At 36.0% G+C, this 72089-nt stretch overlaps 1 protein-coding gene across 1 annotated transcript; it reads right to left on the minus strand.

The window, feature by feature from the left end:
* Positions 1-4235: 4235 nt before the first annotated feature.
* On the minus strand, positions 4236-55194 carry CCDC172 (coiled-coil domain containing 172; the record flags this gene model as incomplete). Its single annotated transcript, XM_080823201.1, has 8 exons — positions 4236-4271; positions 5330-5417; positions 21191-21293; positions 21644-21745; positions 30552-30717; positions 31883-31999; positions 54853-54938; positions 55116-55194. The coding sequence occupies 8 exons, from the start codon at positions 55192-55194 to the stop codon at positions 4236-4238; spliced, it is 777 nt and encodes a 258-aa protein (XP_080679327.1).
* Positions 55195-72089: the final 16895 nt, after the last annotated feature.

Below are 72089 nucleotides of genomic sequence, written 5' to 3' on the forward strand. Positions count from 1 at the left end.
TTAACTTAGAATTAATAGAGTAGTATAGCTTTTCTGATTGTAAGAAAGAAAGAAAGTCATTTCTCTCCCCTCTACGGGCCTTGTTTCGCACAGCTACTTATATCAGTCATTGTTATTAATTTCACATTTTTACTTACTCTTTATTTTCCCAGACATTTGAATTCTGGTGCTGTCAATTTCATAAAGGTCTTTTAAAGATAAATGTGCTATGTATCAAAAGCAGTTGTTTAAATAAGCTTTCAGTTCTGACAGCTTTGCTCTTGATACTTTTCATAGCAACAGCTAGGAGAGCACTTTACCATCAGTCATGGCTTTCTTTGTAATGCTTCCCTTTTTTCCCTCCAATCAAAGTAAATATGCTCTTACAACTAGCATCACCCTGCAAAATGTTTCCTCATGTTTAGTGAATGCGACCATCAGTATAATGAACAACAAATAAACAAATGAAATCCCCATACTCTCTTACAGAACAGGGAGAATGATTACATTATTTCCTTCATATTTTAGTCAGTGCTATCTCAATATTGTCTTTTGGCCAAACGTCAGTAAAATAAATAAAAAAATTAAAGCTTCTTCAGGCATGATGATTAGACCATTAGCAGGCCAAGCAAAAACGTACCTAACTTGAAAATATAATGTTAAGAAAGTATAAATGCAATTAACTGTATATTCCTACCTCTAACATTTTCAAAGATAATTTCATCTTCCCCGTTCTTCCATTAAAAAAAAAAAAAATTCTGTTGTCTTAAGATAAAAGGGCCACAAAACTCCAAGACTTAATCCCTGCTTCAGGCTAATGACAAAAAATATTTTTCATTTTTTTTTAGTTCACATCCTGAAAAAAAATTTCGCTTGACAGAAAATGTTCTGAACTTGACTCTGAAAGGCAAATGTATTTGCTTCACTTCAGTTTTTCTGGATGACAAAGGAGAGAAGAGTCAAGAAGAAACATTAGAGTTGACCTAAAAAAGATTTGTTCCAAATATTAAAATAATTTTTAGAACACTGAACAACTTCAAATTTCAAATGTTATGCTATAAATAAATATTTGAATGACAGAACACCTTACCCTTGTACACCCAGGATTAAAAAATCATATCATATTTATTTCTAATCATGTCACTGAACTGCTACTGTTTTCTGGACTGCAAATAAACGACTTATTCATAATAATGTGACACAGTTGTGTGTGATTGATTGGTATGAAATAGAAAGGGACTTTGTCCAGAGTGTATGCTGAGAACAGGGCCTGTCCCGTGCACGCTATCAGCCAGTCCATCTGCAGCCAGCCCCTGAATTACCCTTCTGGTGAGAGACTCAGTAGATTTGTCACAGCATAATTTCCACTCCACGATAAATTACCAATCTCAACTGCCTCTCTTTTAAGACATTTCTAGATTCCAATTCATTATAATTCTATGACTTCGACCTTATCTTAGACCTTTAACAATCTCATCATGGTTTCTCAGGGTTCAAGGAGAAAAAAGGCAGGCAAAGTACTCCTCAATTTTTGTTTCTTTTACAAGAGAAAACACTACTACTGACAAAAAATGAGTAGTATATACAAATCTTATTGATTGTATTTACCTTAAAGCTTTCCCTTTTCTTTGATTTTTTTCCTTCCATTTCAATAATCAAGCCAGGGAAGGAAGAAAGGAATTTCTAGTCCAGTGGTCGCACTCCACATCCTGTAATTTTGTTGCTGTTTTTCCCCTAGCCAAATAGTGCCCTTAATCAGCAGGAAAAAATATGCAGCAAACTATCTATACATCCTCCTATTATCCCCAACGGAGAGCTGAGAATTAGAAAGTTGCTTCTGGAAGAACTTCTGTCACAGTGAAGAACTGTAATGCTGGACCCAGAAGCTTGGAGCACTCTTACTCCCGGTTAGTTTGAGCGTTGGCTATAACTAAGCATGAGGAAATTTAGTGAATTATTTGCTTAATGAAATTTAGTGAATTATTTGCTTAATGAATGAGCATTCATTTAAAAACTGCCTTTCTGAATAGCCAAAGTCCTGGTTCCCAAATAATTATAGTCAGTCTGAGACATTTTTTTACCCAGAAATTTTAGTTCTTTTTCCTACTTAAGAGGTTTATGAATACTGTCTTAAGAAAACTAAAAATGGACCAAATCTTCCGCTGGTATATTACATTGACAGTGCAGTTTAGTTCAGTACACTGTGATTTCTATTGATTGTTGTGCTTCCTTTGTTCAGTGAACCTGTTCCTTTGATTATATTGATTCTGGTGGTCCCAGTTATTCCGACTTGTATCACATGCGCAGTGCTTTATATGACTCCACCACATAGCGCCAAAATAATCATACATTTGATTGTTTAAAAATCAGTTTCTCTTAAAATAGGAATTTTAAAATAATGAAACTTCCATTTTTTTCTCAAACTCAGTTCATATGAATCCTGATTCCATTACTGAATATTTTTTTTTCATAAGATTTTATTTATTTATTCGACAGAGAGAGATCACAAGTAGGCAGAGAGGCAGGCAGAGAGAGAGAGAGGGAAGCAGGCTCCCCGCCGAGCAGAGAGCCCGACGCGGGACTCGATCCCAGGACCCCGAGATCATGACCCGAGCCGAAGGCAGTGGCCCAACCCACTGAGCCACCCAGGCGCCCCCATTACTGAATATTTAATCCTGATAGCCTACATGATACACATATGAAAAGATAGTTGTATCCGTAAAGAGTTTATTCTGCATATATGTCATTGTGTGTTAGTTATGCAAATATGTGGCAGATCTATAGTTCACATTAATATTTAGTTACAAAACCAATAATGAACAAAAATTACTGGTAAGTGGAAAAAGCTTTATCTGTAAACTCAGTCAGCATATGAATAACATAATACACATATAATGAGTAGATATTCATGAGACTAAGAATTTAGATAAATGGAATAAAATAAGACAGAACTAAAGTCATGACTAATCCCAATAACCATTTCCTACTCTATATTTGCATATAAAATAGAATATAATTCCCTGGTATCATTAACTGTTTTCTTCTTAGGCAAAAGTAATTTACTATCAAATATTTAAGGAATCAAAATAAGAAATCACTTCTGAAAATGCAAATTATTTAAACAGGGCAATTGCAACACATCTCAAAGGAGAGTTTTAACTTTACCGATTTTTAAAAAATAAGAGTATAAAACAACATACACAGAAAGTTATCCCAAAATAAGCCTTGTTCTGAAACTAGACCACCTTATCATTGGTAGAGAGAAGACGTTTGCAAACATTTCATAGTTGATGTTAAACTCATTCAGCTATAACCCCAAAAGAAAAAATAATTCTAACATTTTGCACTCAGTACTTTGAAATATATCTCCAAACAGATTTTGTCTCCCTCCCCCCACCAACCACCATTTAGGGCTTTGTTGGACAGTTTCCATACACTTTTTTAGAAACTAGGGAAAATACACCTTTCTTCCTACACAGGATGGCAAATCACAGAAAGCTATGCGATGTTGCAAATTTGGTGGAAATACCAAGTCTGATACAAACATGAGTTTTAGTTGCCATGTTTCAGTGAAAAGGAATCCTGAGACCCCTCAGGAGATTATGTACATCCCCAGGTGGATGACTTATTTCATTCCAGCAACACCGGCGTCAGGAAGAAAACTGCCAGGCACGAAGCCGGCAAAGGCAGCAGGAGCCCCAAACTTAACTCCACAGACACGTCTAGAGAAAAGAGTAGAAAACTGGCTTTTGCACATGAAAGGCCACCGGAGGACCTTTGTCAACAAACATTTTAAGATGAGAGAAGGATTAAAATGAAAGTGAACATCTTTGTTGGTGGGAATGGCAGGGACAAAATTGAGTCAATAATCTGATCATTTCTCTCTCCCAGGGTTTGATTGGACCCAAGGTAAACTGTAACAAAAAATGAACAACATCAGAAAGTACAGATCAGCTTAAGGGTCAGGGGAGATAAGAAGCCGGAGAACACAGTATCCACCTGTCCTTTTTTCTTCCTTTAGGTACAAAATCAAACCCTATAAAGAGCTTTAAAGTTCCAGCAAGTAACAAGACAAAAAATTACATTTTTAAAGTGCTAAGATACCAATTCTAGGTAGCAACAACTTTGAACATTCTGAACCTCAAGTTTTCCACAAAAATCTGTTGTAATGGGTATTGTTCGTGTATCTATCACAAAGATTTGATTATAAGATGCTTTCATCAAACCTTGGATAGCTTTGGTCAGCTCTCCACAAGTTACTTATTTTCCTGAAGATCTTTCTGTGCCAATGTCTGAAAAGAAAAATACAGAAATTATTGATGAGGAAAATTAAATTCCTAATGATGGATTCCATAAAGTTCATGTAAATTTAACACAACAATAACTGGGCATTTTTAAATCTTATTTTTGAAAGTATTTATAAAAAATATAAATCCTGGGGACCTGGGTGGCTCAGTGGGTTAAAGCCTCTGCCTTTGGCTCAGGTCATGATCTCAGGGTCCTGGGATCAAGTCCCGCATCGGGCTCTCTGCTCAGCAGGGAGCCTGCTTCCTCCTCTCTCTCTGCCTGCCTCTCTGCCTACTTGTGATCTCTGTCTGTCAAATAAATAAAATCTTTAAAAAAAAAAATATATATATATATATATAAATCCTGACATAAGCTATTGGAACATTTTTAAACACGAAATGTTTACAGAAAATAAAGAAACAATATGTAATGTACTAAATTAAAATTACATTTTAACATATTTTAAAGCTAGCTATATATGTCTTCCATTAAAATGGAGTGTGGCAAATACTGCATTCATTTTATAAACAACCAAAGTAAGAGGTTAAAAGCAATTTAAAGTGCTCCCACACAATCCGAAAATAAGTTTCCAATAATTGAATCCAAAGTTCTTGAGATCATAAAAAATCGTAATAAGAAAGTTTTAGGATCAAATATAATAAAAGTATAATTTATGCCTATCAAAAACAAAAAGCTTTTAAGCATTATGATAGTTAAAACTCCTTCAGTGCATTAATCCTCTAATAACGGTTTCAGTTAAGAGAATGTTGAGAGGTCAGGTTTGGATTTTTTTTTAACTTAGTTTGAAGTTGTACATATTCTCTTTGAATATAATTTGCTTTATGTAGCACCTAACTCTCCAGGAACTCAAAACACTTCAGAGATTTATATCCTGACCTTAGTTTTGCTTCTTGTTGCTGTGTGTTTTTTGTTTTTTTTTTATCCAGTGAAAATCCATGTGAAGGGCAAAGCACTAGTTCAGTGATATGTATCCCAGCAAACATACTCTTGCCAGTAGGGAAAAGCATGCTGAAGAGAAGTTAAACAATCAGTGGCGGCTTACCAACTCCAAAACTTCTATTTCTGTTTGGAGGGCTTCACAAGCACTTTGCATGTCATCTTCCTTATAAAGTTCTAATTCTTTTTTAAGTCTGTTTTAAAGGAAAAATTCACCCTATGAGTTCAGCAATAAACTTTTATAATATTTTTTTTTATCCTATGGATAGAGGCAGATTTACAGCTGTAGTCAGAATTTTATCATCATCATTCTATCATCAGAATTTTAACACTAAAGAATTTAGAAAGAAATTTCAATTCTCTATACTTCTAGAAAGACTGTATAATATTGTGAAGAACTAAAAAAACTTCCATAAAGAAAATAAGGCAGACTAAATAAATAATAGACAATTTTAGGTTAATTAAAAGAGCAACATATTTTGGTGGGGAAAAATATAGTACTGTCTGAAGAGCTCTGTTTGAGTCCTGGCCACTAACAAGCTGAAAAACCTTGGCTAAATCATCTTGCCTCTCTGAACTTCACCTGCAAAATTTTAATTACAGGAAAAAATGACCTCTGAGATTTCTTCTTGAACTAAAATTAAACATTAACTTTATAGTACACATATGTAATTAAAAATATATTTTAATTTTAGAGCGAGAAAGCAATATCAATATGTCTTTCTTCCAATTAAGTCTCTAATCCTTTGAATATTTGGAAATTTAAACAAATATTTTATGTCTATATTTAATGTAAAAAAAATAGTGAAAGAACTGTCTTCTATTTCTAGCATTAGGACTAATATTCCTTCCAAAAAGAAAAACTTAAGGAAAAGCAATGAACTGCGACTGGAGAGGCGGAAAGATATGGCAGAGGGCGGATAAGGCTGCCTTGAGGGAGCAACACTAATCTCACAAACCTATGCTGGCTGGGCCAGCCACAAGGTGAAGTGAATAGTTAGACTTGAACCTCTGCTGAGCTCCAATCCTTAAGGAAAGTCTGAAAGGGTTTTAGGTCAGTAGCATTCCCTCTGTATTCGCAGAAGCAAAAGAAAATCCTCTCTGAAGGGAAGTTTAACATATTTTAGACCCACAGGATTCCCAGTGATTAAGAGGAAACCATGAGCTCACAATCAAAGATCACCAAGCTCTCAAGAAGGCGAGCCACCATAGGTAAAAGTCAGCAGAGACAATAGATTGTGTCCGTAATACATGAAGAACTATAAGTCAATAAGAAAAAGACAACACAATGGAAAAGGGGCATTCCCCCTCTCCCCGCACAAATCTCTACCAGATTATCACTCACAAAAGATATACAATGGCTAACAAAAACATGAAAAGGTGCTCAACTTTGTTAGTTATCAAGGAAATACAAAAGAAAAACACAATGAAATGCTATTACACACCCACCAGAAGAGCTAAAATGAAAAACAAGGAATTCCAAGTATTGACAAGGATATGACTATATGCCATAGAGGCTGCTCCTTCACACTTGTTTGCAGAATAAAGAGAAGTGAGGCTAATGCCCAATGAACATGGATGCAGTGTGGGCAGGAAATAAACACTCATTGTAAATCACTAACATTTAAGAGCTGTTTGCTTCTGAAGCATAATTTAGTCTAGGTCATAGAAAAAAATATAAAAAATATAGTCACCAGGAACCGAGCACTGATGGCCACTAACACCTCTGAATCAAGAGGCACTAGGCCTCCTGATGGAAAAACACCACCACCTATACAGCTTTGTCAAAAAAGAAAAAAAGAAAAAAAAAATCAGCCTAAATTTAATCAAGCTTTTAAATCCAATTACCAATTTACAAAAAAATATATAAGTCAAACAGGTTTAATCCTACAATGGGAATATAATCAACTACATCCAAATCAAGGGAAACTCTACAGGATAAAAAATTTAATTTCCTCAACAAATAAATTGCAAGTTAAAAAAGAAAAAGGAAGGGGGACCTTCAAGATAAAATAGATTTAAAAGACTTATCAACTGATTATCATATGTAGACCTAATTTGAACTAAATTCAGACAAACAAAAAAAATGACACCTATGAATTGTATGATATATATGATTTGCTTCAAGTAATACAGCAGAAAAACAAGTAGAGAGAGATGAAACAAGATTGGCCATAAAGGGAGAACTGTTAAAGTTGAGTGATGAGTACATACAATTCATTATATTTTTCTCCTTTACCTTTGTATGTGCTTTAAATCTTCTGTAATAATTATTTTAAGAAACAGACTTTAGCAGAGATAGTGGCCATAAAGTCAACATACAAAAACCTGTATATATTTTCATGCACCAGCAACAGACAATTAGAACATACCATTTAAAATAAATACACCATTTACAACAGCATCTAAAACTACAGGGTACCTAAAATTAAAACTTATCAAAGATGTGAAAGATCAATAAACAGAAAATTATAATGTTTTATTAAAAGATATTTTAAAAAGACAAATTGAGATATCCTACGTTCATAGACAGGAAGTCTCAGTTTCATAAAGATATACAGTCTCTTAAAAGTAACTATAATAATAAGTGCAATTGTAACCAAAATCACAACAGATTCTCATGAATATGATAAATTGATTCAGAGATGTATATAAAAAGCAAAGAGCCAAATATAAACAATAAACTCTTGCGAAGACAAAAAAAAAAAAGACAAAGGGAGGCATCCTACCTTGTATCATGACTCATTATAAAGTAAGAGTAATTAAATATTTAAAATGGAATAGTATGCATTTAGTAGTAATTAAGGCAGTTCTGAGCAGTAAGGAATGAACTGACCAATGAAACAGAATAGAAAATAGAATAAGAATTATATCCGTGATCTATTATTATTTTTATTTTTTAATGACCAGTATCTTTTTTTTTATAATTTTTTATAATTTTTATTTTTAATACAAGATGTCACATTATAGATCACTAGAGGAAGAAGAAACCATTCAATAAATGTTGCTGGGACAACTGATTATCCATGTGCAAAAAAATGAAAATGGATCTTATACGTATAAACAAAGTCAATGCCATGTATTTTAAAATGTTTTTTTATTGTGTTAGTTTAGTCACCATACAGTACATTATTATATTTTTATACTTTACAACTCTCACATAGTTAGGGAAGAAAAACATAATAATTGTAGGGATGGAAGAGGGAATAATACCCTATATATGTGAACTTCATTGGGTTCTGAACTTTTATGAATTTAATAGTAAATAGGAATTCCGAAGGAATGCTCAAGTAGGAAAGATAGAACAAGTTATTAATTTTGGGCATTAGATGTTTACACAAGCATAAAAAGCCTTGTAATGAATATTTTTAAAGAGTAAGTGGAAAGTTAAATGGAGAATTACAATGTACTGTGGAGAGCTATACAATGTACTTCAGGCTTCATTTGAATATATTTCTCTCTTCAAATAAAATGGTAGCCATCTTTCTTCCACCATACCATCCATACTCGCTCCTCCCCCTTTACAGTTTAAATGAACTGCAGGTTCCGTGAGATGTTTCATGCCGTCAGAGCTGGGCGGTGGACCACTTTCCCTTTCAGTTAGCTAACCGTGAGAATGAGAGACTACTGACATTAAGGAGGGCATTTAGAGCGAATTATAGGAAGTATTTCACTATTCAGCATATAATCAAGCTGTAGAATTTAGATCTGCACTTAAAGAAAAAATTGCTGTTGCTAGCTTTAAAAGAGGCTGGATAATAATGGGATGAATATTAATACATTTGCAGCTAGCCAAAGCTATATAATGGTAAGCAGATCTCACGCTTCGGTGCATAGGCTGATTGCCTACAGGAGTCAAGAAGGACTTCCTTCACCTGCTGCACAATAACTCAGGGCAGTTTGCATTGGTTATTGTCACCTTTCTCTGAATCATCAAATAATGACGAGGATGGGCCAATACTGCTATAGTTAGTTGTGCAAGACTTATGTTCCGTGTATTTTTATGATTTTCTCCAAATTCCAATTTTTTTTCAGTTACTACGAAGTATTCTAGAAAAGGCTTTACTAAAAGAACACTCTTTTTAGCTATAGAACTGTACACAAGTACTATTTAAGTAGAAAGAAGGGAAAATTTCAGCCAAAGTCCTAGTACACAGACTCAAATGATAATAAAATTTAGGCATATTTTACTAAAAGAACTTACTAAAAGAATACTCATTTTAGCTATAGAACTGTACACAAGTACTCAGTGGAAAGAAGGAAAAATTTCACCCAAAGTCCTAAAACACAAACTCAAATGATATTGAAATTTAGGTATATACCATCGTGGTCTTCTGTTTCCATATAATGGCGATTATGTAATTTTATTTCTAGTTTTTTTTCTTTTGCCTAATGTTATCACTTGTATTTTTCTCAGTTAATTACACATGCTAATTAATACCATATAAGAGAAATATGTAGTAGTCCAAGTAGCAACACCAGAATTAACTTAATTGTTCATTTATGGTATAGCAATTAAGTAGCTCCTGTTTTTTCTCTACCATAGATAACATTTCTATGAACACCTTTGTGCATAAAGTTTCCTCTGTACTTAGAATTATGTTCCTTTGGATAGAACTTGTAAGTGTAATTTTTAGGTTAAATTACATAAACATTTTTAAGATGCTTTCAGTGATTTATGTACACCAAATTGCATTTGGAATATATGCAATGTATACTGTGTCAGCAATGTAAAAATTATCTTTGTACCACACCCTTGCCAACTTCGGTATGGTCACTTAAGAATGTCTTTCAAAATTTGATAAAAAAATGATGTTCAGTGGTTTTATTTTGCAAGTAATTGATAAACAGTATACCTGATTTAGCATCTGACTTATTCGTCTTGGTATCCCTACTAACTTGTACAGCGTTAGACACAAAGTATGCATTCAATGCATGTTTGTTGGATAAATACATGAATGAAAACTGTTGATTTTACTGTTTTCTGACTGGTTTTTTTCGCAGTTGATTACATGATTTCGTAGTTGATTCCCACCGTGGGGAGCCCGTACGCCCAGAGCCCTGAGATCCCATGCGTGGGGCTCCTGTTTGCACCAGCCTGGCCCCTCGTGCCCCTGACCGTTGCTTCCATTCGAGACAGACACCAAAGGTAGGGCGCCCTGATTTCATTTAAGAAAAAAGGGAGGGGAGGCACCTGGGTGGCTCAGTGGGTTAAGCCTCTGCCTTCGGCTCAGGTCATGATCCCAGGGTCCTGGGATCGAGCCCCGCATCGGGCTCTCTGCTCAGCAGGGAGCCTGCTTCCCTCTCTTTCTCTGCCTGCCTCTCTGCCTACTTGTGATCTCTCTCTCTGTGTCAAATAAATAAAAAAAATAAATAAAAATCTTTAAAAAAGATTATTTTTTATTATTATTCTGTTATTCTTTGTTTTAACTACTATAAATTTCTCCCAGTTCACCATTCCATGATGCTGAACTTCTTTGACACATGGAATTTTAAATCTTATATATTAAGTGTATTAATTTTATCCTTTCTGGTTTCCTTAATCACACCAGATGTTTACTAAGTAGTTCTTTTTAATTTTTGCTAGTGTTTCCATGGCTTGATTTTCCCAATAGTCTTTCTCTGTATTAATTCGTATGAAAATATTATAGTGAAATTTAAACACAAACACACTATTTTTGAAGACATACAGGTCATCCTCTTTCATATACAATTTATTTCTGAAAGTAGGTTTAAAAGTTGAATGTGTGAAACCGGAATTTCAGTGTTCTAATTATGCCTTCCCCCAGTCCAGGCCACCAGCAGACAGGTCAAAACCTTCACAGGTGTGTCAGGCCAAACCAGAGAGATCTGCTTAGAAGGAGGTAAACGGGGGATGGGTCCCAACAGCATCTCCATTATTTCAAATCCTGGGTGAGCTGAATTAGGCATCTTCTTTAACCACATATTTCCTCTTATCTTCCTACCCCCATACCAAAAGGGGTAGTTCGTAAAGGTAAACATATGAAACTGGAAAAAATTCGTTTTCTATTAAAGACACGAGTGATTTTTTTTTTAAAGACACGAGTGATTTTTGAAAATGTTTACTTTAACATTTATACATGGCTTCTGCAATAAACAAAATTATTTCAAAGTTTAGGAACATTTACAAATAGTCACATTCACATCAGAATATAATGTTTAAAATAATCAATTGATTCTGTCATCAAAATTTCCCTTGTATTTACTTAGAAGCTTTAATAACTATAGTATGTGCCAAGAATTCACAAAACAGGAGATCTCTATTAGCTTAAAGGCTACATAATCAATGCTGTAGAGACACTTCTGTTAGTGAATAAATGATGAAGTTTTACTAGAAAAGATGCAGAGTCAACAGAAATAGTCAACAAAATACATAGCTAAGAATAATCCTGGAATTAAATGGGGATTTTCATATTTTATAAATGTTAAAAAAAGAGAGAGATGGATTGGCTACAGGTATATAATTATTACACTGGTATTTTCCAGAAACTTTAATGCTGAGATCTTACTACACTTACCAACTTGGAGTTCATTCTTGTTGATATTACAAAGCACTGCAAGGTACGTGTGCATTACTTCCTCCGTGCAGCCAGGATTACAATTCTTACTACTCTACTAAATAATGCTTATTCTAATAATGTTACAGAAACACTCCCATAAGCATTTAAAGATACATGTGTAAAAAGTCTTCAATTACGAAAATTTAGAAACTCTTACATATCTGTCAGTGGTAGAAAGGCTACATCGATACGGCATTTCCATATACTGGCATTAAAGAAGAAGGAAGCTGATCAGCACAAACTAATATGGGAAATATCAATAATATTTTGCTAAGTAATAGAGCAAATTACAGACCAGTAATTCTGATCCCATTTTATGCTAAATGGACACACATGGCACGTATGTGCACACACACATACACAGAGATATAAACTGAAAAGATACATGTCAAATTTTTAACAATGGTTACACAGGGAATTTCTGGAATAAGGTGATAAGAGAGAAGACTTTGATGTTTTACATTTTCACAGTGTTTGAATTTTGGATTCAGTCTACATAGCCTAGTCTCATAATTTAAAAACACCTATATACATTTGGTAAAATTTAAAAAAAATGTGTGTAAATATACATATTTATCTGGGTATCTTTTAGGAAGGTTGGGAGTGTTTGAATACCATCATGTATTTATGGCTTCTTATAAATTGAAGGACCAATGAATGTGACCTCTACGACCAACTTAACTGGATGACTTTTTACTGAAAAGGCAACAGCACTGATTTACTACTTCATATAAATGCATTTAAAGTCTCTCAGTAGGAGGTAAGTATTAACTTTCATGCAGTTTCCATTGCAAATATCTCTTCACAAAACCACACTATCTTCAAAAGTTCAGAAGGAAAATCCCATGCTGTTGACTTTGCAGCTTCATTTCTGAAACAAACTTCCCGTTGTATTAAACAGGCACAAATGCTGGTTACAGAAAATGTAAAAGCATTCTAGAAAGAGGTTTCATGGGTAAGGAAAATGCCTGAAATGTTTCAAGTTGTCTGGTATGTCAGTATTTGGAGCAAATGAAAAGTCATGATCAAGAGCTATATTTTGGTGGCTCTGGTGTTGGGCAATAATACAAAAATAATAGGTGTTGGGAGTTTGAAAGGGCCCAATACATAACACTCCTCTTTCCCGCCCAATTGAGAAATAAGGAAAGCAGAAGATAATCACATTTACTACAAACAGAGCAGAGACTGGAGAATGTGGCTTATATCTACAAGCGAAGGGCTTACTAAATAGTGAACCCCAGAATTAGACTACCTTAATGCACATCTTTACAGGCACAACTGGATACAACAAGCTCTCTTATGGACTCCCAGCACTGTAAAACTTAAGGGACAGAGGAGCAGAGAGGAACACACACTGTCTGAGGCAGGCCAGCTTCCAAAGAAATAGGGAAAGAAAAGGGGAAAGGCTCCAGTTCACCCTTCCAAATTCACCAGTCAGATTGAGTCACTCCTCCCCACCTTCCAAAAAGAAAGGAAGGTGTTGGGGAAAGGCTGGGGGGATTACACCTATATAGCTTTTTCCACATGGAGGAAAAAATCAGGAGTGGAAAAAAACTCCATCAGGCTATCCCAGTGGCGAGAATATACCACATCTTTGCAAATAACATTGAAAATACGTGAAGGACTTGTATCTTCTTTGTATTGAAAATAAAATCATATGTAGACTCAATCACTGGAGCAAATATTTATTGAACACCATGTGCCCTTGACTGTGCTAGATGTAAGACTGATAGAAAAAAAGGAAGTAAAGGGAATTCCCCATTGAGTGAGATAGATTGATACAAATACCTATTATAGAATATGATTAATGATATAACAGAATTATAAGCATGCTCTCTATGAACAAAGAGAAATGAACAGTAGAGGAAAGCTTTCATAACTTATTACACTCATTTATTCATTTATTTATTTAATGCCTACTATATGCCAAGCTCCATACCCATATCTGTACCCATGAATACACAATGGTAAACCAAGTAGACAAGATCTCTTTTCTTGTGGAGCACATGGCAGAGACAAATACTAACAAAGTAAAGCATGTAAGTACGTAATTGCAAAACAGAATCTGCGCTATAAAGGAAAAAATATAGGGTGTTATTAAAAACAGTAAAAACAAATTTAGATCATAGGGTAAGGGGAGGGCTTCTCTGAGGAAAATTTCAATTGAGATCTAAAGGATAGGGTATATTCCACATAGGTAGGAGATAGGCAGGCAGAGAGGCTAAGAGATAATTTGAAGAGAAGGAAAGGCAGAAAAAGAGGTCCTTAAGTGGAAAAAAGCTTGGAGTGCTTGAAGGAGCAGAGTGAAGAGGGGACCACAGCTGAAAATAGCATCAAGAGAGGTGGTCAGAGGCCACATTGTGATAGGACCATACTAAGGATGTTAGGTTTTGTTTTATTATGTTTGTTATGAAGGCTTTGACTGATTTCAATGACATGATTCAATTTCAATGGATTGGCAGGTGCAAAAGTGGAGGAATGGGGAGAAGAAGATGATTATTACTGTGATCCAGGTGAGAGGAGGTGGTGGCTAGAACCAGGACGTTAGCAATGGGGAGAGAGAACTGGAAGGATTCAGGAAACATTTTGTAGGCAAAAGCAACAAAACTTGATAATGAATTAGGGTGGGGTGAGAATGATGAGAATAATAAATACATCAAAAATGCCTGCTACATTTTAGATTTGAGCAAAACTCATAAAAAATGACATGTGAGCTGGACCTTAAGGACTAAGTTAGATTTTAGCTCATGGAGAAGAAAGAAAGATAGAGGTATGAGCTCCTGTGTCATATTCAGAATTCCATAAACAGTATTCTGATGTACTAGTAGTTTAGGGTATGTGATAAGAATGCAGGAAGATAGTGGAAGGACCCAGATTATGAAGACCTTTGAATTCTTCCTTTAAGTACTAACCAGGTCCAAACCTGCTTAGCTTTTGAGATTAGGCAGATTGGGCACGTTCAGGGTGGTTTGCCCAAGATAAGACCTTTGAACCTCTGATAAGACTTTTGTTTTGCCTTTTTTTTTTTTTTTTGCTTATTTAATCAGCGCAACATCACTTCAGATCTATGTTTATATTAAACTGTTGGGAATTCAGGACTAGAGTTTAAGAAAAAGGGATTTAGGAAAAATATTTGGAAATTATCTATCTGTGATAATTAAAATCACTAGAGCATATGAGGTAGCCCATAAAGAGTATAAAGAAAGAAGATTCAGTGATTAACCTTTTGGGATCTCATGCATTTAAAAGACAGGTGGAAGGAGTCCAAGATAGTGAAGGAGTAGGAGCCCTTAGTTTTGTCTGGGCCCAGGAATTCAGCTAGATAGCTATCAAAATCATTCTGAATACCTACAGAATCAACTAGAGATCTAAGAAAGGAATTGCTGCAATTCTACAAACAGATAAGCAACCACTTTCTGCAAGTCTTTTTTTAGTTTTCATTTTTACAGATACATCCTATCATTTTATTTTATCTTTGTACATATGTAAGTTTTTCTTTCTTCACAATTTTGGGATCTAGTTTACTAAAAAAAAAAACAGACCTAACTACACACAGGATCCAGTGTATTGCTCTAGTCTGTTCATCTGTCTGATTATACTCTTTTTTTTTTAAATTTGTTTTTAAGTTTTGAGTCTCTTCTGATTTGTTTAGTGTATATTTCTCTGGGATCATTAGTATTTTTTTCCCCTCATTCATATATTCTTCTCTAGACAGAATAACAAGAGAGAAAAACTCACCTCATAAAAGAGAACAAGATGCAGTACTATTTGCCAGGGATCTAATCAGTATGGATATAAGTAAGATGTCAGAACTAGAGTTCAGAATAATGAATATAAAGATACTAGCTGGGCTTGAAAAAAGCACGGAAGACACCAGAGAATCCTTTCTGGAGAAATAAAAGAACTAAAATCATAATCAAGTTGAAATAAAAAAGGGTATTGATGGGATACAATAAAAAAAAAGGAGGCTCTAAATGCTAGGATAAATGAGGCAGAAGAGAAAATTAGTGATATAGAAGATAAAATGATGGAGAATAAAGAAGCTGAGAAAGAGAGAGATAAACAACGACTGGATCACAAGGGGAGAATTTGAGAGAGAAGTGGTACCATAAACCAAAACAATATTAAAATAATTGGGATCCAAGAAAAAGAGTGAGGAGGGGGCAGAAGGTATACTGGAGTAAATTATACCAAAGAACTTCCCTAATCTGGGGAAGGAAACAGGCATTCAATTCCAGGAGGCAAAGAGAACCTCACTCAAAATCAATAAAAATAGGTCAACACCTTGACATATAATAGTGAAACTTGCAAGTCTCAAAGACAAAGAGAAAATCCTAAAAGCAGCTTGGGACAAGAGGTCCATAACCTACAAGGGTAGAAACAATAGACTGGCAGAAGACCTGCCTACAGAAGCCTGGCAGGCCGGAAAGGACTCACATGATATATTCAGGGTGTTAAATGAGAAAAATATGCAGCCAAGAATACTTTATCCAGCAAAATAGAAGGAGAGATATAAAGCTTCCAGGACAAACAGAAACAAAGAATTTGTGATCACTAAATCACCCCTGCAATATTAAAGAGAATCCTTTAAGCAAAGAGAGAGCCCAAAAGTAACATAGACCAGAAAGGAACAGAGACAATATACAGAACCAGTGAATTTATAGGTAATACAATGTCACTAAATTTCTATCTTTCAACAGTTACTCTGAATGTAAATGGGCTAAATGCCCCAGTCAAAAGACACAGGGTATGAGGCTGGATAAAAAAGCAAGACCCATTGATATGCTGTCTGCAAGAGACTCATTTTAGACCCAAAGACACTTCCAGACTGAAGTGATGGGGGTAGAAAACAATTTATCATGCTCATGGACATTAAAAGAAAGCTGGAATTAGATTTCAAACCAAAGACTGAAATAAGAGATGAGAAAGGATACTGTATCATAACTAAAGGGATTATATCATAATCCAACAAGAAGATCTAACCACTGTAAATATTTATGTCCCTAACATGGGAGCAGCCAATTATATAAATCAACTAATAACAAAATTAAACAAATACATTGATAATAATACAATAATATTAGGGGACTTTAACACCCCACTCACTGCAATGAACAGATCATCTAAGCAGAAGATCAAAAAGGAAACAAGGTCTTTGAATGACACACCGGACTATAAGGACTTCACAGATATGTTCAGAACATTCCATCCTAAGGCAACAGAATACACACTCTTCTCAAGGGTACCTGGAACATTCTCTAGATTAGATCACATACTGATCACAAATCAGGTCTCAACTGGTATCAAAAATTTGGGATTAAAAAAAAAAAGTTTGGAATCATTCCCTGCACATTTTCAGACCGCAATGCTTTGAAACTTGAACTCAATCACAAGAGGAAATTTAGAAAGAAGTCAAATACATAGAGGTTAAAGAGAATCCTACTAAGAATAAATGATCAACCAGGAAATTAAAGAAGAATTAAAATAATTCATGGAAACAAAGGAAAATAAAAACACAACTGTTCAAAACCTTTGGGATGTAGCAAAGGCGCTCCTAAGAGGGAAGTATATAGTAATAAAAGACTTTTTCAAGAAACAAGAAAGTTCTCAAATATACAACCTAACTTTATACCTAAAGGAGCTGGAAAAAGAATACCAAATAAAGCCTAAATCCAGCATGAGAAGAGAATTAATAAAAAGAGCAGAAGTCAATGAAATAGAAACCAAAAGAACAGTAGAAGAGATCAGTGAAACTAGGAGCTCATTCTTTGAAAGAATTAATAAGATCATTAAACCCCTGAACAGACTTATCAAAAAGAAAAGAGAAAGGAACCAGATAAACAAAATTATGAATGAAAGAGGAGAGATCACAACAAATATTGAAGAAATACAAACAATTTTAAAAACATATTATGCATAACTATAGGCCAACAAATGGGTCAATCTGGAAGAAATGGATGCATTCCTAGAGACATAGAAGTTATCAAAACTGAAACAGGAAGAAATAGTAAACCTGAACAGACCCATAATCAGCAAGGAAATTGAAGCAGTAATAAAAAATCTCCCAATAACCAAGAGTCCATGGCCAGATGGCTTCCCAGGGGAATTCTATCAAACATTTAAAGAACAATTAATACATATTCTTCTGAAGTTGACTCAAAAAAAAGAAGGAAAACTTCCAAACTCTTTCTACGAGGCTAGCATTACCTTGAACCCAAAACCAGACAAAGACCCCACCAAAAAGGAGAATTTCAGATCAATATCCCTGATGAACACAGATGCAAAAATTCTCACCAGGATACTAGCCAATATAAACCAACAGTACATTAAAAGAATTATTCACCATGTCCAAGTAGGATTTATTCCGGGGCTGCAAGGGTGGTTCAACATCAGCAAAATCACTCAATGTGATACGCTACATTAATAAAAGAAAGGACAAGAACCATGTGATCCTCCTAATAAATGCAAAAAAAGCATTTGACAAAGTACACATCCCAATTCTTGATTAAAACTCTTCACAGTGCAGGGATAAAGGGAACACACCTCAATATCATAAAAGCTATTGACAAAAAGCCCACAGTGAGTATCATTCTCAATGGGGAGAAACTGAGAGAAAAAAATGAGAAAAAAGCTTGAAAGTCACGAAATCCTCATGGATAATATGAAATAAAAATGTAATTATAAGTAATTACATAATTATAATTGTATCTAATTTTAAAGCATTTACTATTTCTAAGCACTGTTCTAAGGGCTTTTAAGTCATTTAATTTTTACTATAATCTTGTGAGGTAGGTGCTATAATGAACCTCATTTTATAGATGTGGAGACTGAGGACAGACAAGTTAAATTGCTTGTCCAAGGTTACTAACCTAGTAAATAGCAGAGCTGGGATTTTAAGGGGGTTGTAATCTTAACCTCTATGCTTACTGCCTCTCAAGAACCCAAGGTTTATCTTTTCTATCCTCTCTGAACTATATGAAAGAACTAGATCAATCATAGTTACAGTCTTCCAGGAGCTTCTTATGAATTTAACCCAACCTTCGACTTAAGTGTTAACCATAGCAATATTCTACAAGTTAGCTGCCTTAACATATTTAATTAATGATCCCACACTCTTCAAAATAGAATCTTTTAAATAAATAGGCATCTTGGTATTTATAAACAGGAAATGATTACCTAAAGGAGAGACCATGAAACCACTGTGAATAAGAGTACTAATTCTTTACACTAAAGGATGGCATCAAGACAGAGTCCAACAAATAATCTGAACATGGCAGATTAATTAAAAAAAATAACCATTATGAAAGAATCCCAATGATATAGACGGTATAAAATATGTGTAAAATTTTCTAGTTACTAAAAGTAGAAACAATAAATGCATATAAATAAGCTAATATTAATTTTGTAATTGCTTTCTTAACTGGTTAAAGTTTAATAAAAGTAGAAGTACAATTATAATAACCTTAAAATAAAACTGGTTCTCAACTGGGGACAATTTTTCCTACCCCTCTCTGTCCAGGGGATGTTTGGCAATGTCTGGAGACATTTTTGGTTGTCAAAGCTGAGGGTGGGAGATGCTTCTGGCATCTAGTGGGTCGAGGCCAGAGATGCTGCCAAACGTCTTAAATTGCACAGGGCTGTCCTCTCGCAACCAAGAATAACCTGGCCCCACTGCCAAGTTTGAGAAACCCTGCTATAAAAATGGCATCTATACCAATAGTAATTAAACCTGAGAATTTAAGAAAAAGGCAACAGAATTCATTCAGTATACATTTGAACACACAGATGGAAAAGAATATTCCAAAATTTAGGGATAAAACCAACTTAATTTTGGCCTTCATGATACTGAATAAATGTCCTGCCATTATTAGCTTCTTGTTTTTGCACTAATTATAAGGTTTATGGCCCTACTTCCTAAAATCTTTATATTCAATACTTTGACTTGGTTCTTTATACTTGAAATTACTTTAATGGAACATACCAGTAAGCAAACTAAACTACACATATTAAATAATTTAAAGTGGGAACTGGTAAATATTGCCATTTCATTTGATAAGTGCTAAAATGCAAAAAATGGACAACGCATAAAGACTAATGTTTCTTTTTATTCAAATTTCTTCTGTCACCATCTGTGAAGGAAAGAACACTCTCTAACAGACTCTGTGTGTTTAATTTTAACCCAGGGCAAATTTTTATGATTGATAAACCCACAAAACTGGAGTTCATGTCAGAAGCCCTTATAATACTAACCATCATGATACCAGTGGGCATTATCATTTTTGAAAATGTAAAAAAATCAATGAGCAGATTGTCATTACAGAAACTCATTCTGCATCACACATATCACCCAAGAGATTGATATTTCATGCTTATAAAACTTAACATAAAATTAAATTGCAAATATTTTCTCACAATCTACTAAAATTATGGCCTAAGGCAATACACAGCTAATATGAAGCATTTGTTCAGCTCTAGTGGACATATTTCTATATGATTTATGTAAAAGAAGGCTTCATTTGCCTCTCATAGATTCAGTAATGAGGTTTCTTTCCTTATATTTAGCCCAGAAAGTAGATGAACTTCTTTGAAATTAGGCTGGCAAATATAACACTGAATTATTAATAAACAATAGTAAAATTAACAAACTGAAGGTTTTCTCCTTGTGAGTATGACTATGCTGTTTCAAACACCAGCCATTCTTTCATTATCCAAATACATAAAAAGTAGCTCAATATTCCATACAGAAAATACATTTCATTCTTTCACCATAAAACAAATAGTAATAAATTTCAAGTAAAATAGCAGGTTGTGATTTTTTTTCCCCCTGAAATTTAAAACGATAAAAAATAATTTCAATCATTAAAAAAAAAGTTAAGGGGTGCCTGGGTGGCTCAGTCAGTAAAGTGTCTGCCTTTGGCTCAGGTCATGATCCCAGGGTCCTGAGATCCAGCCTCACATCAGGCTCACTGGTCTGCAGGCAGTCTGCTTCTCCCTCTCCCTTTCGCTCTGTGTGCTCTCTCTCGTGCTCTTTAATCAATCAATCAATCAATCTTCAAAAAAAAAAAGTCAGGAATAACAGAAAGGAGAGTTTTGGAACTAATACTTTGTTTTAATCTACTGGGATGTGAATAACACTAAGTCCATGATGTAAAAGAAAAAATTGATTTCAGTATTATCAACCTGATACACTGTGAAACTTACATGTACCACTTTTTAGCCAGTGAAGCCTTTTCTCATTAACATATTTCACAATACACATAAAAGGAATTAATATCTTTATCTGGAACTTAAAAAAAAACCCTACACTTTTAGCTTTATGCTGAAATCTCTTTGACAACTTGAAAAATTACCAGATTTTATATCAAAATATAATAGGGAATTCTTACCTTAAGCACTCAGCATCATTTTGAGGCTTTTCATTGATCTTTACTTTTTCTGCCTCTAGGTATTTGGTAGTACAAATGGCTTCAATCTTTTTATCTTCAAAAACTAAACAATTAAGAAAACGCTTACAATCTTTAAAAAAATAAACAGAAGAGTTCATTCATAAGAACAATACTCTAATTTTTGGTGCTTTATATAAAATGTATGCACTCATGATTCTTAGTTTTCTACTTTAATATAGCAAATACAGGCATAAAAAAAGATCTTGACAAAATTTATGACATTAAAAATATCAGATCTAACACTTTTTTTTTAGTGTTTTACCTGTTTCATCTTTATACCAATAATAACACCGTATCTCAATAGGTGAGTATACTTTGAAAGAATAATATGACCCTGTTATGCATATGTAACTATATTCATCAGCAAAATAAACTAGCTCATAAAGATAATACCTTTAAGTTTTCTCTGCACAGTAAGTAATTCTTGTATTAATTCACTCTTTTGTTTTTGAAGTTCACATAACTGGCTACTATCATGGTCCATCGACTTCATTTCTAGAAATGAATAGACAAATAAAAGCATATTTTAACCACTTAGGCTTTGCCTTGAATATGTCAACAAGTATTAACTTTTGCGTGTGTGTGTGTGTACTAAAAATTTAAGTAGTATATGGTCAATTTTTAAACTGATAAGAACAGATACTGTATTTGATCTTAGTCAAAGGCTGAGAAATGATTCATATGGTCAATTTTAAGCCCCAACAAGCTTTCTTTGGCCATCTAGAAACTGTTTCTAATAAACTGACCAGAATTAATTAAGCAACAACGAGGTACAAAAGAATTAGTTAACTGAGGGTTAGACTACCTAGAGAAAATTCAAAACAATGTAACATCACTAAGTAAAACAAGCTTCCTGATGAGATAATAAGAAAACTCTATCCTTCATAAGTAAAGCATATTTAAAATGACATTGCATAGCACTCACTATATGGCTACAAACTTCCACAATACTGCTAATATTGCTTCTTCTACCTAGAATATCTTTCCTCTTTTTCTCCCCACAATAAACTCCAATTCATCCTTTAAGATTCGTCTCCTAATTTTTCAAAAGGTAAACAATAAATTAGGACACAAAATTTAAACACACAACACCACACAACTAACTTCCTTAATTTACAAAGAGCTCAAATAAATCAGTAAGAACAAAAATATAGAAAGATGAACAAAGAGTATGAACAGATTGTTCACAGGAAAATAAAAAGAAATTTAAGTGACCAATAAATTCAGAGAAGTAAATTCAACATTATGCAAAATCAAAGAAATGTGAATTAAAGCAACAATAAAAATAATATTTTTGCTTGTCAGATTGGCAAAGATTAAAGTCAGTGATAATGCCCACATTGGTAATGGTACAGGATAATAATACAAGAAAACAGGCACTCTCCTAAACAGTTGGTGGGAAAATTAATTAATTGGTGATTTAAGGAGTCCAATTTGGCATTAAGTCTTTTAATATTTTCCTCTGACCTAGCGGTTTCATTAGTAGATTCTACCACACAAATTTAGTTACAAAAGTATAAGAAGATATATACTCAGATAATTAGAGGCCCCTATTGATGGTCAAGTAGGTTGTTTACTGATTTTGTTTTTATTTTGTTTTCTTCTGAAATCGCCACCAATCCCTCCACCTGTGCACCATTTCCTATCTTCTCTGGGAACTTTACTTCTCTCTCTTGAATTTTCAACTCTACTTCTCCATGGGCTCTGATCCATCATCATTTAATATGTTCAAACACCTCCTGTCTTAAAAAACAGAAATGAAAAATGGACAACACATAACCCACTAGAAGCCCTTCCCTGACCTCATAACCCCCCACTCTCTCATCCAGAGAAACTTCGCTTCAAGGGCTTGTGGGCGCTTACGATCACCATCTCCTCTCACTGCTCAATCCATTACAACCTGGCCTCTGCCCTTCCTCTCTTCCTACCCCCATCTGTTGCTTTCCCTAAAGATCACAAGGGACCTCCCATGGCTGCTTCTTAGTCTTCATGGTTGACAATTTGGCAACATTTAACATGGGCTGATTGCTCCCTCACACACTCTCTCCCTGAGGTGATCTCCCATTTCACACAGTAATGTGTCCTGCCTACCTTACACACTCATCACTGGCCTTTTTCTTCTTCTTGCTTTGAAAATCCTGGTGTTCCTCAGTGTTCTATTACTTTCTTTCAATACATTTTTCCTGGATGACTCCCGAATAAATTAATTGATTAGCTAATTAATTTTTATGTTATATTATGTTATGTTAGTCACCATATAGTACATCATTAGGTTTTTGCTCTAGCATCCCATGATTCATTGTTTGCATGTAACAGTTCCAGCTCAAATCTCCCTCGGAGCTCTTGACTTACATATCCAACTTTCTGATACTGACACTCAGATCTGCCATTTGGCTAATTCCTATCACCCTTCAGACCTCAGTCTGAAGGTCACTTGCTCTGGGAGATCTTCCTTCACTCCTGGTCCAGTGTAACTTCCCTTACTATACATTCTCACCTCATCTTATACTTCTGTTGAAACAGTCATCAATTCATAATTATCACTTTCATACTATTGGAGACAGAGCATTAAACAAAACAAAGTCCTGCCATTATAGAGTTTAAAGTTTCATATAAAAATCTTACAATATACATAGAGACAGATGCGTTTTGTGCAAGTACAAAGACCAACAGTACTGGGTACTATGGAAGCAAATCTATTAAAATAAATCCATATTTCTAGAAGAAAGGACATAAAAGAGAGGACTCCTACAGTATTTGTGGTATCCAGGACTTTTTTCTTCATTAATTTTTGGAGGAATAATATACATAAAGTATATCCACCTAATAGCATACAATTCTGTGAGTTTTGGCTCTCACATACACTCATGAAAACACCACCACAATCAAGAAACTGTGTTTCTATCAATCCCAAAAACTTTTTCTGCCCTTTTGCAATTTATTCATTCTGACACTGGCAACCACTGATCAGCTTGTTGTCCCACACAGTTTGCTTTGTATTTAGTATGTGTTCTTCTGTGCCCAGCTTCCTTCCATCACCATATCCTTTTGAGATGCATCCGTGTTGTCTGTGAGCAGATCTGTTACTTCTTATTTCTTGAGTATTCCACGGCATGGGTACAGCAATTTTGTTTATCCATCTACCTCTTAATGGACATTTAAGTTATATTCAGTTTTTGGCTATAGTGAATAAATTTACTAAAAACTTAGTGTGGACCTAAGTTTCACTTCTATGGTGTATCTAGTTGTAGAATGGCTGGGTCATATGGCAAACATTTGTTTAATGGTTTAAGAAACTGAAAAACAATTTCCAAAGTGGTTGTACCATTTATTTTACGTTCTCATCAATTTCATATGAATTTTAGATGCTCCCCACACTTGCCAACACTTGATAAGACCAGCCTTTTGAATTTTAACTAAATGTAGGTAGAGTGATATTACACTGTGGTTTTAATTTGTATTTTCCTAATAGCTAAAGATATTGAGTATCTTTTCATGTGTTCATTGATCATCAGTATATGCCCTTTCGTGAAGTTCAATCCTAGATTTAAGAATCATTGCTTTGCAATGGATGTCCAATTGTTTCAGCACCATTTACTGAAAAGACTTTCCTTTCCCCACTGAACTGCCTTGTTACTTTTGTTGACAATCAATTGACCCTTTCTACATAAGGCTATTTCTCTTTCCTTCCAGTGGTACCGATATGCCTATTTTTAAGGCAGTGACACATTATTTTGATTACTATAGCTTTTTAGCAAAATTTGAAATCAGGGAGTATAAATCCCCAAATTTTGTTCTTTTAAAATATTTTGGCTGTTCTAAGTGATTTACATTTCTACATAAATATTAGAATCAGCTTGTCAAGGCTTACTAAAACTTAATGGGATTTTTACTGAGATTCTGTTGAACCTACGATCAATTGGAAGAGAATGGACCTATTAATAAAATTGAATTTTCTAATCCATGAACATGATAAATGTATCTACTTAGGTCTTCCTTACCTTCTCTCAGCAATACTCTGTAGTTTACAGTGTAGAAGTCCCTTGTGTCTCTTGTTAAATTTGTTTCTATTTTGTTTTTTGATGCCGCTTAAATGGTATTTTTTATTCCATTTTTCTATTGTATGCTGTTAGTATATAAGAATTCAACTGATTTCTTTTTTCTTTAGAGAAAGAGAGAGTGGCGGAGGGAGGGGCATAGGGAGAGGGAAAGAGAGAATCTCAAGCAAGCTCCATGCTGGGCAGAACCAAGATCATGACCTGATCCCAAATCAAGAGTCAGACACTTAACCAACTAGGCCACCCAGATGCCCCTCAACTGATTTTTAAATATATACATTATATCCCATAACCCTGCCATATTGACTTATTAATTTTAGTAATTGTTTTGTAAATTCCTTATAATTTTCTATGTAAACAATCATGTAATCTACAAATAGAGACAACTTTGTCTTATTGAAATGGTTAAAACGGCTAGGACATTCACTGCCATATTGAATGGAAGTGATAAGAATGGACATTCTTGCCTTATTCTCAATTTTTGTGGGGAAAGTATTTAATATGTCACCATTTCAAATGATACCGGTATTCAGTATTTCACCATTAAGCGTAACGTTAGCTGTAGGATTTTTAAAGAGGTTCTTTATCTGGTTGAGGAAATTCCCTTCTATTCCTGGTTTTCTGAGAGTTATATAGGACTTTATAGATCCCTTTACCAGTCCTCTTTTCCAGTCCTTTATGAGATAGCTGTCATACATGCATATGGTATGCATGTATAAAACTGCCTCTGCATACATTATAAATTCCATAAGACAATATATTATTTGCTTTAAACAATCATACGTATCTTTCCAAGTTAAGAGAAAAAACTGGTATTTATGATTATCCATATATTTGCCATTTCTGTTTATTTTAATTCATTAAACATGATCCAAGTTTCTCTCTGGTATTATTTTTGCTTCTACTTGGAAGACTTCCTTTAGCATTTCTTGTCTTTCGGGCATGATGGCAACGGATTCCCTTAATTTTTAATTTATCTGAAAATATATTTTCTTAACTTCATTTTTGAAGGATATTTTCACTGGATATGGAGGGAAGATTTCCTTTCAACACTTCCAAGATGTTATTCCACTGTCTTCTTGACTTTATCATTTCTAGTTACAGGAACATAGTCATTAGAGTTATTGTTCCCTGTTTTCAAGATTTTTTCTTTCTCTTTGACTTTTTAACAGTTTGACTATTATTAAATGGTTAGGCATGGATTTCTTTGAATTTATCCTATTTGGGTTTGTTGAACTTCTTGAATCTGCAAATTAATGTCTTATGGAAAATTTGGGAAATTTTCTGCCATGATTTCTTCAAATATATTTTCTGCCAATTCTCTTTCTTTTCCTTCAGAGACTTCAATTACTTGAATGTTAGACCTTTTAAAATTGTCCTACATGTCCCTAAATTTCTAATTTTTTTGTTTCATTTTATTTTGTTTTAATTTTTCCTCTTTTTCAGACTGGACAATTTCTATCGATCTGTCTTCATGTTCACTGGCTCTTCTATCAGTTCCATTCTGTTATTAAACTTATTCAGTGACATTCTTATTTCAGATAATGTATTTTTCAGTTCTAACATTTTTTTTTACATTTTCTATTTCTCCACTGAGATTACCTATCATGTATTACAAGTGCATCTTCCTTAACTCACTGAGCATAGCTCAATAATAGATGCTATAAAGTATTTGATAATTCCAGTATCTAGATCACTGTGGGTTTGGCATCTCAGGGTTTTCTTTTGATACTAGGTCACATTTCACTGATTCTTCAGAGGTCAAGTAATTTGGGATTGCCTCCTGAACATTATAAATATCATGCTGTGGAAACTTTGGATTTTCTTCATAATAGCCACTCTAATGGTGTGAAGTGGTGTCTCTTTGTTTTGATTTCCATTTCTCTAAAGACTAGTGATGTAGAGCAGCTTTTTGTGTGCTTATTGGCCATATCTTCGGAGAAATGTTTATTCAAATCCTTTGCCCATTTTTTAAATTGAGTTGCTTATTTTTTTGATGTTGAATTATACTTTTTCTATATTCTGGCCATTAGAAGCACTTGGCTGGCTGAGTCACAAGAGCATATGACTCTTGATCTTGGGGTTGTGAATTCAAGCCCAAACTGGGTGCAGAAACTACTTTATATTCTGGATATTAATCCCTTATCTAAGATATGATTTGCAAATATTTTCTTCCATAAAAAAACACAACTCATTCTTTCTGAGAGTTGTGTTTTTATTCTCTTGATAGTGTCCTCTGATATACAAAAGATCTTAATTTTAATGAAATACAATTTATCTATTTTTTCTTTTGTTGCCTGTGTATTTGATATCCAAGAAATCATCTCGAAATCCAATATGATGAAGGGTGAAGTGTTTTCTATATGATTTCCTCTGAGAGCTTTCTTGTTTTAGTTCTTAAGTTTAAGACTTTCATCCATTTTTAGCTAATTTTTGTATATTGTGTAAGGTAAGGGTGGTATCCAGTTTTCTCAGATCCATTTGTTCAAAAGACTATCCTTTCCCATTGAATAGTCTTGGCACTGTTATAAAAAATCATTTGACTACACACATAAGAGTTTATATTTGAGCTCTCTATTCTATCCTGATTTTCTATATGTCTATCCTTATTCTAGTACCACACAGTTTTGATTACTGTGGCATTTTAGTAAGTTTTGAAATCAGGAAGTGTGAGTCTTCCAACTTTGTTCTTTTTTTCCAGGATAGTTTTGGCTCTTTGGGATCCTTTGGGATTCTATATGAATTTTAGGATGGTTTTTCAATTCATGAAAAAAATACTGTTGGGATTTTGATAGAGATTATTTTGAATCTATACATCATTTTGGGTAATAATGTCATCTTAACAACACTAAGTTTTCCAATCCATGAACATGGGATGTCTTTCCACTTATTTGGGTCTTCTTTAATTTCTTTTAGCAATGTTTTATATAGTTTTCAATGTACAAGTCTTTTACCACCTTGGTTAAATTTATTCTTAAGTATTTTATTCTTTTTGACACTATTATAAATGGAATTTACATTTTTGTTCCTTTTTAGATCACTTATTGCTCATACATAGAAACGCAACTTATTTTTGTGTGTTGATTTTGTATACTGCAACTTTCCTGTATTTATTTATTAGTTCCAGCAGTTTTTGTTGTTGTTGTTGTTGTTTGTTTGTTTGTTTGTTTGTTTTTTGTGGTATCCTTAGGTGCTTTATATGTAAGAGCATTATCATTTGGGCACAGAGACTACTTTTTCTTTTCCAATGTAGATGCCTTTTATTTATTTTTCTTGCCTAATTGATTTGGCTAAAATTTCTAATATATGTTCGAAAGAAGTGGTGATACCCATGACTTTTTGCAGAAAGTTAGTTTTAAAGTATGCATCTATTTACTTTTGTATTCTAACTTGTTATTGAAAATACACATCAATATCACCTAAGGGAGTTAAAAAAAAGTTACGTTCCCTATCCTCTCCCACAGATTCTGATTCAATAGGTCTTGAATGAGACTCCAGCATTTAATATTTTTTAAAGCTTTCCGGATGTGTGCCTCTGTCCTACATTCTCTACCCAAAGTAATTTATCTTTCAGAACTTTATTTCCCTCATCTATAAAATCAGACTAAAAAGTATAATCCTCACATTTTTTGAGGGTTTGATTATGTGGCAGGCAGCATCCTATGTGTTTTAGTATTATTTCATTGAATTCTCACAACAACCTTTGTTAAGGTCATGACTACTAACCCCCATCTTTACAAATGGGGAAGCTTAGCCAAAGAAAAGTTTGGCATCTTGCCCCAAATCACACAACTATCAAATGGTAAAATTAAGATTTAAATGAAATCAACATGATATTAGCATTTATAGTCTTTAGGATGGCAGTTGCTTTATAGTTAAGCTTGATGAATATTACTTAAAATAGTAGTTATCATATGTAAAGAAAATCAATAAATTATTCATATTGATAGCTCCAAGTCAGTAAAAAAGTTAAATGTGTTTATTATTCTCCATTTACTAAAGGCATCAAAGTAACAGTATATTTTAGAAAGGCTTCCATTAAAAACTAATTTTGCACTTAATGTCATTTATATTTTCATTCTCTACTTCCTCAACTCCCATTGACTCCAATCTATTACCACCAGTCTTTTTCTACTGCTCTACTCTATGCTACTGCACTTGACATCTTCTGATTGTCAAATTAATATCCTATTTTGTTTTCCACTAATTTGAGGAATACATATCTTGCTTTTGGTTCCTAAAATATTACTCTCTGCTGGGTCTCCTCTTGCCTTCTCTGACTATTCTGTCCCATTCTTTTTCTTTCTTTCCATAAATGTAATGCTTTCCCAGTTTCTGGCTTTGGTCTTCACTCCTCATCTATGTTCCCTCTATATGTTTTCTCTGAATGATGTCACCAACTCCTCTGGATTCAGTCCCAAACCTAATAGTCTAGCTCTCATCTTTCTTATCAGCTTCACAACCAAAACTTCCCCTGCCACCTGGGCATCTTCCCCGGTATATTCCATAGACATCTCCAACTAAAAATACCTGAAACAAAACTCAGTCATTTTGTCCAGAATAGGCTATAGTTCCAACATGCTTGTCTACCTCTGCTCTTCCTCCTGGTACCCTATTCTACCCAATCTCTGACATATGAAAACTATAATTCATCCCTATTTTTGTTTACCTTAATCAGTGATAAAGTCCTATCATTATGCCTAAATATCTCTTTAATTTACCCTCTCTTCTCTTTGGCAATGTCTTTAGTTCAGGATCTTATCACAGCTTGCAATAACCTACATGCTACGGTTTCTGAAGTGAAATTCTCCCCATGCCACTGTGTAACCTTGTTTCTTAATTTAAATTGTATTGATGGTAAAATGAGGATCATCACACCAGTCCTACCCCTATTATAGTTTCTATCACATTGTACTATAAATATGTGCTTCATATTTGATTCCTCCACATTTTAGTTTTATATTGCCATAACCCACAACAATGCCCATCACATAACAGAGAGTAATAGATAATTGCTTATTGAATAAATGACTAAAAGCTCATGTCACATCTACTTCTAAAGAACTTGAGACCGCTCACAGTGTAAGATACATTTCCATTAGGATAATTAAGATAAAGATAAGAGAATAGCTATGCAATAACCAATTTACTTATGAAAAAGTTAATTTCTGGAAAATTCACTGGTTCAAAATAAGTTATTTTCATTAATGACAGATAAAAGAGGTGGCACTATATACTCATACCCCTCTTCAAAATGTTTGCCTGGTTTTCTAAGGCAGATATTTCAATCTTGACATTTTCTTTCATCAAAAGCTTTCTTTTCTTTGTTACTTCATACTCATCATTGAAGTCTGCAATTTCCTTAATAAATTTTTCTTCCTCCTCAGTCACTTTTTTCTTTGTAGCCTCCTGAAAAACAGAAACAAAAGATCAACTACAGATGTTAATTGTAATACCCCTATTTTTCTACAGTGATTTAAAATGCAATCATTTGGAATTACTAACAACAAAAATATAAGATTATACTTTCTGGTGTTATCACAAAAATGCTTTTCCTCCAGCAATATTAATAAAAAAGTGAAGCTACTCCATATGAATAACCAACAATTTCCACATGAAAGTTTTATCCTTAATCTTTTGGGAGTATAACTGAGATAAAAGTCCTACAACTTGTCATTATATCTGTGTTTATGTATTAAACTTAGCGGCATAGGCGCCATTTTGTCACTGCAATATAAAATTAGGTAAAATAATTAAATGTCTAAACATGAAAATGAAAATCTACATTCAAAGGAATTACTGCTATAGAAAAAAACAAATAAGGAAATCCAAGGAAATCTTTTAAAATATAGACAAGAGAAGTAAAAGTATATATTTATTTCCAATTCAGTTCTACAAAATAGTTTACGTTTCATGAAACATCAACATGAAGAGAAAGTAAGAATTTCCAAAAACTCTGTGCCATGATAGAATCTAAATATTACTGTATTTTTCTATTTTTTCTAAGAAATGTCAACCAATTGTGAACTACATTGAGGAAATAGCCATGTCATGCATAAGCACAAACTCTGTTGGTTCTGACTTCAGATAAATATTCTTAGTATTTTTAAATGTATTTTCTTTGAACTGTCAATTAATTGTAAGTCACATTCTTAAACTGACCCTGTCATTTAAAACTGAGTCTGTTGGTTCTGAGTTAAGATAAAAAAAAATAAAGAAAATCTATCTCTTCACCAAGATCCATAAATATGCCCAAAGTGTGAACCTCTCTGCCTTTCAAAAGCATTAAAACCAAGGTCTGGAAGCCTGAGCAATTCAAGTCAGTTTCACTGGGTTTTTCTATGCTTATTACAATTGCAAATAATTTCTATATTGCATATCTGCTAATAGAATTCTTTCAAACTGTATTACTCTACCAACTGGTTTTAAATAGCATTTAATACTTTTCCGTATCTGAACAGGAATATCTGCCAATATGCATACGGATAATTTTCTAAAAGTACACCTAAGTATATTTAAATACTTTTCAATACAGTTAGTGGAAATAGATATTTCTAAGGAGCTGGCGACTTACAAAGGTTTGGAGAAGCATATTCCTCTGGTTTGTAATTTCACTACACTGTCTTTCTAAGGCATTTTCATGAATTTTCCAAAGCTGTAAGAGGAAGGCTTTTTCAGAAAACTGCTGAACCTTTAAAGTGAAAAAACAGAAATCAGAATGAAATAATTAGTTAAACATTTTAGGGTGCCTTTGCTAACAGAACAGATCTGCATAGTATAAGATATTTTCTGTATTAATCTTAAATGCAAAATAAAATTCACATAAAACATCTTATTTTAGATACACCATCCTATATTATTTTATAAGTGTTCTTTCATTGCAAGTTTTATAATATTTCCCCCAGTAAGAATACAGGCCCCTCGATGGCAGAAAATGCGTTTTCTTTTTTCTTTATAATATCTCACACAATTCTTAGCCTAGATATCAAAAGCTTTTTGACTACACATATTAAACTCTGCTTCAAGACAGCCCATGTTAAAGAACAAGTTTCTATTCTCATCACTTACGAGGAAGATATTAATGAATTAAACATGTATACAGTAAGACTAATAAAATGAGGTAAAATCTATAAACCATAGGCAAAAACCCAGTCCCACGACTATAGTTATACCAAGAAAAACACAAATCTGCTAAAGTCCTCCAATGCTTTTGAGAACTCATTTTTTATTTTAGTACCTCATTAGGGTTCTAGTTAGCAAAAGACATAATAAACATTAATATTGGATATGTAACTGTTATTTCATTTGGGCTATAAAGAATAGCATCTCCTGAGACCATGAATATTGAAATGAAAGTCAGGAAGCTTTAATATATGAAAGCTAAAATTGATGCCAGACTGGGAATAATCTTTCCTCTATATTCAGCACTGGCCCTCATAAGAAAGCATCACTTTTAGTTTGGGGCTGTTCCCATCTCCACAGTGAAAAGAAAAAGGAAATAAATTCAATTTAAATTGCAGAAAGCAAGATTTATGTTAGCCACCAGAACTTCCTGAAGGTGAGAGACAGGGTGTGAAATCTCTGTCCCAGAAGATACTGAATAGTAAAGAGCTTAAGAATAGTCTAGTCCAGAGGCAAAGGGTTGGCCTGAAAGATATTTTGAAACGATATGGCTAAAAAGTCCAGGAAATACTGGCATTAAAAAAGTAACAGAAAAAAAAGTAATGGAAATAAAACAGAAAATATGGTCTTGCATATATATAATATCCTGGCACATCTGCTCACACCTTCAACACTTGCTGCTGTTCTCATCAACTCTATCTTAAGAAAGACATCAATAGAGAACGATGAAAAGAGATGCAATTTTCATGACCAAAGAAACTCAGAAAATACTTTTAAAGTTGGCGGAAGGAAGAATGCGGCAGTTAGTTATTTTACTATCTAAGAAGACAGAAATTAGAAAACATATGGCCAGATCTATGAAATCATATAGAAGATGGTAGCAGCAAACAAGAAGATGATCATGAATTCTATCACATTCTTTTAGAATAAGAAAATACTTCAGAGCTATTTACTATTTACTTATTATATGAGAATAAAATGAGTTCCAAAAATGTGAAATTTCTTAACATAGGTAATATGATTAATTATGGGCAAACCCGGGACTAAATCCAGCTCTTCTGATTTCCTTTCTCCTAAATTAGGACTAGAACTATTTCAAAGTAATAGAGACACTTCTGGAACTAAGAGGGACTTTAGTCTCTGATAAAAGCAGAAGATGAAGGTATGTAAGTCTGAGAAATAGTAAAACTACCAGAACTTAATGAGAGAAGGTTGCTTGCGGTATATTCCTAACTCTCAGAGCTGCTATTTTGGACAGTAACCATGAATGCCTGCAGAATTGCTTTGAGACCAGATATTGGGCTGGAAAAATTTTGGTTTAATCCAATAAGGTATGTCCTGTGTGAATCAAAATTCCTGAATTCTAATTGTTTCCGCCACTGATCCATTGCGAAAGACCTTTGTCAAAACCCAAAAAAGAAGAAAACAGTACTTATCAAGCTACGAAATTTTTAAGTAAGTCATAACCAAATTTATTATTCAGGTTCATAAAAGCCTTATGGTAAGAAATAAAAAATTAAGGTGTCCCATTCCAGCTATCACCAACTAAGACCTAAAATTACCACTGTCCTCTTTCCTAAAAAAGAAAATAAATATTAAAGAGAACTATTAGACAAGTTGTCATTTAATTGGGATATTTTACCATAACCTGAAAAATGAAACCTTTATACCCCAAATGAAAAGTAGAGAACTATTCAAAAGCTTTATAAGAAAAGCATATCTATAAATTTCCTCTTCCCCCAAACTTCTATGGGAATTATCATTTTGAGATCTTTTTAGCTTCTTTGTTGTTGTTGTTTTTATTATTACTGCTCTGCTTCTCCTCATCATTCCCACTTTCTCTATTATATTGTCTTTACCTTTTAATTTCACATTTTTCTCTTTAAATCAACCTAAAAAAGTTCCAGAGTCAATAAGTACAGAAAAATTATAGTAACACTAAATTTTAAATTCACTTAGGGTCTGTGATGAAAACATTTAATACAAAACGGAATTGGCAAGTAAAGGAAAAAGCATAATAGAAAAAGAGGCAGGAGTTTGGGAAAATTCAAGTCAGTAACAGCAAATGCCCACAATATGATGATTCACACGGTGAAGACAGCAGTAAGTTAAGGTTGCAGAAGCTACATGGGTCTATTATTAATAGAGTTCTTTCATATTTTAATGAAACTGAAAGGACAAAGACTTGTGGATCTTCCCAGTTCCTCTCTGTCAAGTGTAAGCTCTTACTCTTAAAAACGGAAATAGCTTTTCATGGCCACCTATTTGCAGAATGTGTTTCTCATTATCCCTTTTGTTCTTTCTGCTATCATGACCAACTCCTTAAACTATTTTCCACACTCTTGAGTTTGAAAACCAGACCTACTGATATGTAAAACCTTAGGTAAACAATTCCAGATATAACCCGGAACATATTACAATGATCACAAGTCAAGGTCATTTCACAGAATAAATTATCATCAGAAACATCTCTTTTATTGTAAAAATGATGGGTGGGGATGAGAATTGGAAAGATACTAGAAGAAATGTAAAACTGAGACTTAAAAATAATTTTAACTAAGGTATAATTGATTTACAGCATTATAGTAGTTTTGAGTGTACAACAAAATGATTTGATATTTATATACATTGCCAAATGATCACTAGAGCAAGTATAGTTACCATTTGTGTCCAAAGGTATAAAATCTTTTTTTTTTCTTTTGAGGACAACTTTTTAAGATTTATTCTCTTAGCAACTTTCAGTATCACTGACTATGGTCACCACTCTATGTATAATGACCTGAGCACTTACTTAATTTATAACTGGAAAATTGTACCCTTTGACCCTCTTCACCTATTTTGCCCACTCCCCCCCAACCAAATTCCTCCCCACTGGTAACTACCAATCTATTCTCTGTATCTATTAGTTTGGTTTTCCCTTGTTTGTTAGTATGTTTTGTTTTCAGATTCCACATATAAGTGAAATTATATGGTATTTGTCTTTCTCTATCTGATTTATTTCACTTAGCATAATACCCTCAATTTCATTAATGTTGTTGCAAATGGCAAGATTTCATTCTTTTTTTATGGCTGAGTGGTATTCCATTATATATTTAGCTACATCTTCTTTATCCATTCATCCATTGATGGATACTTAGGTTGTTTCCGTATCTTGGCTATCATAAACAGTGCTGCAGTGAACATAGGGTACACGTATCATTTCGAATTAGTGTTCCTGTTTTCTTTGGGTAAATACCCAGAAGTGGGATTGCTGGATCATACGGTAGTTCTGTTTTTAATTTTTTGAGGAACCTCCATACCATTTTCCATAGTAGTTGCACCATTTACAGTCATACCAACAGTGCAAGAGGGTTCCCTTTTCACTACATTCTTGCCAACACTTGTTATTTCTTGTCTTTTTCATTATAACTATCTTAACAGATATGAGGTGATATCTCATTGTGGTATTGATTTGCATTTCCCTCATGATTAGTAATGTTGAGTATATTTCCATGTGCCTGTTGGCCATCTGTATGTCTTCTTTGGAAAAATATTTAGCAGATCCTCTACCCATTTTTAAATCAGATTTTTTTTTCTTTTGTGCATATCCACCAGCTTTAATAAGGCAGCTGGAGGGTGCTGGGGTGGGGCACATCCACTGACATTAGCAAGGCAGCTGGAGAGTGCTGTGACTGTGCATGTGCCAGCAGTAGCAGGATAAAGGGAGAGGGCAAAAATGGTGGTAGCAAGTCAGCAAAACAGCACAAGGTGGAGGAAGAGCAGAAAAATGGCACCCACCTGTGCCTCCATCTTTACAGAGACCCAGTAGGCCCCTGTCCCTCTGACAGATGCTTTACAATTAGGAAATAAATTTCTCCTTCACATATGTATAGTCTAGATGCTTTTCAAACTGCTGCTTTTGCACTAGTTCTGGGGCAAATGATTCTACACATGAACCCTTTAAAAGCAGAACCTTAGTTCCCTACACCCTTTGGATCTCCTGGATGTAATAAGCACCACTGATTTTCGAAGCCAGATGTTTTGAGGGTTCATTTCTCCCATATAAGTCCCAAGTGTTGGTGTGCCTGATGCTGGTGTGCTTTTCAGGCAGAAGCTTCATATTTGTGATCTCTCTACTGATTACGGGGTGGTGTGCCAAGGTAGAAGAGAGTTTGGTGAGACTACATCTCTGCCTCTCCCACCCATCTCAGTGTGGCCCTGTCTGTTATTCTTTGTTGCGGAGGAATTTTTCAGCTAGTTTTCAGGTCTTTTTCAAAGGGAGTTTTTCCATATGTAGCTGTAGATTTGGTATGTACGTGGGAGATGAGTTCAGATATACCTATTCTACCATCTTGAACCACTTCCCAAAATATTTTTGTACATATCTTTCCCAATCAGGGAAAGGTTTGAGTTGAGGCACTATCTTCTGTCCATGGTAGCTTGGACATCTTTCATAAATCAACACTTTAGAGACTACTAAGTCTATATCCTAAGTTACCCAGGAATGTCAAGGGGCTGTAACAACAAAAAGAAAAGGGTAGAAGGTTCCTAGTAGCAGTAATACAAATTTCTCTTTCTCATCTCTCTCCTTCCTCTGACTACAAGTGAGAGAAAATATTTGCATGCAGCCTTAAAGTTATATTCTAGAATCAAATAGCCAAGCTTTGTCAGAAAATATTGCTGTTTTGGAAAATTTTAATTTATAGCAGTGCCAACACTCAGGTTAATTCTGCTTCCCTCAGCAATAAAGGCTTTTTTCTTTCCCTGTTTTATTCCTCTTGGGATATTTGATTTTTCAACAGAGCTTATAGTTTTCCCAGTGAGCTGACTTATCTGGTCAACTAGGTCAGTTTTCAGCATAGCCATGATTTGTGACTCTTCACTACTCTTGCTGCCTGGGTGCCTTTAGGTATTTTTCTACCAGAAGAACTCGAAAATTGAAAATGACTGCGAATTCTAAATTAATGTTTAGGTCCAAGTAAGCAAAGTACAAAGCTACTCTTTGTGTGGCTGCTGTTGTTTAAAATATTCTCAGACTTTAGGAACTGACATTTTGCTGATTAAATGATCTACCCCACAGTGTAAGGCAACTTTGCATAAGAGAGTTATGTAGATTTCACATTTGTAAGCTCATAGTAATTGGGGGGAAGAATGTGTTATGACTATAATAAAAGACATTTTAAATGCTAGAGGTACATCAGCAAATATTGTATCAATAATAGATATGAAGGTTTTGTAAAAGAATAATATCTATTTTTTACAAATGTATTTCTTTTTTTAAAATTAAATTCAATTATATCATTAGTCTCAAATGTAGTGTTCAACAATTTATCAGTTGTGTATAACACCCAGATGTAGTACTTAAAGGAAAACTCACTATGACACAGGAATCCTAATGTAGGAAGTTTTAATATCAGGAAATACTAATCCTTACATGGCTCATAAGACTTTTCAAGATCTGCACTCCTTTATTCACTGTCCAACCTTATCGTCTACTACTTTCCTCTTCATTCACTTTCTCCAGCCACAATGGCCTCCTTGTCATTCCTCAGACTTACCAGGTGCACCCCCTCTTTATGACCTTTGTACTGACTGTTCTCTGCGTGAAAATCTTCTTTCCCAGATTCCTTCTGGTTCATTTCTTTACCTCAGTCAAGTCTTTACTCATCTTTCATCTTTTCATTGGCGGTTATTAGGATGCCAGATAAGACTACTGCTATTTAAGTTTGTTCTGGAAGTTCTCATTAATGCAATATGGCAAGAAAAAGGAATAAGAGATACAATTATCAAAAAGCTGGTACACAGCTCTCTTTCATTTGTTTCGGCAAATGTTATTGTTACATACCTAATAAATCTAAATAAATCTATTGAAAACTGTTAGAAATAAAAAAGAATCCAGTAAAAAAGTTAGTAACAAATAAATATAAAAAACAAAGTATCTTTTCTAGTTACCAACAATAAATAGAAAAAAAGCATGGAAAAGATTTCATTCATAACAGTAACCACATGAAGAAAACACAAATAAGCTTAAAAAAATATGAGACCTATATGGAAAAAAAAACCTCCACCGAAGAACATAAAAGATCCAAATAAATAAAATGATAGACTTTGTCCTTGAATGCAGATTCAAAGATGGAAATACACCAATTCTTCCTGAATTATCACATAAATGTAGTAGTCTTAATTAAAACCCCATAATTTTGTTAGAATTTGACAAAACTATTTTAATTTTATCTAGAATAACAAAAAACCTGAAAAGAATCAGGAAACTTCTAAAAAAGAAACTATCCTTCCAGAGAATCAAAGATACTTAGAAGCAAATATAATTAAGTAAATATGTTACTGGTGCTGAAACGAACAGATTAATAGAAGGGTATAGGCTATCTAAAAACAAATATATACACATTACTGTATCATAAAGATGGTGCTTTTGGTCAGTGGAGATCATGTGATATTTACCCAGGGAAAAATGTAGGAAGAGTCATTTTTTATTTAAGATATTAAAGGAAAAAAAACTAGAAAAGTACTGGAAAAACACACTGTTTAAAAATCTTGGAGTGGGGTAGGCTTTCCCAAGCCTGAGATGGATTTCAGATTTAATCTTTTAACTTAATCTTTTAAAAGACTAAAAATTCTAGCAACATAGACATTCTAAATTTTGACTAGATAAAATATGTCATAAAAAGCCAAGCTACAAATAATAAAATTTGCAACGGATGACAAAGAAAGGGTAATATCTGTATTTTATAAAAAGCTAGATGTCAATAAGAAAAAGACAAGGAAAGGATTTGAATAGGTAAAAAACATAGTAAACATTAGTAATCAATGAAAAAAATAAAAATATAAGTAAACAAAAAGTTCAAATTAAAACTATAAAAAGATGCCACTTTGTCTTATATTTGCCAAAACAACTGATAATTTCAATTATACAAGTAGTGAAATTGTGGGAAAATAAACTGGAATAACTTTTCTGGATGACAATTTGGAAATTCTCAAGAGCCTTAACAGTATATAACTATTAATAGAGCAATTTGATTTCTAGGACTTTATCCTAAAAAAACTAAGTGCACCAAGATGCATGTGCAAGATTGTCATCACAGTAATAGTAATAATAGTAACTTATTAATAATAATAGTATTTATCAGTAGGAAAGTAGTTACCTAAAATATGATATAGCCATTGAGTGGAATACTATGCAATCATTAAAAACTGCTTATTTAGATATATATTTACTGAGATATGTGGGATACAGTAAATGGAAAAAAAGCAAATCATTTCAGAAAAAAATACATGCACTTAAATAATTTTGAAAGAAGATCTATGAAAATATTAACTATACAGCGGAACTATGAATAGTTTTCACTCTATTTCACAAAAATTTATATTTTTGGAATAATTTGCAATAAACATATACTACTTTTATGAAGAATTAAAACAATTAAACTAGTCCAATTCAGAAAACAAAAATGTGTGCTGCATGTTCATCAAAAATGATAGGAGGTCCTCATATTTTCTGAGAATATAAGCCACTCTTCCAGTAGCAACATAAGCAAGTGCTCCTAATAAAGATGGAGACAAAGAGGAGCTCATAATAAAGAAAAAAAGACCATTTTAGAGACCATTTAATCCATTTTTTCTACAGTGGCAATCACATATCTCCCATTCCTTCCTCTTTTCTGTCTTCTCTTGGGAGGAATTAATTAGAATTTTAACCAGGAAAAACTGGACTATATTTAAAGTCATGAAACTAGACTGAATCAAAGAAGCTGAGGTAGGCAACCTTTCAATTTATCTTGAGCTATTAATTCAGGCAATAACAATTCATAAAGCCACATAAGTACCAAAGGCTATATGAGATATTCTTCTCAGCAACATCAAGATCACAGGCACAGCTGCAAGTAGCCAGTTTGCTTTTGACCTCTTTCATTCACCTTTTTTGAACCCGTCTAGTGTTAAAAATCCATAGCCAACCCAAATCTAACCTTCTCAAAATAACCCCCATAGTCCAAAATTACTCCTTCCCTTCTCCTCAAATAAAACTCCCATTTCCAAAGAACTGCTGATACAGCTAGATACTAATATGATTAGGGAAAGAGCAATAATGCACAAATACTGATAGGACAAGAACATTTGTAATGATACTTCTTAATCTGAAAGACTCACTGGGGAGATACTTTGAAATAAGGTGACTTCTGTGTTATTTGACAACGCAGGAGGCAGTACCTTATCTTACCTATCACTACATCTTCCTATTCTGTCAGGATATAAAACAATGGAATGCTGCAAGTAGTGATTTTTCATGTACTACTTTTAATGGAAGAACTATAAAATGTCACAGATTCTTTAAAACACACATTTTCCTCCTCATAATAAGAAAACTTGGCACATGAGCATGAAAAGATCCTACCTCAGTCAAGTACACTACAAGAAACGGTGGGGGGGATGGTGGGAAGGGGAGACACATATTCACATCAACTTGTCAACCAGCAGCTTTAGCTTTAGGAAGACAGTTCATTCTTTAAGAACTGGAGCAAACAAGAATGGGACAAAGAACAATGTATATACTGTATCCGTTGGCAAGCTGTAAGTCTGGACAGTTCTCACATAAAAACAGCAGACCCCCCCCCCCAAATACTGTAATGAAAGATTAAAAAAAAAATTACCCAAAAGCTTACAAAGAAAGAGTACTATAAATCTCTGTAAGATATTACTGTTACATGGTGCAAAAAGATAAATTTTGTTAATCAATTATGTGATGCCCTCAAGACAGTAAAAAGGTATGTCCCCCCAAAAACAAGAGTAAAAGAGCAAATACGGACATAAGAGAGTAAGATTTAAAAAAAAAAAAAAAAAAGCTGAGATAATAAGGAGGACAGGAAATGAAAGAAATATAAAAAAGAAAGGAGCCCAACAGAACTTCTAAATTTAGAGTATTAAATAACAGAACCAACACTGCAAAAGATGGAATCAGTAATGTAAAGTATAAAGAGTTCTCTAAGGCTGCTGAGAAGATCACAGGTTCAGAGAGCAGAGAACAAAGATCTAATCTTATAAGGAATAGGGGAACACAGAAAAGAAATCACAAGTAATAGTTGAGGTTAAAATGGGAGTTGAGGTTAAAATGGGAGGTTACAATTAGGTTAAAATAGTTGAGGTTAAAAAGTAATAGTTGAGGTTAAAATGGGGGACACCCATGGTCTAGAAAAAACTAACAGGTAGATCTGTGAATAGATTTGGAATTATAAGAATAAAAAATCTGCACAATCAACCCGGGAAGAAAAAATGCAAACAGTTTACCTAAAAAGGATTTTAATAAAGCAGCCTGAGGTGCGCTTAGGTGGCTCAGTCGGTTAAGCATCTGCCTTTGGCTCAGGTCATGATCCCAGGATCCTGGGATGGAGTCCCAAATCTGGCTCCCTGCTCAGCGGGGAGTCGGCTTCTCCCTCTCCATCTGCCTCTCCCACCCTCCCGCCCCACCCCCACTCGTGCCAACACGTGTACATACACACTCTTATCTCCAATAAATAAAACCTTTAAAAATAAAAAAAATTTTTAAAAAAACAGGCTGATTTCAGTATTTCTCTTCTGCATTAATAAATTTCAAAAAAATCAGTAATGCCACTTCTTGTGACAATCCCTGGGTGTTGTATGTTAAGTACCAAATCACTAAACCATACTCCTGAAACTAGTATTACACTGCATGTTAACTAACTGGAATTTAAATAAAAACTTTTAGAAAATCAGTAGTGTTAGATCTACATTATTTTCTATAAACAGGCATGAGCCAAGAATTCTGTATACAGACAAATTTTCATTCAGGTGTGGAAACAATAGAAAGAAATTCAAGATCTTAAGGGCTTAGAAAATCCATCATGCACAATAGTCCCTGAAAAATTACTTGAACAATTATACAGACTGACCAAAAGATGAAAAAGAAATAAAAACCCAAGAATGAGGAAGTTGAAGCATTAAAAAATTTTAAAGTTAAAGAATTAAAGTTAAGAATTCTGGTTAATATGGCAGTCTAAGCAAATGTGGGAAGGACCCACTTTCTGCTGAAATATAGAGGAATGCTATATAAAATAGAACTACATTTAAAATAAGATATCATTTACATAGTCATACTGAAAGCAAGAATGGGAAATTATCATGCCAAACACAAAGAGGTGACTCAGGTTAAAAATGGTGTGCTAGAATTTAAGTCCAAGGGGTATCCTTGAGATTGGGTACAGGCGTTACGGGCTAGGGTTTTAAATGCCCACGTAAGACCAAAAGTCAAGACCAGAGGGAGCTGGAACTGGGCTCACTGGATAGAGTCAGGAATTGAGCAGTGTCTATGCCAGCTGTACAAGTGGAATAACAAAACTCCATTCATTGGTTTAGAGAAGCAGCATATAAATGAGCTGCCACCATTGAGCCATGAGTGGAAGGTGTCATCCCCAAGAAGCTCCAACCCCAAGCTTGAATGGTTCTTGGATATGAGATTTATGTATCTCTTGCTCATGGACTGCAGAAATCCTAAGCTCAGAAGTTAACATAAAAACTGGTTCTGAACAAGTGAAATTTGTACGCCCCTGGCAGCCGGGGTGAAACTCTTTTTTATCAAGGGAATATGTGGTACCCTAGGAAACATAAGCCCTGCTAAAGATAAGTTTGCAATAGAAAAATTTGAAGCTCATAAGAATATACACCATTACATAAGAAAGCCATCAGCTTAAACAAGCAGAATTCACAGAAGAGAACAGAAAACAGAATCCTATGAGAAAAGTTTTAATTTATTCACTCAGTAATATTTATTTAACACCCTCTACAATTGGAGCACTGTTCCAGATACTGGGAATAACAGTACTGAAGAAACTGGATAAATCTGTATTCCTTGTGGAGCTTACATTCCTTTGGGGGGAGACAAGTAATAAACAGATCGATATAAAATATGTCAAGAGGCAGTAAGTGTTACAAAATAAAGGATTGTGAACAAGGAGAGATGGGACTGGGTGATACCATTTTATATACTGGAGGTCAGGGAGGATCCTCTCCAGTAGCCATTACCAAACTCATGACTTTTCTGTGTTAAGGACTTTATAGTCTTAAAAAATTACTGAAGAAATTTTTGTTAGATTGTTTTCATAAGCTAGACTTATCAATATTTTCTGTATCAAATATTAAAATGAATTTTAAGAAACATTTAATTCATTAAGAATAACAACAGTAAATTGATTGCATGTTTAAAAATATATACTTAAGAAAAAATAGTATCCATCCCCCCAAAAAATAGTAAGAAGAGCTGGATTTACATTTTTTGTGCATCTTTTTAATGTCTGCCTTAATAGAAGACAACTGGATTCTCACATCTACTTCTTTATTCAATCTTTTGCAATACGTTTTTTGGTTGAAGTACATGCAGGAAATCTGGCCTCACACAATGTATTTTAATACCCTTTTCAAATGATTGTGGGTATGCTTGATGCTGTACCCGAACTAAACCAGTGATAGTTCCTTAAAGGTTAGTTGCAGTGTGGAATCATTTCAGTGAACTTTTCACCTTCCGTTACAATAAAACCTGGTCTATCTAACACAGGTCTATCCTGTGCTTTCAGAGGATATTTTATCCATGTATGGTTTTATGACATTATGTGCTGATCATTTGGGAAATATTGCTTCACTGAACTATTATTCTGATCCTCCAAATATTAATACATTTAATTATATGATACTAAAAAATAACATTCGTTAATGCCATTAACAAACTCATCAGAAAAATCTTTAAGTATTGGGGAAAATACTGTCAAGTTTATAGCGACAGATAAGAGTCTTCGAAAATTCAAACTTTTGTTTGAAAGGCTGAATATTATCATTGGAAAGATACTACTACTACTATCAGTTGTTTGCCTTGAAATGTCAGGGTCACTTCATTTTTGAGAAAATTTTACCAAGTATTCAAGTTTAAATAACTATAGCCTGTCACTTATTCAAGTAAAAATGGTGTTCCGGGGGGGGGGGGGAAGGGTTAGTTCATTTTGTAACTCAAACACATAAGTACTCTCCCTTGAGACAGTCATTGTACTTTGGAATATAGGTACTATATGTGAACTTCCATTTCATCACACACAGTATTAAAAACTCATATACCCAATGGTCAACTTCAAAACAATCAAGGCATGTAGTGAAACTGGTGGGTTCTGTTTTTCACTGTGAGCTTACAGCAGTGAAGAATACAATGACTACTAGAGCAGTTGGGTGCTACTGCCTTGATTTGTGCTTAGGCACCAGCAGTTTTACTCATCATCGCCTTTACTTACCATCGATGTGCACACAAGCACAGTGAAATGGTAAATAATGCCTTCGCATCATTAAGAAAATAGTTTGACCTCACAGACCTCCTGAGGGAGTCTTGAGGATGCCTGGGTTGCAGGTCACACTTTAAAAACCATAGCTCTCAAGTGGCAACTGTAACCTCAGGTAAAGAGCCATCAAGATTTGCATGCCTTGACATAAAGTCTCACATTCCAGTGGAATGGTTGGCCACCCTGCTGAAAGAGACCTAAAAGAAGTGAGTATACACAAGACACCCCTAGCTTTGGGAAGAAGCATTTCAGGCAGAGGAGACAGCAGTGCAAAATCCCTGAAGTCAAAGAATGGTTTACAGATTCCAGAACAAAAGAACCCATTGCAAAGGCAAACACCCTTAGAAAAAGAGACTACCTCCACGAAAATGCCCAGTGCTGTTCTCTAAGGACATCTGGTGCCCTCATCTATTTTTATGCTTCAATTACTTGTGACAAATATGAAGAGCTTTTCTTTACAGAACCACATAGAAAACATCAAAAGTTATTACAAACTTTTTTTTTCTGAGAAAGGAGAACATCAAGAATTTTGAGTTTATAGTTAAGTTTATACATGGAAGCTGTTTGATGCCAACTCTCAAATTCAGGTAGAGAATCATTATGTAATTTATTTCCAGTTATTCATGGTGCAATGCAGAAGTTGCTTAATGAATGTTTGTTGAATGAATAATTACCCAATGTGTGATTGGAGATATTTAGAAATGAGGAACACAGTTAATTGATTTTCTAAGAAATCACAAAACGCAAAAAGGCCAACTTTTGAAAGGGCAATCTTTTGTGCTGTGCAGTGTTAGGAGGTTAGCAAACTAAATGTACTCTCATGCCTTCTGCACACTGAGCCACAAACTTACTGTTCTTTAATTAGAGAATCCTTCTCTCAGTTCCTGGAAAAGAAGTTGTTTTTTTTTGTTTTTTGTTTTTTTGTTTTCCTGTTGAGAACACTTCTAACATTTCAGGCTAAACCATCTGCTTAGAGTAGCTCTTTGAAGGGAAAAGGAAAGGAAGGAGAAAAGAAAAGAGAAACGAGAAGAAAGAAAAGACAATTGAAGAGAAGAAAGAAATAGGCACACTGGTGTAGATTTTATACAATTAGAAACAGTGTGGTAGATTTTCCACTTTGTGGACCCAAGCCAGGAAGTGTGCAACTTTTGTGATTTATTTTATAAGAACTTCCAAATAGAAAGGCTATCTGGCATACTGTTATAGAGTTTTCTCTAAACTGCTATTACCATGAAATATTCTTCAGATTTTCTTAAGATCATGAAAACAAAGTTGAGAAAAAGGAGTTCAATAAATGCTACATGTAGTATTTTCCACTTCAATTAGAAATGTAATCATTTCAGTTCTATCAGTATGAAGAGCGATCACTACTCAGAGACCAGTGCCCCCCAATAAAAGAACTGGAACCATGGACACGACCATTAATCAAACAGCTCATCCTAAGACTAGATGTGCCAAATGGCCAATAAGCACCTGAAAAGATGTCAAGCATTAATGTCATTAAGGAACTTGAAATATAAACCAAAACCAAAGTATAAACCAGACACTGTCTCACACCTGCTAAGATAGCTTTAACACAAAAACAAAACAAATAAAAAACCAGAAAATCCCAAGTGTTCGTGAGGCTATAGAGGAACTGGAGCCCTGGGGTACTGCTGGTGGCAAGGAAGATGGTGCTGCTGCTGCTATGCAGTCTGGCATTTCCGCAAAAAGTTAAACCTATCCTAACCACACGACTCAGAAATTCCACTCCTGCATGGAATACCCAGGAGAACTGAAAATGTATGTTCATACAAAAACTTGCAGGCAAATATTCATAGTGACATTATTCATAATAGCTAAAAAGTGCAAACAACCCAATGTCTATTAACTGAAGAATGGATAAACAAATCTGGTATATCCATACAACAGAATATTATTCAGCCATAGAAAGGAATGAAGTAGTGATACATGCTACAATATGGACGAACCTTGAAAAGGTTCAAAGACTGGTTCAAAGAAGCCAGTCAGAAGAGGCCAACTATCCTAGAATTCCACTTATGGGCAATGTCTGGAGACAGAAGTAGATTAGTGGTGACTTAGGGCTGGTGGGGTTTGATGGGGATGGAGGGGAACTGCTAAGGGCATAGAGCTCCTTTTGGGCTGATGAAAATGTTCTGTAATTAGTGATGACTGCATAACTTTTTGAATAGACTCAAAAATACTGCTTTGTAACTTATAAAATGTAACTTTATTTTTTAAAGTCACATAACAGCTATGTCCCCACTCCCAGCTTAAAAAATTAAACATTATGTGTACAGCTAAAGTGACCTGTATACCCTTCCCTGATTACATTTATCTTCCAACCCCCATCAGAGATAATCACTACTTGATGTTGCTACTTATCATCCCATGCATGTCATTAAACTTCACTATAAATTTATAATCCCTCATAGATGTTTTGTGTGTTTTTAAATGGTATCATACTTATGTACCTTCTATAGTTGCTTTTTTATCATAATATTATGTTTTTGAGATTTGTGGATTTTTTTGGGGGGGGTCATTATTAAATGGCTTTTTCATAATGACATTCAGCGCTTAGAATTCTGAGGTCATACTCCCAGGAATAATAACTAAATCTGTTAAATGTCTTTGTCTACTTTTTAAAAATCAATTCAATCAGGTGATTCCCTCAAGCATCTCAAACTCTCATTGAGCTCTTGTTCAAAATAAAGGAATTTTAAGTGTATGTAATAACATAATGGCTTTTTTAGGACTCCAACATAAAACAACTCTTGCATGACTGAGGGGTAACTTACAAGGGAAAATCTTGCACTGTATCCTTGCATACACGACAAATCATACTAAGATTAAATGATAAACATAATTAACCTTACATATTCCAACCAACGACAGGGCTTCTCTACATGGTCATTCTGGCTTTGACCACTAAAATATTTGTTGTAGATGCTGTGGTTGCCTCCCAAACATGCATTTCTCCTTTCCTTGGTTAACTACTGGTTTTTGGAAACCTGTACCATCCCGAAACAGCCCACTGAATTTGGGAGAATTTACTACCTTTGATCACAGCTATTGTTATAATTTGTGTATATGAGGCGAACGAAGGTATCCGATGAGGATAATTCCTTTGCAGTTTAGAGAAAGCTTCAAACAAACTTCCTTCTCTCTCTCCCTGATTTAGAAGGAAAAATCATGTGGCTCTGGGCGGTGTTAGTTACTTTTAGGGGAACATAAGGACAACAAGCATTCTGCCATTCTTCTTTATTAATAAAACTCCAATTTTAAGATCTTTTTTTTTTAAATTTATTTGACAGACAGAGATCACAAGTACGCAGAGAGGCAGGCAGAGAGAGAGGAAGGGAAGCAGGCTCTCTGCTGAGCAGAGAGCCGGATGCAAGCTCGATCCCAGGACCCTGGGATCATGACCTGAGCCCAAGGCAGAGGCTTTAACCCACTGAGCCACCCAGGCACCCCAAAACTCCAATTTTATTCAGTGCAGTAATGCATCCAGTTAAAAGTATTTCCATTCCCAGGCTCCATTTTCCCAGGTTGGCCATGTGACAAAATTCTAATCCTCAGGATGCAGGACTAAGTCCTTAGAGAGGACTTTCCTTCCACCAAAACAATGATAAAGCCACATGAGAAGTCTTTTGATTTTCACGCTCTCCTCGTCTTCCACCTGGAATTCAAACACGATGCCTGCAGATGGTGCAGTGCTGTGACCATAAGGATGAAAGCCACATGCTCAGTGCAGTGGAATGGAAAGAATATACCGCGGTCTTTCACGATTTCCTTGAGCAATTTTAATCAATGGCCATGGATCTCCTACCTCCAGACTTTCTGTTACACAGAAAAAAATAACCCCTTATTTGGTAAAGCCACCATGGTTATATTTTTGTTACAAGCAACCTGATGCAATTCCAAAGGATATAAAGGTGGAATCAAAGGTTGGGTTCTCATATATTTAAGTCAATCGTATCTCAATATGTTTAAGCCATTTTGAACTGAATTTCTATTATTTGCAACCCAAACCACCCAAACTCATAGGACCTTCTAAGGAAGGGATGGTGCTTCTGACTGGCCTCTTAACCCTTAAGGGCTAACCTGCTGCCTGACTAAAGTAGATCTTTACTAATGAGGAGCCCCTGTGATGACAGGGAAACTTCTGCTAACTCGTGGTGCTACATTGCTTGCATAAGGCCACCCAACAGTAAAAGCAGACGAACAAAGAAATAAAACATTCTTATTAATAATTTCATTAAACACATAGGACACATACTCATCAAAATTGTTGAACTAGTAAAGCTAGGTGGCTTTTAGAGAACCATGCCTTTAGTTTCCTGTCACTGTCTCCAAACTCTCCTATAACCTCACCCTTTCCTTATTCTGTTCTTTACGCTATATTACAGCAGTTAAGAGTGAGAGTTCTCGGGGGTGTCTTATTGGCTGAGTCGGTTAAGCGTCTGCCATCAGCTCAGGTCACGATCCCAGGGTTCTGGGATCTAGCCTGGCATCAGGCTCCCTGCCCAGCCAGGGAGTCTGCTTCTCCCTCTGCCCTTCCCTCTGCTTGTGTTCTCTCTATCTCAAATAAATAAAATCTTTAAAAAAAAAAAAAAGGAGACTCATTTAGTTAACCTCATATACGTTCAGCTCTCCCATCTATTATTATTATTACTATTATGTGACCTCCAAGGTACTAAATTTCTCTGGATCTCAATGTTCTCAAATGAATAATGGAATAATTCTATCTCACAGGGTTCTTCAAAGAGTTAATTGAGCTAAGGTTTGTAAATGCTTAGCACAAGGTCTGATTTATAGTAATGATGTGCTCAATACCTACTACTTCTAGGGGTTTTTTTTGTTTTTTGTTTTAGATTATTTATTTATTTGAGAGAGCATGAGCAGGGAGCAGGGGGAGGGGCAGAAGAAGAGGGAGAAGCAGACTCCCCGCGGAGCAGGGCGCTCAATGCTGAGCTGGATGCCATGATCCTGGGATCTTGACCTGTGCCAAAGGCAGCCTCTCAACTGACTCAGCCACACAAGTGCCCCTTATTTTGTTTTTACAACAGAAATATCACTTCTCTTGTCTTAGGCTAATTCTTACCTTACCTTCTGGATCCCACCCATCCTCCTTCGGCCTCCTCAGGGGCTTTTAACTACTGATTGCATTTTCTCTCTAGTCTATTTTCAACCTCTTTCTATAGGTCCCTTCCCACGAATATGCATAACAATGGCCATGATAATGAAAATGATGGGATTTGAAGCATAGATAGAATTGTCCTTTGTTGAGGAAGCACATCTCCTTGATAAAAGGGAGGGGAGACGTTGGGTTTTCACTTAGGCAGGGTTGGAGATCAGCAGGTGGGAAAATAAAATATTTCCTGGTGGATGGTTTCTATTTTCTCTGAAACAAAAGGCAAAGTTATCTCCTGAGAGTTAAGTAGTTCAGAAGACAGGATCAAATATAGAAGAGTGAAGGTTGAAATAGTCATTAGAGAGAGTGAGAAAGGAATGCAGTAGTTATTTCCAGACCCTGTGGAAGTCTCAGTGGAAGCCCAGGCTCACATTCATGAATACCAGATCCAGTCTCTGCTGGAATTGCCCGAGTGCCGACACAGTGGCAGGTAATTGGGCCACTTGGAGTTGGACTCTTGCCAGGGTAGTGAAAAAAAAAAAGGACAGAGGTCGGGAGGAAGAGTGAAATGACCAGTTCTAAGGGCAAAGGAGAGTACCCAGCAAGTTAGCAGGATAACAGAAAAGACAAGTGGTGAAAAGATGGTAGATCATAGCATGAGCTACCATAAACAGGTAGAGAAATGTCCTGGAACTAGCATTGGGGAGTGAAGAAAACATCCACCAAACCTCTAGGAAGTACTTCGAGTATAAAAGAAAAGTCCTCTGTAGAATGGACTCCAAACTCAGAAATACATTGACTGACTATGGAACTATACATATGACCAAAGTGAATGTAAAAGAGACAATAAACCAAAATTCTATACTACCATTTTTCAGAAATCAGCTGTACATGTTTAGGACAGGAAGAATTTTCCTTAAAAGACTTTAATGTGAAAAAGTCAGAGAAAGTGCAAGCAACTAAGTCAAGTGTCCTGGTCACAATTAATGAATCTATATATAGGAATGTGTTAAATTGTGATAAGCAGAATTTCCATATTATTTTCTAAAATTGGGATTAAATAAATCACATGTACTGCTATTTAAACAATGTTACAGGGAAGAAATAATGTCCTTCTTTTATTTATGTTTTTAAGTCACTTTTAATTAATTAAATTAAATTTAAGAAGGATATAAATTTTTCTTGATGCAACTTTTACAAAAAGAAAAATCTCCATAACAAAACTCTATTTCAGTATTATACATGATAACAACTTGTGATTTTGTTCTTTCCCTAATTAGGTAATAGAGTACTAACAGATATGACTTTGTCTGCTGGTCTGGGAGGGTTCCTAACTAGGAGGGTCCCTAACGGGCAGGGGTTTTATCAACTTAAAAAGAAAAGGACTGGGCACAGTTTGGAGTAAAAGAAGTCACCTTAAGTTACTTATTTATTTCAATATAATGAATTTTTTTAAAAAATTCATGCTGTATTATTTTATTATTGTTATAATTTTTTTTAAGATTTTATTTATTTATTTGACAGAGAGATCACAAGCAGGCAGAGAGGCAGTCAGAGAGAGGGGGGAAGCAGGCTTCTTGTTGAGCAGAGAGCCTGATGTGGGGCTTGATCCCAGGACCCTGAGATCATGACCTGAACTGAAGGCAGAGGCTTAACCCACTGAGCCACCTGGGTAGCCACCCCTATTACTGTTATAATATTTATGTAAGTTAAAAGTGAGAGAAGAAAAATTAAACAAAATAGCTTTCCACCATTTACTTTCTTTTGAGACAGTATTGCGTTACATTAGGTTTTATGTAGCATGTTTATACAGATTAAATAGTCAAATTTTAACTATATACTATTTTTTTAAATTTATTTTCAGCATAACAGTATTCATTGTTTTTTCACCACACCCAGTGCTCCATGCAATCTATATACTATTTTTAAAACAGAAAAAAAAAACCAAACTTTTAGATGCTTAGAAGAAACTACAAATGTTCTGGGAGTCCTTAATTTTGATTTGCTCTGTCATCCATACCTCAAAACCTTTCTTTATCAGAGGCTTTAGGTATATTGGTAAGCATTAATGCAAATCCAGGGCATATTCTTGTCTTTCTGTTTTCATATTACCAAACCTAACCAGCCATACTGCAGCTCTCCAATTCACAAAGTATGCATACTACATAATCTGAGACTTTTGCAACCATATATTTTAAAGGACTCATCGAGCCCTGAAAGGCAAATGCTATCATTCAAGTTCTAATTACATGCTACCTGGGTTTTACAGAACAGAAAAAAAAGTGAGTATTGCACTTCCTAAATACATTTTTGACCACAAGCAACTTCCAAAATAAATGCCCCAAATATTGTCTGAATGTATCACTGTACAAACAGCACAAAGCACTGGCCTATTCAAATTATGTTCGGGTTTCTCCTGATGCTGCTTTCACTTGATAAATTGGTTAATAAATGCCAAGTCAAATATTCAAGTAAATATATTTTCATTGTTATTGGCAGACATATAATTAACTCTGAGAATAAAAGATACAAGAAATCAATTTATGATTACTTCTTCAGTTCCTCCCATTAGTCATCTACATTATAATTGTGGTTCCACTTTTAAAATCTTTATCCATACATACTCACACACACCATTTTGACTATATTATAAATCAAATTATTTCAATTACAAATTAATATTGTATGAAATGGTGAACCTCATATGTTAATTTTATTAGTAAGATACAATCATACTATTACCCATGTATATGAGCTGATTAAAAAACAATGCACATTTAAGAGCTTATATTAATTAGTAATTTCAGCAGATGTTTCTAAACAATGTTAAGGACTTGCTCTGTCTTTTCTCAAGTATAAATATTTGAGTCAACATTTTTTATGTATGTGTATTTTATCAACAAATTATATTTCCATTTTCAACAAAAAGGCTGCTAAAAAAGAAAAATAGTACAAAGAGTAAACCTATTTTTTTTTTCAAAGAAGACATATAAAGAGCAAATTTTTTTAAACATTTGTTATCTGTCAGGTCAGTATCTTCACCAATCCGGGAAAAATACATTTTGTATAAAAACTTACATAAGTGACCTTTTAAAAACTGCCGTAAACTAACTGCAAAAGCTTCAGATACATTATTACATGTGGATTTTATGAAGAAAAAAATTCTAAGATGAGCTCAAGAAATCCGTTTTAATAAAATATGCTGTCATTACTCAGTTGTTACTTTCATTATGGTAGTTTAATTATTTTTGATTATATGTCATGGGCAAGTCATTTGACCTCTGTGTTTCCTCACCCATAAAGGGAGATTAATAATTGTGCCTCATCACAGGATTCCTGGCAGGGTTAAAGGAGTTAACATGGGTGAAGCATTTAGAATAGTGCCCAGCATACAGTAAGTGCTCAGTAAGTGTCAGCTAAGCATTACCTAATTGTATGTTTTGCCTATTACTTCTATTAGCTTCCAGTTACCAAAGCTTAAGTATCTTAATTCTTTTTAAAGAAAAAGAAAGCTACATCATGACATTCTTAAAGCTCTGCCCTTCCCATCAGCTTATAGTGTTTGCAGCTACTTTATCTGTTACTCGCAAGCAAAACAGGACCTAGGGTCTCACTGAGTAATAGTCCAAACTTCTATTTTAAAGGACAGCACTCTCCCTATTATCTTACTATTAGTACTCATTAATGCATTCAAACACCAAAGTAAACTAGGTGCTAGGCACTGGACATAAGCTATGGAAACATAAGATGGTTAAGAAAAAAATTCCAGATACGTTGCTTCCAAAGCAGTGAGGGGTACAAACACAAATTCAACAAGTACTCTTGTTTAATTTTAACATGGTACCCTGAACTATAATTTTAAAAATTTCCAAGCTGTCCAAGAGTAGGCTTCACAGGTGACATTTGAGTAAGACCTGGTAGAAGAGCAGAAACTCACCAGGTAGAGAAGGGATCTATGACTACTTTGTTCACAAAACTAGAGATTCCTCACATTGGTAAGTTAAAATAGACATTTTTTAAGCAAACAGACTTACTCAAACAGACTTCCCACCGCACACGGCTTGCTTAGTTTATCTCTAGGTGTTGAATAAATATTTTTGAATGACTGTCGTCCTGTCTTCCCCCATAGGCAAGGTTTTCATTAGGACAGACTCTGATGACGTTCTTAGCTCCCCTCCCCCCAGGGCTCAGAGAAATCTTCCTAAAACCACTTTTATCACACCGCTCCCTGATCAAAAGCCTGGAATGCTCTCCTCCTATTCCCAGATAGCAGCTCTCTGCTTTGACTAGATTTCTCTCCCAATATGCCTTGGGCATGTCTCCCTTTCATTCATATCCTCTCTCTGCCCCCAATACTTTTCTCCTATTACTTATTTCTCCCTTTCCAGAATTCTACCCACCCTTCAAAAATGTTCCTTCAAGAAGCCACTGGATAGCCTTGCTTCTATTTCAATAACATAACATTTTCAAATGAGGCAGAAAAGAGAGATGCTAGTGAAAAAATGACACTTTAGGATGAAAGAAATGTCCAAAATGTGGTAGAGAATCGAAAAATACAAAAGGCAGAGACTGGCTCGAAAGTCACATTCCAACTGTTACATCAACAGGGCACACTTCTTCAATTATTTACTATTTAAAACGTATACGGTGCTCCAACTACTTATTGAGCAATTATTTTTTCCAGTGACATCGGGCTCTTTTAAAAAGTCAACCATCCCACAACATGGACCATCAAGTCTTCATTCCTTAAACTGGTTTCCTTGGGACAAGTGCCTTGTTGGAATGAGTGTCCCTGGACCTGGAGTTTGGAATATTATCCAGCAAGATGGCACTGCACTAACCAGCCCAGGGGTACACTTCCTAATTGAAGGACAACTAGTTAAATAATAAAATATCTTCAAAAAGGCAATTTCGAATAGATATTTTTTTCAAGCGGGAATGAGCACACTCTCCACGTCAAGCTACCTTAGATTCCAGCTTGGCTTTCTCCTCATTCAGCAGCTCGGCTGCTTTCTTCATTTCTTCACGACATCTGTTTATCTCCGACCTTACTGGAATAGAAATGAAATCCTTAAACACCTCTTCTCTCTTTCTGGAGTCCCCAGGCCCGTGCACGTGGACAGCCGAGCCCCCTCCCTTCTCCGCCTGCGCCCTGGGGGCTGCCTTTCGCTCTAAGCCCCCACCCGGAGGAGACAAGGGACCCCCCAGCGGGCGACCGGAGCACCCACCTTCTCGGATCACGCGGCGACCCTCCTCGGCCTGATGCTCCGAGAAGATGATGTGCCGAAAGAGGGACTCTAAACTCATCTCGGGCCGGGCTCCCGCGGATCCGTTGACGCCTTTCGGTACCTGCGGGTGAGGAGTGCGAGGGGCCTGCAAAGCGCAGTGAGGAAGGAGGACGGTTCGGGGCTATCCCCGGACTGGCCTTGGCTCTGCACAGGCGAGGCGGGGCACCAGCCCGGCTGCCGGCCTTTGTTTCCCCGCTTCTCTAACAAAGGACAGACGTTCACCCCCTCGCACCCTGCACCCTCGCCCTGCCTGGGACAGAAGCCGGGCTTTCGTTCCCCGGCTGAACGCAGCTCCCCCCAGTCGAGGCCCGGGGCTTCGCGGGTTTCCCTTCTGTGCTGGTGGCAAATAAAAATGGAGGCGCCCAGGCGTGGCGTCTGAGCCGGCCTGGGCAGCACGCCTCTGTGTGACCGGCCTTTTCCTTTTCGCCCCCTCTCTTTTTCGGGCGAACGTCCTCACAGTGTTCTGTCTCACGGTAATCCGTGTATTGCTAACAACACGGTGGGCTGGTGGGCTGGAGCCCTTCCTGCAGGCCGCAGCAGGGGCCTCCGGTTGGCCTCGCTGGGTGGGGACTGAACTACGGCGTCTCGTTGGGCCCAGTCTGAGTCAGGGGCTTTGCTTTGGCCAGGTGGCCCCAAAGGTCTTAAGGCCGCACTTGGACTTGCGGTGATCTTTCTCGGAGGCGCAAACACGCGGCATTATGAAGAACTAAGTACCCGTGATTCTAAATATAAACTGCAACGTCTTATCCTTTGACTGTGGCAAAGACTGCTATAAATGTGCAACGTCTGACATTCCGCCTTAATCATTCCTTTGTAATCAGGGCATATCTTTTTAGTCTGCTTTAAAATTAATCATTGCCTTTTGTAATCAAGCTTCAGTAATATTAACACTTCAATATCTGCACAATATGTGTCAGAGACCAAAGTGGTTGCTAATTAAAGCTTAAACATGAAAGGCACCTTTGGGATTTTTGCATGGGATTTTCAAATTAAAAAATAAAGCATTTTTAGTTTTAGTAGGCCAAAATTGTAAGATCATAATAAACATTTGACTTTTTTTTCCTGAATGTAGAACTGACATTGGTTAAACTTTAAAAAATAATGTTTAGTTAGATTGTGTTAGAATTGAAAGAAGATAAATGTGAATTCTATCGCATCATCTGTATGAGTCTTAATTAATATTTCATTAATGCTGTAGCATAGTGGGCTATAAGTTTTAACCTATTCCAAATTTCCACCTCAATTTCCATCAAGCCATGTAGGCATAAAACTTAGTTTTTAAACTGTATTACCAAAAGAATACGTACAGAAAAGTGTAATGCTGTAGAAGAGAATTACCCATAAACATACCATTCAGAAGCAAGTATTAATAAGATTTTGGCTACTGCCTTCCAACTAATCCTCCTCACCTTGCATTTTTCTTTTACAAGCTTGGCAATATTGTGAATAAACAATAATTATAATTACAGTTAATACTACTTATGGAGTATATGCTGGGCACTATTCTGAACACAATGATTTTTACTATTACCTTCATCGTATTAGATGAGAAAACTGAGAGCAGGAAAGTTAAGTATCTTGCCAAGGTGCCATACCTTGTATGTGGCAGAGCTAGAGCAGAAACCAAGAAATCTGAGATCAGAGGCCATGAATTTAATTTTGGATACTGCTTTATTTTCCTTTGATTACATCATAAGCATTTTACCATTTCATTGAAAACTCTTCATAAATACACTTTTATATCTTCATAATCCTCCATCATGTGATACGTGTATAAAACTCAGATATACTGAAATAAATTTGACTCTTTTATCTGTTCAAGGATGGAAAACAAAACAGAAATTGTGGTTAACCATTTTCTTTGAGCACTCGTTTGGAAGCTTATGAACTGTGCCACAGCGCTATCAAAGGAAAGGGCTTCCAGAAGATAAATTATATTACTAATTAATATCACTCCCTTCAGAATTATTTCCCGTGGACTTGCACAGGGAGCATCCTCACAAGGAGGCTGCTTTTCAAAAGCATGCTGCTCTTTAACATTCCAATTTTATTAGTTACACTCAAACTCACATTTATTATTTAACATGTTCTTTCTGTACTGAAAACTTGGCAGAGTGGAATTTGGGCAGCCTTTGGGGAGCCTAGTCGCCTCACTCGCACAGGCATATACAAGAGAGAAACTGCTGGAAATTCTGGGATGGGGTTATGGCGGAGAAATGGCTTCTTCATCTTCTGCAGTCTTCATATCACAGAATATTTTGGTGTTTTTAAATCCCAAGTTCAATTCTTTTTAGAGGCACTACTGCCATAGACATTAGCAGGCGTTTTCCTTTTCTTTTATTTGTTGAAACAAACATGATTGTGCAAGCCCACAATTCAAATTTTAAGTGTTTTTCTGTTTGTTTATTTTAGATTTTATTTATTTATTTGAGAGATAGCAGGAGCGGGACAGTGTGGGGGTGCAAAGGAATAGGGAGAAGCAGGCTCCCCTCTGAGCAGGGAACCCGCTGTAGGGCTCCATTCTAGGACCCCAGGATCATGACCTTGACTGAAGGCAGATGCTTAACCAACAGAGCCACCCAGGGGCCCCAAATTTTAAGTGTTTTATAATAATGAGTGAAAGAAACATGTCAGGATATTAAAATATTATTATCATATACTAGCTTTATTCATGTATCATATACTTTATTCATATATATTCTTTATTACTGCTTTATATATTGTTTTATTCATATATATTCTTCAGTAAGATATTTATTCTTAAAGATATACATTCTGATTACTTTCTACATTGCATTCTATGATATTCAGAGCAAGAGTAGCATTACTTCAATTTATGCCAAATAAAAATGGTATATGGCATGGTAAAACTAGGGCATACCATTTTCTGAAAATGGTATCTTATAAGCCTGAAAAAGTGATTCATTCAACAACTGTTTAATGAGTCTCTGCTATTCATTCAACATTCATTCAACAAATACTATTGAGCATCTCCTATGTGCCATATTAGAGAAACAACAGGATTTAATAAAAACAGAACTACATAAAAACTATTTTTCTTCCCCCGGATATTTCTAACCTCATTGGAAAATTATTATATTTTTCAGCATTTTGGCATCAGTATAAACAACTGCTTTCAGATGTTTCAACAGATGTTCTTCAGAAAGAAAGCCAATTATTTGCATTATGATACCCACATATGATTCTCAGATCTCAACTTTCCATCTGTACATGTTTCATTGAATTGCATACCTATGGAATATAAAAGTTAAGATCACTCATTGTCTCTCAACCTCAGACTTTTGTTCATAATAACTCTAGCACCTGGGTTATTGAGTCATTGATAATTGCTTTGCTAGAAGGCCTTACATAAGGCTATATTGCTCTTGTGATTTAAAATGTATTTCCTCTCCATTTTTAGATTGATGACTTCCCTAGGTTCTAAGCCAGGCTGGCAAATACCCACTAGCCCAGGGCATATATATTGCAATGAAAAGAAGAAAAGTAATTCATTTTTTTAATGTTTTTCTTAAGGCATCTGCCAAAAAGAAAAACAAAATGTAGGTTCAACCAAGTTTAACAACCATTTATTGAGTATCTACTAAGTATAAAAAAAATCTCTGCTAGGTAGTACAGATGATACAAAATTGAAAGGTGCAAGCCCTGTCCTCCTGGAGGTCATTGTCTATCAAATGGGACATAGCATGCACAAATAACTCCTAAGCAGACCGTATACAAGAGCTTCCCCCTTGTGCTTGCGGAATATGGCAGAGGGAGAAAGAATAAATCTGACGTAGGTGATGGGGGAGACTTACCAGTGGGGGATAGAATATGAGCTACCTTTTCAAGGAGGGTGTGACTTCAGTAGATAGCTAGTAAGGGGGAAAAAAAAAAAAGACAGTCAGATGAAGCCAACATTCAGATGGTCTTTAACAGTTTTCATATTTTCCACAGGTGAGGGGTCTGTCAAATTTGCTCCATGTGGCCGATCTGTGGCAGTGGGTTTGAAGCACTAGAAAGGAATAAAATAATAGCTAACTTGTATTAATAACTTATTACATGCCAACTGTTGTCTGAGACCTTGACACATCCTAATTCTCTTAAGCAACCCAATAAACTTATAAGTTCAAGGCTTTTATTTTTTTCCACATTGCAGTTGGAGAAGTGAGGCAGAGAGAATTGAGTAACTTGTCCATGGTCACATATGGTAGCAGAATCAGGATTTAAACTGAAGATGATAAAATCTTAAGGCAGATCCTTAACTACTTCATTTCCTGCCTCCAAAAACTAGAGGCTGGAAAAAATAAGACTTTTGCAGCAGCTGTGTTTCATTTCAAGGCAGATATATTTCCTAAAAAAATGCTTATCACCAACAAGTTAATATCTTTTCGGAAGACATTTTTTGACAACGGAATTCGGGTTAGTAATGCAATCCATGTATAACCCATTAAAATCAAATGTGATTGAAAGAAAAATAATTGAGAATGGATCATGCTTTGTAAATGCTTATTTAAGCAGCTGTATATCTAACATGTAAAACTAAAAATGAAATTTGTATACAAAGTATCATATTCAATTCCTAATATTTATGTTTGTTTCCTACAGCTGCTATAACAAAAATACCACAGCTCAGTGATTTAGAACAACAGAAATTTATTCTCTCGCAGTTCTGGGGTCAGAAGTCTGAAATCAAGATGTTGGCAGGGTTCGTTCCTTCTGGGCTCTCTAAGGACAGTCAGGCCTTTGCCTCTTCATAGCTGCTGGTCCCTACTGGTCATTTTTGGTGTTCCTCGGTTTTTAGATGCAACACTCCAATCTCTACCTCCGTTATCCATTGACATTCTCCTAGTCTGTCTCTGCCTCTTTGTCTCTTTCCTCTTATAAGGACACCAGTCATTTTGGATAAAAGACCTACCATACACCAGTATGACCTCATCTTAAATAATTACACCTGTAATAACCCTGTTTCCAAATAAACTCACATTCTGAGCTACCGGAGATTTAGGACTCTAATGTATTTTGGGGAAAGGGGGGTCGGGACCCAATTCAATGCATATAGCAGACCTTAAAAGTTAAGTTGCAGGAAAGAGTTATGTTTTTTTTTTTAAACTTAAGTGACTGATTTATTTCTATTACAATCGAAGTATTTCGTGTTTAAAGTATTTTAATGTTTAGTGTTTGTCTTAGACTTTAGAAAACATCTTGCACAATCCTTTTATTTTATAGATGTTAGCACTGAGGCCTTGGAGGTTGATGGATTTCCCCAACATGGCACAGGCAATTAATGTCAGAGCTAGGTCTAGAACTCCTTCCCAATTCCTTCTGCTCCAATGAAAGATCTTTTTTGTTCACCAGTGGCTTTCAAGTATTTCAGTTAAAAGAAGTCCTCTTTTATCTTTTTTCTATATTGAACTTTCTAGTAAGAGTTTGAAGCAAGGGTATAGCAGCTAAAGTTCAGAACGGGCCTGGGGCAATTCACCTAAGGTAGGAGCCCTTCTCCATTAAGGAGATTAGATAGATAAATAGATAGATAGATATAGGTATCTATAGCGAAAACACAGATATCTATAGGGAAAACATAGATCCTTATGGATATATAAAAAAATACACACACATATTTGATAAAGTCATATATATATGTAAATACTTAAAGGTATCAATTTTATTTTCCATCTTACATTTCTATAATAGAAATGAAAGCAAACTGTCAATTCTTAATTATTGATTGAGAAAAGCAAACTTGTTTTGCTTGTGAAATATACTGTATGAAGAAATTCCAACAACACATTAGGAGTCATGAAACAGCAAACTCTTTGGAAATAAAAAGCTGTAGTGAAGCTGGTGAACTCGACTTTTCACACTGTCAGGGTCAGGAGCCCAGCACAGGGTCTGGGAAGGCTGCCCCAGGTGCCCCTATTCAGGAGATTAGCCTGTCAGCTCTGGAAAACAAAAACAAAACAGAACCTGGAAACCACTCTTCTTCACCTTGTATAATTCATTTGTTTTAATAAATATTTATTGGGTGGACACTATATGTAAGGGAAGTAAGAATTTTCAATTACAAAGATGAATAAATGAGGACCTTGAAATCTGGTTGGATCAAGTTGTAGTTTCCATGATAATAATTTAAGTAGTTTGGGATTACACAGAAAGAATTAAAAGAGAAATTCAAGGTGTGTTTTTTATCTTACCAGTTATTTGTTTTCATCATTAATATAGTCTTTGCCTAACTAATAAGTACATGGTTACTCAGCAAATAAATGACTCTTTGAATACATTCAAATTTAGGTCAACAATTAACATATTCTCTTATTATAATTTCTGTGAAGATTTCTATTAATTTCAGGAAATTAGTCATAGTGACTATTTGGAAATTTGGGATAAATTTTAATATTTCTATTACTTTCTATGAATTATTCACAGTGAGTCTTTAGAAAGTTTGAAAAAATGTAATGTCTATATATATAGTGAACTATATAAATCCTTTTTCTTCTTAAAACAATTTGCTAAATTGCTTATTTGTCAGGATAAAATTACTTTATGCTTCCAATGTTGGAATGACTTAGCGGCCCTAGTACAATAGTATTACCTTATAAAAGCCAGACACTGTCATTATTTACCCTTCATGATGCCATAGACAGTTCAAAATGTTTTATCATAGTTTACATGGCTCATAAACCTTATCTTTTATTTGACATTGCAGGTGTGTTGATAATAGAATATGGAAACTCTGTAAGATGGTTAAAGGAAACAATTAATTAGCGTTGAAATAAAAAAGCTCAGTAAGAAACATTTTAAACAGAATAAGCGGATTATTTCACAGGTAATAGTAAGTAGTTGTGGAATAGAATTGAAGGGAATGCATACAGAGTGAAAGGAATTTAAATACCTGAAAACAAATAAGGAAATATTGCAAATATTAGAATTACTGAAATCGTATATACATCATCTTTCGAAATTTGTTGGTCTTGTAATTCTGTTCCAGCTAGATCTCATTATTCTACTTATGAAACGCATACATCAATAGGTTTCTTAAACTGTTTGATAATATACCTTTACAATTTCCTTTTTCAAGATGTTAATGCAGAGAAAAGCAGGAAAAGGCTGAGATCCTGAACTCTATTGTGCCTTAGCCTCAAGTGAATAAATGCAAAGATTGTGCACACAGGATCCAAACACTCATAAAAAAGATACATGGTGATATTCTTAGAAGAAATTAATAAACCCTAAGAGAACTTGTCAGAAGAATGTCCTAAAGATGATTTTATTTCGGTAATTGTTGTATTTTAAATGCTTTCATTTTCTTTTGCGATGTCTTTTATCTTACTTACAGATGCTATTACTCATAAAATATGATATTTCAGTCCAGAAGGCTGTAACTGTAAATGAGACATAATATTCTCATCTAGAAGTAGATAAGAGGATTCAAATCTCCTGCTTCACGGTGTAAGCTGATTACTGCAGAGGTCAGAAAGCTAGTTTCCACTTCCTTTAAGTGTCAGCTATGATATTTTATATAAATGACCAGACACCTTGTGTTTCCTTTTATTCGGCCCCGTGCATCTGGTTGGCAGCCTGTGTACGGTGGTTTGCAAGACAGACTAGGAATTCTGTGCCTCGGGTGTGGGGAGATGACTGGAGGGTGAGGCCATGAGGGATGACCACAGCCATTTTCCATAAAGTGTTCATTGAAGAACTACTGTGTCCCAGGCTCTGCCTCAACAGTGAACAAGATGAATGAGTTCTCTGCACGCATGGAGCATACAAGCCAACAGGCAGCAAAGTATACACATTCATTAACTCAAGGCACACAGAGCAAGTGTAAGTGTAAAATGTAACTGTGCGGGGCGAGCGCCTGCCGCCGACGGTGTGGGCAACACATCTGTGCTCTCACGAAGCCCCTATACCAGGACAGAGCTGGTGTCTGAGAATGGAGAGGACCAGTGGGATCACTGCACCGACCGGGATGGTGAAGAGGTCAGGGCTGCGTCGTGCAGGGCCCTGAAAGCAGGGGAAGCAGTCCAGATTGTATTCAGAATGCAGTGGAAGGCCAAAGAGGAATCTGTAGGGGACTGAATGCAGTTTAAGAATAAGAGGGTGACCCCTAAGCATTGTTCCCTTGTGGAAGTGTGACATCATACCACTGGATGGGGTGTTGACCCAGGTCCAATGCTCAGGGTGGCTGATAACTAGCTAGGAGACTTTGAGCAAGTCACTGACTCTCTTTTCCCCTTATTCCACTTGTTTTCACTGGGGAGAGGAGAGGCAGGATTAAAGAAAGGAGGCAATAGGAGAGTTGAAAAGGGGGAAAAAAATCCTCTTAATATTTAGAGATGTAAAGTTCAGATAGTAAGTTGGAAAAACAATCAAACAAACAAGTAAGAATTTCATCTTTAATAGCTCTTGAGCAAGAAGCAGTCATCCCAGTCCGCACCCTGGAAAATTCCAGTGTAGGACAGATAGAAATGAGTACAGAATTATATTAGAATCATTGTTTTGGCCACTTTGATTAAGAGTTAGTATCAGGGCCTTAGGGAAGAAAAATTCAAGAGTTATGCCGGAATCCACTCTACATCCATCAGATTTAGTTGTGCATAAGTTTGTGCAAGCAGAAATCCACACGCATACCCACTGTGGCAATAAAAATATTTAAATACTCCCGCAGGGTTTGGTAAATAACCACCACCCCTTCCACCACCAGGGGCTCCCAACTCCATGACCATCCAGATCTCCTACAACCTGGCAACTAAGAGGTAACACTCAGCAAAGAGCCTTGAGGAGCCTGCTCAGGGTCAGTTCTGATTTCTCAGTGCCTGAACCTAACTGTATATTGTCTTCTTGAGGCTATAACAAATCACCACAACTTTGGTGACTTAAAACAATACAAATTTGTTATCTTATAGTTCTGGAGGTTACAAGTCTAATATGGGTTTCTCTCGGCAAAAATCAAAGGATCCACCGTCCTTCTGGAAGCGCTAGAGGCTAATTTGCTTCCTTGCCTGTTCTGGCTTAGAGAGGTTCCCTGCATCCCTGGGCTCCTGCCCCTTCCTCCATCTTCAAGTCAGCATGGTAGCCCCATAAAATCTCTTTCCTTCTCTGACATTCCTTCCACTCTGTTATAAGGATGCTTGTAATGCTATTGGGCCCACCTGGATAAGTCAAGATGCTCTCACCATCTCAAGATCCTTAACTTGGTCACAACTTGAAAGTCCCTTTTGCCACATAAGGTGACATAGTCACAGGTTTCAGGGATTAGGATGGAAATGTCTTTGGGGGCCCTTATTTTGTCTACCATGGTGGTTATACATTTTAAATATCATACCTGAGTGTAAATAATATCTTACCTAGACTTCTCATAAAATAAAACTGAGTGTGTCGCAAAACGTGAGATATAAGGGAAAATCCGGCTCATCTAGAAAAAAAAATTACAATAGGTCCATATCTCAAAAACTTTCTGGAATACAGCAGACCTTTAATTTTCCTGTCTGGTTTAGTAGTGACCAGTATCACATGGATGAAATGGTTGAAGAGAACAGAGTTGGGGCAACACAGAAAGGAGTGCAGAGGACAGAAGGAGTTACGGGCCACTCATTTGTCTGACTCTCCTGTGAGGGCTCAGGAGAGAAGGACAGAGCAAGGACCTTCAAGTGGATGGATCTCAGGGAGGACAAGAGAGGACTTTAGAAACAGATAGGACATGTCCCCCCTCTTCCAGGGGCAACTGTCTCCCAATCTGGGATATTGAGGGGCAAAGGAAGTGAAAAATGACAGTTTAAATTTCTTCTGTAACTGAATGTTCATGGAAAAACTTGGGATTGACTTGGTGAGGCTGGGGGAAATTTGGAGATGAGTAAGGGACAACGAATCTAATATAGTTTATCTGCTTTCGGGGGCAGGCCCATATGGGATGGGCCTTTGTATATCAGAGTGCCTTGTATGCAATGGGAGTAAAAGTCCTGAAACAAAAATCAGGAGCCACAGGAGAATGTTGGCTTCACGAGGAAGCACCCGTTTGTTTTGTGCACCATGGATTCCCAGCTCCCGGAATGGTGCCAAGCTAGAAGCATGTGCCCAGGAAATCTGCATTGAGTAAATAAAGGAGAAAAATGAATGTATGCAAAACTTTCGTGTAAATAAACTTTCTGGTGTAAACAACGAACATTTAAACATTTGTTGTAATAACCAGGAAATGCTGGAAACCAATACTCAGTTCAATATGCTCACATTGTGATATAATGTATCAAAGCTTAAGCTATCAGGTGAGTTGCAAAGACCTGTATTCCTGCCTATAAATAGGGTTGCCAGATTTAGCAAAATAAAGATACAGCATGCCCAGTTAAATTTGAACGTCAGATAAACAATGAGTGATTTTTTAGTAGAAGTGCATCCCAGGTATTGCACGACAACCTAGGTATGGAGCCATATTGCATCATATTTCAGAAAAATTATGACTCGGTAAAAATGTTGTTTTTAATGATGGTACCATAAAGGAAGGAAAAGGAGGTGCTTTCACTCGATTATGTTCAATATGAGGGTCGGGGAAGGTAAAAACGGGCTGTGTCATGTTGTGCTATTTTAAAAGCATGCTTTTTTGTGAGCGACTGCCCATGGAGGAGGACTGAAATTCAGCTTCTCATAAATTCTGCAGAGCTACCAGGGAACAGTAATCAACAAGGATAAAATCTGAAGGGAAGGTCAGTGAGGCAGGTAAGAGCTGCTGCATCTAGATTACCTAAAGCACACACAGCTCCGCCGAGCCGGACGGGGAAGAGAGCACGAGAGGAAGGACTCATCCCGTGCAAGCCTCATTAGATTGCCTTTCGGAAAAAGTCCCCATTTGCCCCAATAGCACTTTATTTTATGTGCAGCTTGTGCTTGCTTAGTCCATAATATAGAGGCGAGCATGTTCCATGGACCAAGTGGTTTGTCTTTGTGATGCCCTGTTGCTGGTGAACTAATTCACTGTTTTTCTCAGAAAGGACAGGGTGTTGCTGTATTTATTTGTGCCTGATCTGAAGAATCTCTATCGATACTTTTTTTTTTTTTTTTTTCCATGAGGCATTTAGATGCTACCTGACTGTTAAGCCTGAAAATACCAGATGGAGCTCGGGAGCAGAGCAGACACTGTTGTCATAGAAACAAGATGCTATCCCAGCTCTATGCAGCTGCCATCTTTTTTCTCCCCCTTTCACTGTGAGGAGTTCTGATAGGAGCAAATACTGATACAATACGGAGCTTCTCCCCCGCCCCCCTCCCTTGGAAAATAGAGCTACATTTCAAGGGCTGCAAGACAATTTGTTAATGGGTCCCTCAGCTAATGGAGAGCCTAAACTTATGGAAAAATGACTGGATTTCCAGGTCTTCTAATCAGAGTGTATATAACTGGGAAGCCCATGCCTTGATATCATCTTCTTCCCCTAAACGGCAGTGATGCATTTCTCTTCTCCCAAAATGAGACCATATCCTCTGTGGCCAAGGGAGCCTCAGTGTTGACATTCCTGGAAAATGCAACCTAAGTGCCCACAGTCACTCTGCAGTGTGTGTACTCAGCACGAGAATAAGGAGTGACCTCTCCGGGTTCTCTGAATTGCCCAGAGGAGCTGCAGAACGCTGAGTACGCAGGCGGGCTATGATGAATTCTTGTGGCTTGATGTCCAAACTTGAGGGATGCAATTATTGGCCATGGTCCCACACTGATGCCTTTTCTCTTTTGGGCACCTATGGCATCCTCAAGGGCATTTGGCTGGGAGGGAAGTGCCCACTACGGATGGGAAGAGGAGCGGCAGGCAGTGTTTTCTGGAGGCAAGGCTGCACTTGTGCTCGGAAACAGGTTAAATCCTAAGGCCTTGAGGGTCTGGCATCAGAGGAGTCCTAAAACTAAGGGGGCTTAGGGCAATGGTTCGTGAACTAGTTTCCTACTGCTTCAGGAAAAATGATTGCAAATGGTGGCTTAAAACAACACCAATTTATTATTTTACAATTCTGAAGGCCAAATGTCCAAAATCTGTTTCACTGAGCTAAGAAGATGTCAGCAAGGGCACCTGGGTGGCTCAGTTAAGCATCTACCTTGGGCTCGGGTCGTGATCCTGGGGTCCTGGGATCTAGCCTCACGTTGGGCTCCCCTGCTCAGCGGGAAGTCTGCTTCTCCCGCTGCCTCATTCCCCTGCTTATGCTCTCTCGCCTGTGCTTGTTCTCTCTCTCTCTCTCTCTCAAATAAATAAATAAAATCTTTAATAAATAAATAAAAATTTTAAAAAAGGAAAGAGATGTCAGCGGCACTGGTTCCTTCTGGAGGCTCTAGGAGAGGATCTGTTCCTGCTTTTTCTCACTTCCAGGGCCCACCTACTTTCCTTGGCTCCTTGCCTCTCCCTCCATCTTCAAAGCCAGCAGCCGAGCCTCTTACCTCCATCCTCGCTTTGCCTTTTTCTGTTGTCAAATCTCCTTCTGACTCCCTCTGAAAAGGAGACTTGTGATCACATTAAAGCCCCTCAGATAACCTGAGACAACCCCATCCCAAGAATCTTAATTTAACTACATCCATAACCCCCCTTTTGCCACATAAGGTAACACCCACAGGTCCCAGGAGGGAAGAGAATGTGGATATTTTCGGGGATCAATATTCTTTCTACTGCAGTTCCCAAACCCAGATGATCATCAGAATTACCTGGGAAGCTTTTCAAAAATAAAGATTGCCAGGTCCTGCAGGAGGGTGATCCTATCAGAATGGCTCAGGGTGGGCTGAGGGCTGAAAATCTCTTTGTGAGACTCTCTCTGTTTTCTGTTGAAAACTTCCGTCAAGGGCTTCTTCAGGCTTTTTCTGAAACACATGCAGTGAGGATTTATGACACTGCGATTGGGTTTTCTAGATCATGTTCAGGGTCAATGAGTGTATGGGAGAGGTTTTAAAAAATGTGTTTGTTTGGAAGCTTGGAAGGTCATACCATCCTCTGAGGTTCAGAATACTCCCACACAACGACTCTGGCAAAAAACTGTGTCATGTGAATGGGGCCCAGCAACCCTTCAGTTTCATGGTAAAAATACCAAAATTGTTTGCTAATGCCTCCCTAGACCTTTAACCGTATGAAATATGTATCTTGATATCTGGGATCAGCTGTTGTTCCTTCTCCTTGTGGAAACTTTTCCACTTAGCGCCTCAGAACAGACGCTTCTATGTTGTTCTCAGAGCTCCGAAAGTTGCCTATTTTGCCTGCTTTAAGAAAAATGGCTGTGGTAGAGGGAAAAAAAAACCCAACCATATAGTATCTTTAGAAAAACTGTAAATATTTCATCATTTCTTACTAAACATACATTATTTACTCCGTAATGTAAATATTTTATGGCCTGCAACTGGCAATTTTGGAATATATTGGTATGTTTGGAGAATTGCGGTTCTGTTACAAATCCGACACTGCACACCCAGCTCATATTTAACTTATACAACTCTTTAAAAAGCGTTTAACTCTCGGCATTAAGGAAGTAACAGAATCTATTTTTCAAAGGGGCCTTGAGGACCAGACTTAGAACCTGAGACAACACATTTTTTGTTAAAGGCAGAAGCTGGAAGCTGTAACAGCCCAGGACTTCCTTCACTACAGGATGACAGCATCATACAATTACCCATGCCTTCGTGGATCTGATTTCATGCAGTGGGGAAAAGGGGCAGACGTGCCCACAACCAGCTCATTAGAATGCTCACGATCTGGTTGAGAGTGGAACCTGAGAAGAGTTTTACTGCCCACAAAAAGGCAAAAGGCTGAGAAATCTCTCCCCAGCTTTCAGATCAGTATTTGGAGCTCTGCATAAGAGAAGAAAATCTTTTCATTAAATAAAATGGCTCAATGTCAGAACATTTAAGCCAGATTTTCAAATATGAACCTAAACTATTTGGAGATTTTTTTTTTTTTTTAAATTCCAGTGACTCTCCAACATAGAGGTCATAGAAGCTGCCATCATTCTAAATTACAGCCCATTTCAGAGGTTGGCTGTAATCCAGGAGGTTGCATTATTCCAAATTGCCTGTCAAAAACTGTCAAAACACTGCCATTATCAAAAAGTAGTCCTTTTAAATAATTTTCTCACTCTTTTCCCTGAAACTTTGCTGGCATTGAACCTTAATATCATAGCTTATAGGCATAGTAAGTGAAAGCTTTTCAAATGAGAAGGGGGGGGGATAAAACATTCTAGGCATACAACAGCAACATAGAAAATTCTAGGCAGAAAATTGAATGGAGTTTAGAAACGCTGTGGTCCCCAAAGTAAAGCCATTGTTAATCTGCATGTGAAATGGTAACCAAAGAATACATAGTCATGAGGCCCAACAGCATGACTTTCTCCCCATGCTTAACACATGGAAAGAATTCTATAGTAAGTTGCTAAATTTCGTATTTTTCCTTGTGTTCTTCTCCTTCCATACCAACTTTCTTAAGAAAAGTGTTGTATCTTCCAGATTACTGATGTCCTTTCCTTTCATCTCATAAATAGAGAAATTGACACCTGGACAGCTGCCTGATTTACCCAAGGATTCCGATGGAGACCTAAACCCTGTACTCTTTTTTTCTTTTTTTTTTAAAGTCAATGTGTTTTAAGATTTTTTTTTTTTTAATTTATTCATTTGACAGAGAGAGATCACAGTAGACAGAGAGGCAGGCAGAGAGAGAGAGGGAAGCAGGCTCCCTGCTGAGCAGAGAGTCCGATGCGGAACTCGATCCCAGGACCCTGAGATCATAACCCGAGCCGAAGGCAGCGGTCTAACCCACTGAGCCACCCAGGCGCCCCCCTGTACTCTTTTTAATACACATTCCAGCTCTCCTTTTGACTTGGAAATCCATCTCCTTTTACCTTCCTTTCTTTACTTTAGACTTGACTCTACAGAATTCCCCTCCTTGGATTAGAAAACCTATTCCCAAAAGAGTAACCCTTGCCACCTACATTCTCTTAGATAAAGCCTTGATGCTAACACTTCCATCCTCCCAAAAGAATTTCAGCAACTATTTTGCTTAAGACCATTTATCTTTCAAACCTGGTAAGATGACAAAATATTTTAGAGAGACTGCTTTTATTTTGAGTCATTACAATTCAAGCAACGAATTAGGGAATCAACAGGGTAATTCAGTCCTACAATCATTGTGACAGTCGTATTTGTCAACAACTAGTTTTCAGGAGAAATGGAACTCAAAGAAAATACATAGCTTCCAAATTCAGACAGGGAAATACATAGAAATATTTCTTTAAGCTATCAGTAGTATATCATAGAAGAAATTTAACGTGCAGGTGAATTCTTTTAACAGGAAGACAATGCTTTGAACAAATGTAGCAGAAAGATATTTCAAAATAGATCTGCAGTTTCAGAGGATGCCAGTAATATATGTAATGGTGCTTGATCTCATTAACAAGGAGCTCAAACTCTGCAGCTACCATAAAATACAAATCATCATCAGCACATTCTTGAGAGCAGTATATCTGTCTGACCCAACTTCTGCTCTGCAGTTAACAATTTTGTTTTAACCCATAAAAAAGAAATTCTCATCATCTCCAAATTGTACAAATGGATTCCCAAAAGATCACACTTGACCCTAGTGCTCATGGTTCCTAGTGTTCAGCAATCTCTAAGGCTTGGGAGATGTTCTTTTAAAATCACTGACAAGCCATTATTAATTCATTATCAACAACGACAACCCCAAGACCTTCCAGTGGGAGATTCCATGGAACACTTACCCTCATTGATAGAGCATTTTGTTGAGTACTTGGGGTCCTTTACCAGCTTAAAATATCTGAATTTGAGAAAAATTACTTAAAGAAGCATTTCCCAAGATGTGTTTTAAGGAATTCCTAACATTCCTTGTGATTTTATAAGACTTTCCTTCAAAAAAGCAAGAACAGTGATTCTGTAGGAAAATAGGTTGAGAAGTTGCATTTTGTAGTCCCCGGAGACCCAGAATGCACATTAGTTTATTAAAGGTTCTGAGATATCCTGCAATCTGCGATGGAGAAGCCTGATTTGTAGAGTTGAACACAGTGTTCCCAAACGTATTTGTCCATGACCCTTTTCTCATGAAGCGTACTTCACCATGGTAGGGTCAAAGATGTTCTACAAAATACAATTTATGGTTCAAAGCCCGTTATGATTTCTGTTTAGGTAGCTACCAGACCTTGTCCACAGGCCACTCAGCTTTCTTTTCCCAAGGATTTCCGAAAGTTGAGATCCTGGTCTATGCTAGCATTCTGATAAACTATTGATCACCAGGCAGACAGAACATGAGTGTATTTTGAACAAAGTAAGTCACCACTGATAATTTTGCTTGAAATATAGGTCCAACAAATAGCACAATATAGCTCACTTTGAAGACAACATTTTCCTTTGGAAATAATGCCTTATGTCACCCTGCTCCCAGACAAGATTACATGTAAGTACTGTAGCAGAATTAAGAACTGTAATTCTCTTTAAATTAATTGATTTTAAGATACTAATAATGGGGGCACCTGGGTTGCTTAGTCTGTTACGTGTCTGCCTTCCGCTCAGGCCATGATCTCAGGGTTATGGGATTGAGCCAGGCCTAGAGCACAGAGCTTAGTGAGGAGAGTCTCTTTCTCCCTCTCCCTACACCCCTCCCCCACTCATTCTCTCTCTCTCTCTCTCTCTCTCTCTCAAATACATAAATAAAATCTTTTTAAAAAAAGAACTGGTTCCAGACTCAAAAGCCCCCACTTTTGGTTGACTTTTTCTGAACTGAGCTGCTTTCTCCTTAAAAAAACTCTCTCAACCTCACATGTATTGAAGAAAGGTGAGAAGTCTTTGCACGCATAACCAATGACCATTATAATGTCACTTGATAAATTGACCCAAGAAACCAATATTCAATTATGAATAGGAATCATGGTTTTTACCCATTCTATAGCTTTTGCAAAATCTAACAT

The sequence above is a fragment of the Martes martes genome, assembly GCF_963455335.1.
Source record: "Martes martes genome assembly, chromosome: 14".
Taxonomy (NCBI): Eukaryota; Metazoa; Chordata; class Mammalia; order Carnivora; family Mustelidae; genus Martes; species Martes martes.